Source organism: Chlamydotis macqueenii, chromosome 2 (genome assembly GCF_036417535.1).
Source record: "Chlamydotis macqueenii isolate bChlMac1 chromosome 2, bChlMac1.mat, whole genome shotgun sequence".
Taxonomy (NCBI): domain Eukaryota; kingdom Metazoa; phylum Chordata; class Aves; order Otidiformes; family Otididae; genus Chlamydotis; species Chlamydotis macqueenii.
This window is the reverse complement of record NC_141557.1, coordinates 60,361,444-60,433,532: the sequence shown is the minus strand read 5'-3', so window position 1 is coordinate 60,433,532 and position 72,089 is coordinate 60,361,444. Positions and strand designations below refer to the sequence as shown.

General features: G+C 42.4%; 1 pseudogene; it reads left to right on the top strand.

Moving 5' to 3' along the window:
• The first annotated feature begins 14,466 nt into the window (after positions 1-14,466).
• LOC147601667 (optineurin pseudogene) lies at positions 14,467-37,266 on the top strand (annotated as a pseudogene).
• Positions 37,267-72,089: the final 34,823 nt, after the last annotated feature.

Genomic DNA, 72,089 nt, shown 5'->3' with positions numbered 1-72,089 from the left:
TGTTTACCAAATCTCCCCCTATTCTCTCGGAGGGTGGGGGGGAGTGGGAGAGAGACTGCGTAGTCTGGTCCTGATCAGGGCTGAACTACAACACCCCCACAGAGCATTTGCAACCATCCATGAGTCGGTGTAGAGATAGAGCACAGACCATTTTTCCCGTTCGGCAATGTTTACAGCTAGCTGGATGGCCTTCATCTCCGCAAAGGTGGAACTCTGTTTCACCTTGGCCTTCAGCAGCTTCTGCAACTCATCGTGTAGGACTCCACACAGCAGCTTTCCACTTCCCATGTTTTCCTACAATATGACAGGACCCATCAGTAAATAGGGCATACTGCTTTTCATGTTCTGGGAGGTTGTTATATGGTGAGGCCTCTTCAGCACATGTTACCTCTTCCTCTGGTGGCTTTCCAAAATCTTTGCCTTCTGGCCAGTCTGTAATTAATTCTAATATGCCTGGACAACTGGGGTTTTCTATTCGAGCCCACTGTGTGAGCAGTGCAACCCACTTGCTCTATGTAGCGTCCATTGCATGATGCACAGAAGGGACCCTTCCTTTGAACATCCAGCCCAGCACTGGCAGCTGGGTTGCCAGGAGGAGCTGTGCTTCAGTACCAATCACTTCTGAAGCAGCTCGAAATCCTTCATATGCTGACAGTATCTCTTTTCCAGTTGGAGTATAGCAGGCCTCAGAACCTCTATATCCCCGGCTCCAAAAGCCAAGGGGTCAACCACGGGTTTCCCCTGGTGCTTTCTGCCAGAGACTCCAGGTAGGGCCATTCTCCCCAGCTGCAGTGTAGAGCACATTTCTTACCTCTTGCCTTGTCCGGACTGGCCCAAGAGTCACGGCTTGAACAGTTTCTCGTTTAATTTGTTCAAAAGCTTGCTGTTGTTCAGGGCCCCATTTAAAATCGTTCTTTTTTTGGGTCACTTCATAGACAGGGCTTACAATCATACTGTAATATGGAATATGCATCCTCTACAAACCCACAACGCCCAGGAAAGCTTGTGTTTCCTTTTTGTCAGTCGGTGCAGCCATAGCTGTTATTTTGTTGACTATATCTATTGGAATCTGACAATGCCCATCTTGCCATTTTATCCCCAAAAACTATCTTTTGCAGGTCCTTTCACCTTACATAGTTTTATGGCAAACCCAGCTTTCAAGAGGATTTTAATTATTTTCTCCCTTTTTTGAAAAGCTTCTGCTGCTGTGTTGCCCCATACGATGATGTCATCAATGTACTGCAGGTGCTCTGGAGCACCACCCTTTTCCAGTACAGTCTGGCAGATGGTAGGGCTGTGTTTCCACCCCTGGGGCAGTCGATTCCAAGTGTACTGGACCCCCCTCCAAATGAAAGCAAACTGTGGCCTGCATTCTGGTGCCAATGGGACTGAGAAAAACACATTGGCAATATCAATGGTGGCATACCACTTGGCTGCCTTGGATTCCAGTGCATACTGAAGTTCTAACATGTCTAGCACGGCAGCACTCAGTGGTGGTGTTACCTCATTCAGGCCACGATAGTCCACTGTTAACCTCCACTCTCTGCTTGATTTTCTGGCCATATAGGACCGTTAAAAGGTGAGTGGGACTTGCTGATCACTCCCTGGCTCTCCAGCCAACGAATCAGCTTATGGATGGGGATCAGGGAGTCTCAGTTGGTGCGATACTGCCGCCGGTGCACAGTTGTGGCATTCAAGGATCCATGGTGTAGATCCTAATATATTTGTAGTTTTTCAATCTGCTATATAATCTGATTAATTCTAGAGTTAATATCACCATGGAATTACTAAGTATATAAAAGGTTATTGTAAAGTACGAACATGAAATTCAACAGCACAAATTTGCCATAAGCAGTAAGCAATAATGTTGCTCTTCCAACATATATCACTCCCTTTATTTCTGTTAACATTTTCGTATTACCAAAGACAATTAATGGGATTATATGGCTCCTAGCCTCCAACCCTGATCCCACTGTCCAAAAACTTTGCTTTATTAGAGTGGTGCTCCTCTCTCCTTGTTGTTACTCTGTACTGGTACTGTAAGAATGGCTATAAAGTATCTAGACCATTACTAATTAATGTTTCTGTTCTGCAGTGTGCGAAAGGTTCATGTAGAAATGGAAGTCACCAGATGATCCTAAACAGTGTTCCTAATTTTGATGGGGATGGTGCCCTAAAGCAACATTAGAAACTTCTAGTAATAGACTTTAAGGTCCATAGTGAGTTGTTGGACCTTTTCTAAGCCAGGGGCTCTTGGCAAAGAAAGTCTTGTGATTTTACTGATTGTTTTGCTCACTGCATTAGGCTAAGGCAACCACAGATATGGAGGTATCAATATTGTTAGTGGATTGCCAGGAGCATATTGCTGATTTGGTGGATCTATATTACTGTAGTCAGATTTAATATTCTCCAGGAAAATCAGCAGCTGATGGAAGCATTAAGTGTAATGTACCACAGTGAGGATGCCCTTACTCATTTCCTGTTATTAATAAAGCCTCAAAAAAAGCATGTGTCTCTTTAGAATCCAAAGTGTAATGTAAACTGATGAAAACTATGCTGTGCAATGATGAAGAACCAGGACTAGAAGGTCAAGACAGCTAGGTTTCCTTCTACGTTTTATAGCCTATCCATAGTTTGATTCTGTGAGAATTCACTCACTTCCCTGGGGATTAGTGTTCTCCATTAAAATGTAAAAACATCTTGGGCCAAAATCTAGCAAGAGGCCATCAACTAAATTAAGAGTCATTGCAAACAATATAGGTGTGACCAAACTCCCACTTAAAGGTTCTTACAAGTTCACATTGAAGTCCGTCTCTTCTCCAGAAGGCTGGAAATATGTATGCAAGAACCTCAAAAAAACCCCAAAAGATTCTCTAAAACAAGTTCTTTGTGTTGTCTTAAATTTGTTCTGGTCCTAGTTACTTTCACTACTTTTTAATGAATGGATGCTCCAAACTGTCATAGAATCATAGAATGGTTAGGGTTGGAAGGGACCTTCAAAGGTCATCTAGTCCAACCCCCCTGCAAGGAGCAGGGACATCCCCGACTAGATCAGGTTGCTCAGAGCCTCATCCAACCTGGCCTTGAATGTTTCCAGGGATGGGGCATCCACCACCTCTCTGGGCAATCTGTTCCAGTGTTCTACCACTCTCAGCGTAAAAAAAAAATTCCTAATATCTAATCTAAATCTACCTCCCTCTATTTTGAAACCATTACCCCTTGTCCTATCACAACAGGCCCTACTGAACAATTTCTCCCCATCTTTCTTGTAGGCCTCCTTGAGGTACTGGAAGACCGCTATAAGGTCTCCCTGGAGCCTCCTCTTCTCTAGGCTGTCCTTGCTACCAGTTCAGTTACTCTGCATGTGTGTCACGCACTGATTTCGGATGAAAGGAAGGCCCCCTCGCATTCTAGCCGACCTCAGACGAGTCTGGGAGGCTAGGGGCGGCTGGACCAAACTCTCACACACCGGAGCGTGGTTTTGCTCGTATTCTCAGGAACAGAATTAAGACTCAAAACGGAGTCAAGCGCCAGGTAACTTTATTAACCCGACAAGAAGTTCGCAAATGCAAGAGAAAAGAGAGAAAGAAAGGAAAGAGGGAAAAGAGTTTCAGTTGCAATAGCTACCACCACGGAGCTGTGGCATCCCGACAGTCCAGTTGACTCGGTGGGGGAACGTTCCGTCCGATGTTGGTCATTTCTGTCCTTTCATCGTTCGTCTTATTCACGTCACATATTGCAAAAGCAGGTTTGCTTGGCCACACCCCTCACCTGGCAGTGATACGCATGGCCAATACCATCTCTGGGCCCCTCTTTTTCTGGCCTGGGTCTGGGCGCATACGTAGGGGTAAGGCTAAATTTTTCAGAATCAGCTCTGCATTCAGGTTTGGGGGAAAATAGGAGGGAAAAACAGGAAGCTTCCAGTCCTGTGGCTTGACTGGCTTGCAAGATAAGGGAATCATCTTGCAGGAAAACAGGAAGACTCCAGTCCTATGGTTTGACTGATGTACCATTGTTTAGGTGGTGGTTTGACGCTTCGACAATGTTGAGACAAACATTCGACACAGTCTCTCACAATGTGTCCTCTACATTTATAAGCCAAATTCTAAAAGCAAGCATTCAATAGGAACAACTAAGTTAACTTTAAAAAGATCAATGGATTTTTCTTCTTTTGTTCTCATTTTCACATTAAACACACTGCAGAAAGCAAAGTAATGTTTTGTTTATGCAGGTAGAATGTGGTTTTGCAGTCAAAAATAAATAGCACTTTCTCCTCCATCGTGAGTTAAAAACATACTTTGCATGGAATAAAAGTATCCCAAGAAACAAGGCTGAGGTTTTGAATATGAATAGAACCACCTATTCACAGTAGCGATCATAATGTTTACTAGTTCAAGGTGACAGAATGAATAAGGCTGTACTGTGTTTGAGTAATATAACTTATTAACATTAGCACTATTCTACACATGTGGGAATTTGTTGTAGCACTTATTTGGCTTGCATTTAGTCATACCTGAATGAATAGATCTGATTTTGCATTCTGATATTGCTTTGTTAAAATCCTTCTTGCCTTCTAGGAGGTACCACTAAAATAAGTAAAATTTCTGAAGTTAAATAAAATGGATTAAAGAGATCCTACTAATCATAAAGTACATAATCCTTCATCACTGGAAACATCACTCTCTCCCCCTTTAAACAGAAAAATTCTGTCTTGGAAAAATGTTAGCCAATGATAGAGATTTTTCCTCAAAATAATATGAATAAGTTAGTGGAGACTGAATTGCTCTTTGCCTATGTGAGATCTAGGGTTTAACAAAAAGAGAAAATACTAGTTACCTTGGGAACTACACTTCCTTCTCTACTCCTCACAATACTTACCTTTTCCTTTTTCTTTTTTTTTTTTTCCCAATAACTTGTTACGTCTTCTACATATACTTACAGGAACACAGGCACACACAAATAGACTGTGTACTACCATTTTCAAACATTTTGCATTCACACATCAATCATTTGCAGTATGGAAAAGCTGATGCCTGACAACAATAAAATAGCACAGTGGAGAGGGTAGAGACTCACCTGCATGACTAAGCATGCAGCCTTATATCTTGCAGATACAGAGGACTGGCAAACCTTTTAATGATCTGAATTCACTTGGAAGCTGGAAACAGTCCTCATGAGAAGTTTTCTATGCCACTGTAGTTGATTGTGCAAGGGCTTCTACTGCTAAGTTTGTGCAAAATAATATGCCAAATTAGTTTAAAATACCATTAGTTTAAAACAAAAAGGTCTAGCATCACTATGTTTTACTTTGCTATGAAATTTCATGGGGAGTGTTCTCTCAAATGCAGAAGTAAGGAGGTTTAAATGTTGGTCTCTTCCTGTTTTTGCTTACCATCTCTCCTCTGAGGTGCTGAACAAGACTGTAACATTGTGAATGGGTTTAGTATGCTCCAGCATATTTAACATGGCCATAGATTTTGCACATGAGATATAATGGAAAGAATAAACTTGGGAGGGAATAAAAAAAATTTGGGTTTATGCCACATTGCATAATTCCAATTTAAAAAACAATCTGCAAGCATTAAAACAATTCCTACAAAGACCCTAATAGTCCCTCTTCTCCTCCATCCCAGCTCTTAGCTGCTTGTTAAAAAAAAAAAACAAATCAGTGTCAGAGTAATAAAAATCAAATACTACAAACTTCAAAAAATGCAAAAATTAGGGGCCTTTGTGCACTGCTGTGTTTACTCATCCCTTTCACACTTGTGCGCCAGTGCTAGGAAATCATTCTTTAATCCTGTGCTAATTTCCTCCTTGCAATACCTGAAATGACATTCGGTACAACTGGCTTCTTCCCAATGATCACTGAGTGCTCCAAGCTTTTACTTAGCGTACACTGTGGCTTCAAAGCAGAAGTCGAAAGATAAGGTAAAAACATCAGAATTTACATCAAGACCTATTTCCATAAATTCTGAATCTACAGATGAACAAATTACTTGGTCTTTACAACTTGGCCCCTTGCTGTCTTCTGTTCAGTTAGGTCCAAACCTGTAATTCTTTCTTCCTTGCAGGAATCAGTTTTCACACTTGGGCTATGTGGTATGTCTCAAGCATAGGTGTTTTGCAAGAGGATGTAGTTTTTATGCAATTAGAGCACTCATGCAAGTTTAGGAAAGCAGAGAGCTCATGTGCTGCAGGTGCAGCATGCTTAACAAGTAGAGACTTCAGAGGCCCCACTGGAACATCTCCGTCTTCTCCTTGAGTTACAGAGAAAAGGAGACTTGGATAGCAAAATAAATCCATTTACAATCTCATAATCTTTTACCATCTAGAGTTACACAACACCTCTGACAGCCATTTGCTTTAGTGTCAAATTTGTCTAGAGAATCTAAGTCTCATTGATGCTGCACCATAATTGTTATATATTGCACAGTTGCGACTTTTTTTTTCCCAGAGTGTTCTGTATTAGGAGTTGATTCTGCCCCTCTACTCTGCCCTGGTCAGACCCCACCTGGAGTACTGTGTCCAGTTCTGGAGTCCCCAACATAAGAAGGACATGGACCAGTTGGAGAAGGTCCAGAGGACGGCCACAAAGATGATAAAAGGACTGGAGCACCTCTCCTATGAAGACAGGCTGAGAGAGTTCGAACTGTTCAGCCTGGAGAAGAGAAGGCTCCGGGGATACCTTATAGTGGCCTTCCAGTACATAAAGGGGGTTTATAGGAAAGATGGGGAGAAACTCTTTAGCAGGGCCTGTTGTGATAGGACGGAGGGGTAATAGTTTTAAATAGAAGGAAGCAGATTCAGATTTGATATAAGGAAAAAATTTTTTACAATGAGGGTGGTGAAACACTGGAATAGGTTTCCCAGAGAGGCGGTAGATGCTCCATCCCTGGAAATACTCAAGGTCAGGTTGGATGAGACTGAGGAACTTGATCTAGTTGAAGATGTCCCTGCTCCCTGCAGGGGAGTTGGACTAGACAATCTTTAAAGGTCCCTTCCAACCCTAACTATTCTATGATTCTGTGAATAAAAAGCATTTCCACTCCCCAAGAAACACTGGTTTAATGTTGAATTTAAAAGAATCACCTGAAAATGTACACAAATTTTAAAGAGAAATGATGAGAAGACAAAATAGAAAAGACAACAGACTTGAAGAACATTTGAGAATGTTATTTACTGATTACCATTTCCAGAGAGTTCTACGTTTCTACTTTGTTGTTCCAGTGTTACAACATTCTCAGTGTTTCCTAAATACAAGAGTAGAATGGTGGAATTATACAGAATATACTGTTCATTACACCTGAGTGACCTACATCAAATGAATACTGCTGCTTTTACTGCTTGTTGCTGAATAGACTTGATTTTCATAAGTTTACTATTAAAAATTCATGTTTAATGCAACCAAGAGAAGCGGCTATGTTAGTTTTATATGGATATTATCTAATTCTGGCAGGTACTATTGCTTTCTTTTCCTTGGTCTAATGAACTAACACAAGCAGACAATGTTTATGATCAGATATTGACTTTTTAATTCTTCAATGAGTGGATGAGAAAGTAGCAAGAAGACTGGATAATACAACTAATTATTTTTTAAATATCCAAGAAAAGAGAGGAGATGGAGGAACCAATACAGAAACGAGGCAGAGGACTACCAAACAGATCAAAAGCCATAAAAGGAAAGAAACATATGCAATTTTGATTTTACTTATCATTTCTTTTTTTTTTTATCCAGCAGGATATTTGATGCATAAAATTGTTGGTTCCTAATCTGATTGGATAAAAAGTAAACTCTCTAAAAGTCTGTCCATAAATATTCTTATTTTAACCTGGAAATTAAACTGGCCCATTGCTGGTACATGGAACAACAAGCAAAGCCTATTCTTCCACACGTTGGTCCTTCTTATATATCCATAGTGTTGAGCTGACAAAAGGAATTCTATCAATTTACACAAAATACTATGTCTTTAATTTCCCTTCTTCATGAGATCTGGCTATTTTCTGGTACAACTCCTTAAGGCAGGTGCTATCCCTTCTTAAACAGTCACAAATATCAAGCATTCCTTTTACTGCTATGATTTCATAGCACTATCAGTATCCATCTTATCAGTGAAAAGTCAACTCTTGGACAGCAAAAAAGAAAAAAAAAGTTATTTTTAGGTCAGCTTTAAAGGAATAGCTACTTGCAATTATAAAAGATTACTACAGTTAGCCTTGTATTAATTGTAAAACAGATTTTAGAAGTGCCCTAGGCATTTGTACCACAGAAAACACAACATGCAAAAATGCACGCATCAGTTCTTCCTTCTACATATTCCTGAAAAATACATGTTTCCAGAGTTGGAAAGCAGTAGTCAAGGCTGTGACACCATCTGATCCTATGAAGAAGATCACAAAGGTCAAAAGTTGTGCAAGGATTATATTCTGAAATAGAAACAGTAGTCTGGGACAGCTCAGGAAAGGGATATCAGCCCTGACATAAACCACCATTCATTTAAAACAGACAGGACTAATTCTACAAAAAAAAAGTATTTCGTAAACAGTCTATTGTTTATACATGACAATATAAGCTTAGCAGCAGCTGAAAATAACCTAGACACAATTAACTACTGTAGTCAATACAGCAGGAAAAGTAAATTGATACTGCTACCAAACCACTCTCTGTCCTTACATAGAGGATAAAGTCCCTTACTAAATTGTATTTCTTGCTCTGATTCTGAGGCTGTTCTCTGTCCTACTATGGCCTCATAACAGCTCTGAAGTGTTTGCTGAGAATGGCCTTATCTTCTTGCTTGTTTTTCTTACAGTCCTGATTTAACTAAATCAACATATTCACACATAAACATCCTAATAAGGCACTCAGTATTCACAACCATTCATTTCTAGCACTGTCACAGCCAGAAATTTTCAAGAAGTTTTACAGAATGTGAATAATATTCAGAAAAAAAATATTGCAAAGATGCATCTTTTAAATTTTCCCATAACATTTAACAAAGAAGCATAATTCTGGATAAGTAGCATGAAATTCACAGTGTGCTTGTCGTTTTGTTGCTTAGCCTTCCTATAATTTTTTAAAAGTTTTTTATTTAATCAATCAGTATAACCCAAATTTCTGTTGTATCTAACATCTTTGTAACCCCAACTCATATCTGGAATGTAGACTGTAGAAGATGTTGTGTTTCTTATATTACAGGTGAAACGTAAAGGTGCAATAATCTAAGAATAAGACTTTAAAGGAATTCCCTAAGAAGGAAATAGCTGATATAAGCATTCTCCCTCAGAAAAGATATGATTTTCATTAGAAGTCCAGAATAATTTCCCTCCTCTGTACTTTTCTTCATCAATATAATTCTTCTTTTTTTGGTCCTTTTTTTTTTCTTTGTATTTCTGAGAAGCAGCAGAATACATTGGCTATCTGCACCATTTTCTTCTGATAAATTAATGTGGGAAGATAGTTGTCAGTGTTTGGTTAATTTAAACTAGAGGAACATACTATTTTGCAATAAAACAATGTAAGCAGTGCATTAACTTTCATATTCCAGCCTCTAATGAGTATTTGACGATAAAACTATAAATAAATTATAGACTTCTTATCTACGGAACAGACATTAATCAATTAATCCTTGGTTTTTGGCTGCCATAAGTGCTCAAGAAATTGGTTTTCTGAGATATTTATCACTTGCCAGTCAACACACTCCACAGGATTAGAAATAATTGCTGTACTATTTGTAGCAAATCAGATAATGCTGTTCAACTTTAGCAATAAAAAAAAACCTTAACATTCTCCAAGGCTTTCCTGCTGTTCATTTTCAAGTTATAACTTCCGCAGGCTGGAGGTTGGCAGTACATGTATTTTATAAATGGGAAATAACAATTTTTTAAAAAAGAATAAAGGTATTTCAGGCCAAATTCAGCCTTGAAAGTGCTGTATTGAAGGGCATGAAATTTTGCTAGGAAGATTGTCGACTTCTTACACATGAACAATGGAAGTGTAGTGTTGATTTGGCACAGTGGTATTCTGCTACGTATTTCTCCAATAGAAAACTTTATACAGTGGTGGTGAAATCCTTTTCTCCAGAATAGAAGTTTCCCTTCTTCTCAACACTGTGATTAAGGATTTAACCTACTTACACAATTCACTGCTTTCTGTCTATTCAGTGAACTTTTTTATAGTTTCAAATTCAATACTTTGAATAGGAAAGTGATACTCACTCTTTCCAAAATAACAATAATACCTAGTCATGGATGTTGCTGCAGCCTGTGGAGGAAACCACGGCAGAGCAGATATCCACACTGTAGCCCATGTAGGACTCCACATTGGAGCAGGTGGATTATTTCCTGAAGGAATTGTGGCACATGGAGAGCCCATGCTGAAGCAGATTTATCCTGCAAGACTGTAGTCCATGGAGAAGACCCACACTGGAGCAGGGCAGAAGTGTGAGGAGGAACGATTAGCAGAGAGGAACTTTTATAGACTGACTTGCAACCTGCAATCTCCCGTTAACCATTCGGCTGTGACATCTGGAGATTGGAGGAGGTAGAGGAGTCAGGAATGAAGGAATTACGTTGAGCCTGGGGATAAGGGGGTATGGGATGGTGTTTTTACTTTTTGTCTTTGTTCCTTTTCATTAAACTCTATTTTAATTGTCAACAAATTATTTTTCCCCAAATAAAGTCTGTTTTTCCTATAATGGTAATTAATAAGTGAAGTCCCTGTCTTTATCTCAACTCACTGTCTTTTTAATTTTACTTTCTCTCCCGGCTTTGGTGTGGCTCAAGGGGAGGTGGGATGTCAACCCACCAGAAAAGTTTACACAGCCTTTGCTAGAGTTGGTTTTCTCTGTTGAGTTAGGACCCTAGTTAACAAAGAGATCCAGTCAGCACATCATAACTCATTCATAGGATGCTGAGCATATCATTTGCTTTCTTGTTGCACAGGAACAGGGCTGCAGGACTTCCCCACAATACCTTAAAGAAGTGTTGTGGAAACAAATGCATTACAAAAACATGTGCACCCAGATTGAAAAAAAGGACATTTTTAGGTGGACTGCTTGCCTCACTGGACTGAACAGCAGAATCTTCTTTTATTTCTGCTTAGGGATATCTCCTGTTACAGTGAGTGCTACAGAACAGGTAGCATTCTCTTTGATGAGATAGGACATTAGATTTAAAGGTTAAAACAGAGAGCCTCTTTCCAAGTCACAGGCTAACAGAATTCTACACAAACTTACATACCTCAAAAACTAATGACAACTTTACTTTCCAGGAAGTAAAGGCTCAAACCTGAATGGTTTAGATCTCTGCACAAATACCCATGAAGGAATGGGAGCATCTTCATCTTCTACTGACTTCTGTGATTTTAGTCTGTGACTAGAACAGACAACAATATATCTTGCCTCCTGCTCAGTTGCACACCCTCTTTTTCTTTTGCTATCTCCTCCAAGCCATTTAGCATACCCTACATTTCCTACAGAAGGTTACTCAGTCTAGCAGCTACTTGAAAAAAACGTGTATTTTTTTTCCATGTTTCATCTTTTATTTTGGCCGTACTGTAGATTGAAAGAGCTGAAAGAGAAAAGCACAGTACTTGCTCCAAGAACGTCCAATCTGCAATTGAAATGACCTTTTATTTCTTCCCACTTTCTTCTGTCTGTTAAATACTTCTAAAGCTATCTGCAATTCTAGAAAAGCTAACCTTCTGAAAGTGTACCAGAAGCAAACAAAGAAAAAAGATCCAGACATTTCCTTCACACTGTTGCATATCAGCCTTCAAGAAAACCAGATTTCAATTTCTCTACCAAGAGAGCATAGAGTATAAATCTTCATAATGAAAAAAAAAAACAAAAAACCCACAGCCTCTTCACCCTGCCCCCTTTGTCAGTTTGCTCAGATGAAAGAGTTCCAGAATGGTTGATGCTGGAAGCAACCTTTGGAGATCATCCAGACCAATGCCCCTGCTCAAGGCAGAGTCAATTAGACAGGTGGCTCTGGATCTCATCCAGAGTTTTGAGTGTCTGCAAGGATGCAATCTCCAGAGTCTCCCTGGGCAACCATTTCCAGCATTTGACTACCCTCATAGTGGAAAACTTATTTCTTACACTTAAATGGAATTTTCTGTATTTCAGTTTACACTTATTGTCTCTTGCCCTTTCACAGGACACCACTGATAAGACACAAGCTCCACCTTCTTTACTCCCTCCCGTCAGATATTTAAGCACATTAAGATCCTCCTTGTAGGGGCGGTCCGTGGCGATTCACGCACTGGGGACGGATAAGTCCAGGAGTGCAGGGGGCAGGTGCGTCCACGTACATGGTAGGCACGGATAAGTCCATGAGTGTAGGGGTAGGTGCGTGCCAGGCATAGATGGGTCCATGGGCACAGGGGGGCGGGTGCGTTCGCGTGCGTAGCGGGTGTACGGGTATTTAACCCTGTATTGCGCAGCATTAAATTGAAGGCTTAGCTTGACGGTATCCGAGCGATACCCTGCTTTCGCCGGAGCGGGGCTCCGGTGCGTCCTGGGTTGGTTTGCTGACAACAGAGCCGGTAAGTGGTGACCCCGACGTGATTCCCCGGGATGGGATCCCGAGGGTCTGTAAGTTGTCGTGCAGCGACAGCCGGTGACCCCCGACGTGTCAGAAGGTAACGCGTGGCCGCGGGGCGGTCGTGGTCCGGACAGGTTTGAGTCGTGGCCGCGGGGCGGTCGTGCCTGCCTGCTGTTAGGATGGCATCCATCCAGGAGACAGTAAAGGCGTTGGGAAAAGAGGTAAATTGTCCGGTGCATACGGCACCGTTGACGAACGGCTTGATTAGCAAGCCGGGAGAGGTGATGGACGTGGCGCGGTTACAGGTGGCGGGGAAAGAGCCGTCGGAAGGGGAGGGGGACGAACGGAGTCGAGACGGCGCGGAGGGGACGGGGGTTGGCGCTCCGGTGGTCTGCCCGTTTCGGCCGAGAGCCTCTGACAGTGATAAAGGGGAGATGGAGTTTGGGTGTGCTCCCCTGCGTGTTGCGCCTTGCTTGCCGGGGGGGCCTGGGCCGAGCGGGCGACCCCCCGGATGCGAGGACGCGGGGGTGCCCTCTGTCTCTCCTTCTACCCTGTCGGCTCCACCGCTTGTGGATTCGCGGAGGGGCGATACAGGCTTGCCACCTCTCTCTGAGGATTCATGGGTTGCGGACAGGGGAGGGGGCAGCGAAGCGGGACGCTTTAATCCGCAGGTTCGAGCGGTTGGCGGCGGAAGTACAAAAAACACTGAGTGAAGTAGAGGGGTCGGCACGGAAAGCGGAGGCAGCGGCTGAACAGAAAACAGGTAGTGGATTAACGGATTGGACATTGATTGCTAAGAATTGCGTATTGGGAGGGGTATCTCTAGAGCCATCAGATGGAGATGGGGGTATAATGGTGTGCCTAGTGATACAGGGGCAGCGGGGTCGGCAGTGGAGCCCGTTGGATTACAAGTTATTCAGGGAATGGCAGAAGGCGGTGAAGGAGGAAGGTGTTAATGGGGTGGCGGCTCGAGCGATCTTGGATGTGATCTGGGCAGCAAACCCGCTTCCTTTTGACTGTAGGCAGCTGGCTAGAGTGGTTTTTACAGCCCCCCAAATGGTGCTGTGGGAGGCTGCGTTAAAGGAGGAAGCAGACAAGGTGGTTTTAGAAGCTTTAGTTCCGAATCATGCCCTGCACGGGATTAGTGTGGAAAGGATTCTAGGGTCAGGTAACTTGGCTGATCCGGCCGCACAGGCTAATATGCGGGGCAGGGATATCCACGCTGCCGCGCAGGTGGCGCGGGTGGCGTTCGCAAAAATGGGTAAATATGAGGACAAAAGGCAGCTGTATACTCAGGTGAGGCAGGGCGTAGGGGAGTCGTATACCTCTTTCTTGGAAAGGCTACAGAAGGCGATTGAGAATTCTGATTTACCAGAGAATGTGAAACCTATAGTGGCGAAAGAGTTAGCTAAACAGAATGCAAATGAGGTAACTCAACAAGTTTTGGCGCAATTGCCTGGGGATGCAGGTGTGGCGCAGATGATTAAGCAGGTTATGGAGGCAGAAGCGTTGCAGCAAGCAAAACCACTCATTGCAGCAGTTTCCGCTATGCGATCACCCTCCGCGGGCCCCACCTGCTTTGGTTGTGGGGGTGTAGGACATTTCAAGCGGCAGTGTCCTTCAGGGACCGATCAGGGGATAGAACTTACCGGTGGCCAGAACAGGAGATGTTTTCGATGTGGGCAGGGCGGACATCTTGCCAAACAGTGTCTGCAGCCACGCTTGGCCAGAGGGCAGTCAGCTGAGCCGGGACCGCCGCCGATGGCGAGCTGTGAGGGGGGCGAGCCGGGAGAGGCTCGGCAGTGGCTGCCCCTCAGGCGAGCCCGGTGCTGGGAGAAACGGCGGGTGCAGGCCGGTTTCTGTCACGGTCGCCGTGGGCGGGCTCGCCCGGTGACTTGGCGGATTCAGGTACATGCTTCAGAGATGTCCAGCAAGCTGAAAAGCCATCCTGCTGAAAATGGAGAGCATTCCAAGAGAAAAACGGAAAACGAAACGGACAGCATGGCTGCCTCCGCCCTTAGCACCTACACCCCAGAAGAAATGGTACAGCAGATGAAAGAACTTGTCACTGAGAGCAATGAGTTAAAAGAAGCCATGAAGTTGCATAACCAAGTTATGAAGGACCGGTACGAGGAACTTTCCATCTGTCGAGAGAAGCAGAAAGAAGAACAAGAATTTCATGAGTTAAACTTCGAGGAAGTTAAGCAGTGCTTGCTAGACAAGTGCATGGAAAATGAAAAGCTACAACAACCTCAGAACTTAAAGGAAAGAGAATGAGCTGAAATGGAGGGCTGCATGGCTCCTGAGAAGGAAATGAGGGAGCTGATATCCTAGGTGCAACGGCTCCGGGCTGAGAAGACCGATATGCTAGGCATCGTTTCAAATCTGCAGGTCAAGCTGAACATCTCAGCAGAGGATTCCTTTGTGGAGATTGGGATGAACGAAAGAGAAATAAATAGAACTGCAAAGGAACATCAAGAGAATAGTGGTGAAATGACCAGTAACATTGATCTCTACAGCAGGAGCAAAACTGCCGATGAATCAAAGAATCTGCAGTCTGAGGAGCTAATTGTAAGCCAATTGCTCTACTGCCTTAGAAATGAAACTTAGAAGAGGGAAGAACTTGAGAAGGAGCTGCAGAATCACAAAGAGAGACTGTCAAAACTGGAGAAGAAAACCAGCAACTGCCTGAAGAGTGGGACACAAACTGAACAGCAAGCAGAGGAGAGTTCAGAGGCTGTTGGCAGTGAAGTAGAAACTCTGAGTTTGCAAGTTTGTGCTCTGTTTAAAGAGCTTCAGGAAGCCCATGAGAAGGTAAAAGAAGCAGAATTGATTCAGAAGCAGCTTCAAGAAAAGTGCCAAGTACTGGAAAGAAAAAGCTCAGCTGCTGCATCAGAACTGGAGGAAAAGCAGCAGCTAATATACACCATCAAGAAGCTGGAACTTCAGGTGGAGAGCATGCAGGCAGAGGTCAAGCTGGAACAAGCCAAGGCACATGAAGAAAAGGCGAGATATAGTAGCTTGCAGGATACAAATAGGAAACTCCTTCCTGAATTCACCAAGGCAATGAAAACCATTGATGAAATAAAAGTCAAAGAGCTGCACAAAGTGGATAAAGTTGTGGTGGAACAACTGAATGCAAAGGTGGAGTTGGCAGAACAAGCGCCTGCAGCAAAGCAGCTCCAGATAGATGAAATGAAGCAAATAATTGCTAATTATTTGTTATTGACTGTGCCTTTTGATTTGAAAAACATTTATTTTTTCTATGATGCTTTCAGTTTAATTACTTGGGAAACACACCCATCAGTTTACTCGGGAATACAGCATAAGACTTTTGGCTATGTACTTAATAGAACTATAGATCAGTGGTTTAAGAAAATTTTATATTTCGTTTTGGAAATTTCAACTTTAGGCTAGAATGATTCAGCACAGAGGGGGGATGGGGAGAGGTTGTCTTGTTCCCTTTCTCATTGTCCTGCTTTGGTTTTGGTAATAGATAGTTTTCCCCAGGTCGAGTCTGTTTTGCCTGTGACGGTGGTTTTAAGGATTTCCTGTTGCGCCCCGCACCCCCCACCGCCCCCCCATCCGGCAGGGCGGGGGCAGCTTGCCCAAAAACTGCCATGGTTACAGATGCTCCCGTCTGAGTTGACCAGTGGCCTTTAGCAAGAGGAAAGCTGCACCATTTGAATGAGTTAGTTGACGAGCGATTGCAACTTGGACATATAAAGCCAACAGACAGTTCCTAGAATACACCTGTGTTTGTAATACAGACAAATCGGGTAAATGACGACTCTTACAGGATTTAAGGGCAGTAAATTCAGTAATTGAGGATATGGGACCTTTGCAACACAGGTTACCATCTCCTTCGAGGTATGAACTTTGTGTAAGTGAAAAGATTAATCCCTCAATATTGTCTTCGATTCTGCCTATGTGGTCAATGTAATACAATGCACTGAATGGACAATGTTAAAGGAAATTAATGATCTTTTTTGTATGACCAGTTTAAAAAAAAAAAAGTTGAAGTGAAAATAAGAATCTGGAAGCAGGTAATTGGGAAGGACCATTCCCTCTATTATGTGGGGGAAAGGATATGCTTATGTCTCTACAGGAGCGGTGAACAAGTGGATCCCTGCACGATGGGTACGACCAGCGCTCCAAGCTGCCTTGCGTTCATCGGACTGTTAACAAGCTGTGTGGCAGCTCCATGGACATCAGTCACGGAAAGAACAAACGTGTGGGTAACTATGGCTGGTGCCACAGGGTGGGGCGTCTGTCTGTATCACCTTCAAATAAGCCTTTCAGAACATGCTTGGGCAATCTGCCAGATCAGATAGCGGTAGGACAGCAACTCTGTGTAAAACAACAGCAGCCGCGAGTGCTGAGTGCTAAATTACAAAAGACGGAAGTTCTGGGATCACTAAAGATGGACTTCTGCCTATTTTCTTTAACTATTCAGGAGCTAATGTTACTAGAGGGGTAATGATTGTAAATGCTTTAAGACCTATACATTGCAACAACACAGCATGGTGTAATCACGCGAGCACATATCAAAATCCAGACAGCATAAAAGACTTAAACGAAGTACACATAGCTTTGAATCTGATTGCCAAGATAATACGGAGTTTTGGAAACCAAGTGAAATTATTGCTGCTTCAATATTTGCACGTGGTGTGGCAAGTGCCCAGGCATTAGCTACGCTAAATAAATTGTGCTGTTGGCTTGCTAAGCAAACGCACGCAACTGCATCGGTACTATCAACACTGTTAACTGATGTAGATTCTATACACTACACTACTTTACAAAACAGAACCGCTGTTAGCCTGCAGAGCACATATTTGACAGACCTTGTTGCATGTGCTGGCCACACGTGCAGCAACATCTAGTCGGGCCCTGTTGTGTGCGCTGGCCACGCGTGCAGCAACGTCTAGTCAGTACTCTTTCACTGAATCTGCTGAGGGTATAAACAGAGGTGGCTCGGAGCAAGGGAGAGAGGATGGACCCAGAGCACACTTTATTTACAACAGGGGATGCCCTGAAGGTGCTGCGCCTGCCTCTTTTCTCTGCTCTGACCCGGCTGATAATCACCCTCCTGCTCGGCGGTGTCTTTGGCGTAGTCGGGCTGGTAACAGAATAGATCAGTAGTAGATTTTTTTATTATTAGCACAAAATCATGGTTGTCAGGATTTTGATGGGCTTTGCTGCATGAATCTGTCTGATCATTCGGAATCTATTCACAAAGTATTCAAAACTTGCAAAAAGGAGTACAAAAACTGCAATAAAGTGATGATTTTGATATGTTCAGAAATCTTTTTGGTGGATTGATATAAGCTTATTACAAATAGCTGTAGGATGTTTAGTCATTCTTTTTATATATGTATTTTGATCTGTATTCCGTGTGTGTGTTGAAATATGTGCAGACTTTAATAGATAAAGCGTTGAAACAAGCCTCTTCTCATAAACAAAGAAGAGAGAGATGTGGGTATTTCTTGAGCCAGTACGGTGTCAGTGAAAGCAAACTGACCTTGGGAGAGGGATACAATCATGCTCGCTGGAAGAAAGCCATGGAATGAGAAGGGAAGCTTTAAGATACAGCAGAATTTATGGCTTGTTTCAACAGAGGCTTGCAAAAAAGAAACTAGTCACTGGCCTTGTAGATAAGAAAGTTACTGGAGTTGTTATGTTTGTAATAGGAGAAGAATGTTATAGTAGAAAATTACTAGAAGGTAGTGAAACTTAGTTTTGCTTAGCAGTCATGAATATGTATAACGTGTGATCAGTAACTTTATTGGCTAAGCTTGTGTGTGGGATAACTGGGTGGTTGCTATCCTTGGCTAAAATCAGAATTGTGATACTAGGCATCATACTAGGTATAATCATTAACATTCCGTGCTTGGTCACCTGCCTACAAAAGTGATACAGAGAATACTACATCAGGGCGCGCACGCCGTACGACGTTAGTTCCGACTGCCCATCTCACAGGCTCGGGCTGTAGTGGCAGCCTGTCCAGCATGCCAAGCAGCAAAGCCGAAGCAGGCCTTATACTACCCAGGCATTAACCCCAGGGGTATGCTCCAAACCAGGTATGGCAAGTGGATATCACAGAGTACGTGCCATTTGGCTGTCTCAAATACATTCATGTTGCGGTCTACACTTGCTGCTGAGCTCTCTTCGCGTGTCCATTCACGACGTCCACGACACAGAAATCCATCCTACACCGGAACCGGGTTTTTGCCTGCCTAGGAGTACCTTGGTAGATAAAGACCGACAATGGGCCTAATTATTGATCACGGGTATTTCGCCACTTCCTGCAGACGTGGGGAGTCTGCCATACGTTTGGCATTCCTCTGAACAGCACCGGGCAAGCGATTGTAGAACGTGCACACAAAACCCTGAAAGCACAGCTAATGCGCTTAAGAGAGGAGGGAGAGAGGGGTTCGCCAGAGGTCTTAGTCGATAAAGCGCTTGTAGTACTGAATCATATGTCCTTTGCTGACCCCCAATCCATTTCCCCTATCCAGAACCATTTTTCCTCGTGTCAGCTGCTGTTTGGGGGCAAGGCACTCCCAAAGGTCTGGTACCACCTGCCAGAAAACCCATGTTGGGAAGGTCCTGCTGACTTGCTAACATGGGGACGAGGGTATGCTTGTATCTCCACAGGTGCAGGGACCTGATGGATCCTGGCCCGGTTGGTAGAGCCGTGGCTGAAGGATTGGCAAGGTAACCGAGCAGCACGGCACTCTCCAGCTCACCCTAGTGGGATTGATCCTGATTGTGAGTCTTCCAGTGCCAGTGATAACGACTAATTTCTGGGAGCAGTTCACGAACTGCACCGACTCTACTCAGGTTTGCATAGCGTGTGGCCTGTTGGGCTCTTGGGAATGCCACCCACACAGCCCTCGCCATATCTGAACCGGCGACGCTTTAGCAGCACACGACGAAGGACTGACACAAATGAAGTTGGCATTAGATTATGCCCTTGCAAGGTATGGCATCGGTTGCAGTGACCTAGAGGGAGTCCTAGGTCTCCAGGGTTACTGATGTTTGGACTTCAGCAAGAACACCTCCTCAGCCTTGGAGAAGACGCATGCGCATGCTGCCCAGTCAGAATTCAGTGTCAAAGCCCTAAACGGACTGGGGTAGTTTCCAGACTTGTTCGGTTTACCTAGATGGCTAAGAAATATTGTGTCTATAGGTTTGATGATCCTAGCAGTTGCTTTGATAATGCTTTGTTTGTTTCTGTTGTTGTTACGTTTCTTGCATGCTATGATTAAGGGGTCACTAGGCGACTATCAATGATCAACTATCTTATGGCGGCATCCGCCTCAGGGTACCAGCCATTAGACCAGGATGATTTAGCATAGAGAGGGGGGAATTGTGCGGTAACGTTAGCAGGGCTGCATGTACGCAGGAGGGGCGGTCCGTGGCGATTCACGCACTGGGCACAGATAAGTCCATGAGTGCAGGGGGCAGGTGTGTCCACGTACATGGTAGGCACGGATAAGTCCATGAGTGTAGGGATAGGTGCGTGCCAGGCATAGATGGGTCCATGGGCACAGGGGGGCGGGTACGTTCATGTGCGTAGCGGGTGTACGGGTATTTAACCCTGTATTGCGCAGCATTAAATTGAAGGTTTAGCTTGACGGTATCCATGTGATGCCCTACTTTTGCCGGGGCAGGGCTTCGGTGCGTCCCGGGTTGGTTTGCTGGCAAGAGAGCCGGCACTCCTTATTCTTCTTTTCTCCAGATTAAACAGTCCCAGCTCTCTCAGCCTCTGCTGATTTATCAGATACTCAAACTCATAGAATCATAGAATAGTTTGAGTTGGATGGGACCTTTAAAGGTCATCTAGTCCAACCCTCCTGCAAGAAGCAGGGACATTTTCAACTAGATACAACTAAATTCAACTCCTTGATCATCTTCATGGCCCTTTGATGGACTCACTCCAGTATTTCCATGTCTCTCATGCTGGCAAACTCAAAGCTGGATGCAGCACTCCAGATACAGTCTCACAAATTTTATAAATATCTCTACCTTCCCCTCAAAAACTCTACCTCTGTTCCCAGTTGCAGTGATAAATGCTAGGGCAGGTCCTCAGCTCATGCAAGTAAGTACTGTTCCACAGAAGTCAAGGGACTTACACCAACTTAGACTAGCTGAAAAGCTATCTCAAAATGTCATGATTTGATATGTTTACAAGCCATTCCCTTTCTAGTCACCTTGTGGCTGGTCTGCTTACAGCTTCCGTATATGCTAGAATATTTGAAGGCACATTTCTTTCACTGCAAGTTTCAAATGATCTTTTAATGAAGGGCTGAATTGATTTTCAAACCCAATTATGTTGTTAATTAAACTTCTATTTTCTCTTCTTTCCATCACCAGCTTAACATTTTCATATTCCTGGTTTTTGATACAGTCCCTGGAGTTTCTGCTTTCCTGGGCATTAAAACAATTACCTTTACAAGCACTTCTGAAATACCACCTCCAGAATTAACTTTATTGGATTACCTTTGAAGGAGCAATGGATCTGTTTTAGCAGCACCATTCTAATGTCCTCAGCCAGCACCCTCAGGGCAGACTTATTTTAATTTTGAAAGTTAGTAAAGTAGTAGCAGTGATATGCCTTCTAGTGAACATGCTAACTGACTTGAACAGGTTGCCAACAACTTATTTTTCCCTGCACTAATCTCTGCAAACAGTATGTCTGCTTAACTGTAGTCTTTCCTGCTCACAGGTTGTGCTTCAATATCTTTGCTCTATCATTAATGCTTTTACAGCCTAAAGTGTTCACTGAGTATTTTGTGGCTTACTGTGTAACTACACAAGTAGAGTATAATGCTATCTGTTTTTACAAAATTATAAACTGACCTCCATGTGTTTTATATATATAAGTAACAGCAGCAGCTAGAATTTAGACAAAATCTAGCATTTTTTTTTTTTTCATTTGAAATAAAAAATCCCCTGAATGTAAGATTTAATTTCTTGCGTTTTTGAGTGTAAGCTACATCATACTGTTTCTTCTCTCCAGTGGATAAGCTCTGAGTCCCAAACAAGGGACATGGTGTTCCCTCTGATACCAACAAAGGCACGAAGAATTTCTCTTAAGAACTTGAGTAGGGCTTGTTTTCTGCTGCACAGAGCCTAGCTCAGTAGCTAGATCCCTCCGATTTGGAAGGCAGTTAAAATCTATGAACACTCTATAACCATACTGTATTCTACCTGTTTTGAAAATATTTGAGAGAGTTTTATTATTTTAATTTCAATATTAATTATATAACCTTTTATTCTGGTTTTATTTAGTGAAGAGAGGCTGTGGTGGTAGCTTCTGTAAGAAACTGCTGGAAGTTGCTCCGCTTTATTCAATGGACTCGAACGGGCCTAGGGCAGACCCGCTGCTGGCCAAGGCTGAGCCATTGGTAGCAGAATGTTCCATGATAACGCCTCTGTGATAAGGTATTTGAGAAGGGGAAAAACAGAAAAAAAAAAAAAAAAAAAAAAGAAGAGATGATGTGAAGAAGCTGAGCGGGGGCAGAGAGGGTGAGGTGCAATCCTCATGGGCCTTGCAGGCCTCACCCTCTGGCCTCCCACCAGGTGGCTGACTGGGCCTGATTCAGCCCAGCTTGGCTGCAAGAAGTGGAGAGGAGATGAGATGTGAATGAGATGTAAAGAGATCCTGAGAGGTGTCTGCCTGCCTGTTGTGAGGAAGTTTTCTTGTGAGAGGAATGGCTGCAGACACCAAGATCAGTGAAGAAGGAGGGAGAAGCGTAATGCAACTCCTGGCCAAGATTCCCCTGCAGCCTGTGGTGATGACCATGGTGGAGCACATTGTCCCCCTGCAGTCCATGGAGGTCCACAGAGGAGCAGAGATCCACTTGGAGCCCATGAAGGACCTCACATCAGGGCAGGTGGATGCCTGAATGAGGCTGTGGCCCTTGGAGGGCCTGCTGGAGCAGCTGTTCTGGAGGGACTGCACCCTGTGGAAGAGATGACCCATGCCGGAGCAGTTTCACGAAGGACTGTGGCCCATCAGAGGGACCCCACGATGGAGCAGAGGAGGAATATGAGGAGTTCTTCCCCTGATGGTGAGGCAGCGGCATAAAACAACGTGTGATGGACTGACCGTAACCCCCATTCCCTCTTCCCCCCTGTGCTGCTCAGGGGGGTGAGGAGGTAGTAGAGATAATGTTAAGCCTGGGAAGAGGGAGGGGTGGGGGAGGTTGTCTTGTTCTCTGTCTCACTATCCTGCTGGTTTTAGTAATAAATGAATAGTTTTCCCCAAGTCGAGTCTCTTTTGCCTGTAACATAACTTTAAGGATTTTCTCCCTGTCCTTATCTCAAACCTCGAGCCTTTTTTCTTATATTATCTCTCCCTATTCTCTCAGAGGTTGAGAGGAGTGAGAGAGAGACTGTGTAGTCTCTCAAATGAGCCTGAACTACGACACTTTTCTACAAAGAGACTAATGTTAAAAACAAATTCTGGTTCTCTCATTCACCTTAAGCAATATCAGAAGGACCACTTGTATATGGAGACTCTAATTAACGTGGAACTGGCAGATAAAACCTATCCTTAAAGAAGCAAAAAGAGGAAAGGCTCTAAGAGTGATGCCATAAATGGAAGCTCCTATGTAGAGGAAGTTCTCAGTGAGTCTTCCAGGACTCACAGAGTTGTTCACAGAGTTGTTGCAAGTCAAGAATTCCAGCTGCTATAAATGTAATTGAAAGTCAGTGAAAGACATTAAAAACTTGATTTTCAAAGGTTATAGGCACTCCTTTTTCCCATGGACTTCATCGTGAAGCTGACAGTCCTCGAACTTTGGGGAAAAAGGTAAATCAAGCTCATTTGAAATTATTTTTTTCCAAGCAGCAATTACTTTAGATGTTAGAAAAATGTTTTAAGTATTAGAATTAAGTAGTCTGGAACTCAGAGTTCAGAGATGTTCCCACTTCAAATAGCCAGGCCATAAAACAAAGACATGCTACTTTATGTGATGAAGAGAAACAATAGGAGTAAAAATAACTCTTCTCTTTGTAGTCGTTCAAAATGCAATGCAAATGAGCTGCCTGCTACCTAGTTTAAAGAATCACCTATATTCAATGAACAGCAATGCAAAACAACTCAGATACGACCAGTGAAGCTTCCCAAACACATACTCAGTATTTTTCAGACAGAAGTAATTTTTCCGCACATTTCAATAAGCAGGACATTGAGAATTCAAAAACACTTTTTAATGATAAACGGAAAAATTTTCTTCATACTTTATTTTACTTAGCTGGAGTATTTAATGATTATGATCTTTTTAAAAATACATGTTTTATTTAAATATCAGTTCAGACACAACATAGGAATATTTTGGAATGAGAGTCAAGTTAAAGAGCAGGGGCAAAAGGAAAAAAAAAGGGCAATTTCACCAAAAACAAAGCTGGAGAAATCGCAGCCAAATTCCTGCAGTCTTAACAGATGCTTTTAAAAAAAACCATACGCTTGAACTTTTTAAGAACTAGTTTTAAGCATTTTCCATTAAGTTTGTGGTATCTCCCTATTCATCAGGAAATTCAGAAATATCCTTAAAATTAAAGCAGAGATTCTACCTCCAGGTACCATACTGCGTGATAAAGACTGATATAAATACCAGCAAAATATAGTTTCTCTTGACAGTAAAACACCCTGATCAATAAAATCAGATAGCAAATTCTGCCTAGTGATTGCAACACAATGCAGATGTTCTTCAGACTTTCAAGGTAGGCATTTGATATTGCCTAGAGACACCAGGATGGTAAACAGGACATTTCAGTAATCTGGGGCAAAGTATTACAGTATTGTCTTTCTCCTAACCAGAGACAACTACTAGTCTCCTTAGATTAATGATCTCCTGCTGATCATTATGGATTAATCAATATTATGACTTTTTCATTTTAGTTTGCACTATTATCTGTCAACGTTTCTTTATTTTATCAATTGTTTCCAAAGGTCTCAGAAGAGGCAGAGTCCCTGTTTCAGGCACTGAAAAAAAACCACTTCCAAAAGACTATTACTTTCTGAAAGGACTCCCACTCTGGCTAGTAAAGTTTGTGCTGGGGGTCCTGACAACACTTTATCAGTCTTGTCCCTTCCCCACTTCCCCTTAATGTCTTGTTCGTGCTGCCAGTGCTAGCCATCAAGCTTCTAAGAACAAACCAGAAGACTTATGTAAAATAATGCCCATTATAGTAAACAAAATTAGGTTTTGCTACTAATTTAAGGACAAAGATGGAAACATTATATGCAACAGCCAGAAGGAGGGACTAACTCAAAATTTAAAGAGAATAATGCCATCAACATCCAAGTTAAAAATGAACAGAGCTAAGAAATTAAGAAATATCAGACCATTGTCTGTCCAAATCAAGAGGCTAGTTAATTATTTTGCCTATTTGCATGATATCAAAATTTCTCCATTTCCACTGAAGCCATGAGGAGAACTCAAGGATTCTTGGTATCAAGCTCTTTGAAAACAAGGAACTTAAATTAAAAATTAGTTCCTTAGTATGATATAGATTTATTTCCACTTAAATTCAACGTACAGCCATACACCACTCCATCTTCCCCTTCCATTGTTCTAATAAATGCCATACTTTGGGGGTTTTAAAATACATGGTGCAACAGACCCTGTGCATTCACATCAGGCTGATGTTAAAGAACTGTAAGTTCACTGCACGTGATTTCCTCATTCCCAACATAGCTATTTACAGGGAGGACCTCCAGCCCCCAAGAGAGCATATCTATCTTCACAGCGCTGTAGTCGCCTTTGTCCAGACTTTACTCCTCTGGAGCCTTTTGGAATGTACATGGTTCTTCGATGTACCCTGTGGGTTCCCATGAGCTGACTCCTGATTCACTCTGTTCAGATGCCAGTGATGTCATTGCAGCTTAAGGCTGTTTACATCCACTGAGGATCTGTCCTCGGATGGAGAAAGAAAAGCTCATCAATATTTGTGTCTAAAGGTGCCGTCTGTGACTACTAAAACACAAGGTCCAATTTATTGCAAATTGTCCATTAACATATCTGCCCTTCCCTTGGCAATAAAAGAAAAGACCTGCTCCACTCATGTAAATTTCTACAAAACAGTACATAGTAAATCACAATACCCGACTGCCCCAAATTTGTGTGTAAAAATCTGCTTTTAGAACTATTCACATTGCTTTTTGTATAAGTTTCAGTTCTGGAGGGGAGAGGAGGAAGAGGAGTGGCAGCCTTCTTAGCACAATGTGCTGCAATGCGTTTAGAATCATAGAATAGTTTGGGTTGAAAGGAACCTTAAAGATTGTCTAGTTCCAACACCCCTGCAAGAAGCAGGGACATCTCCAACTAGATCAGGTTGCTCAAAGCCTCATCCAACCTGGCCTTGAATGTGTCCAAGGATGAGGCTTCTACCACGTCTCTGGGCAATCTGTTCCACTGTTTCACTACCCTCATTGTAAAAAAATTTTTCCTTATATCAAGTCTGAAACTACCTCCCTCTGTTTTAAAACCATTACCCCTTGTCCTATCACAACAGACCCTACTGAAGAGTTTCTCCCTGTCTTTCCTGTAGGCCCCCTTGAGGTACTGGAAGACCGCTATAAGGTCTCCCCGGAGCCTCCTCTTCTCCAGGCTGAACAGCCCCAACTCTCTCAGCCTGTCTTCATAGGAAAGGTGCTCCAGTCCTTTTATCATCTTCATGGCCCTTCTCTGGACCTTCTCCAACTGGTCCATGTCCTCCTTATGTTGGGGACTCCAGAACTGGATGCAGTACTCCAAGTGAGGTCTCCCGAGAGCAGAGTAGAGGAGCAGAATCACCTCCCTGACCCTACTGGCCATGCTTCTTATGATGCAGGCCAGGATGCAGCTGGCTTTTTGGGCTGCAAGGACTCATTGCCTGTTCATGTTGAGCATTGACTAGCACTCCCAAGTTCTTCTTCTCAGGGCTGGTCTCGATCCATTCTCCACCTAGCCTATATTTGTGCTTGGGACTGCCCCAACCCATGTGCAGGACATTTCATATGCATATTTGTCTCAAATAGCAAGAGACTAATAACACAGCTAAGAGGTAGGCTTTTACTGATGTGCACACGTGTGTGTGCACACGTGTGTGTGCACATGCATGTGAGTGGAGCTGGAGGTGCAAATACCTACCCTATAATCTAGGATGGCAAATAATAAAGGATATCTCAGAATAAGAACAATTCTTAAGCTTATGTAGATCTGATGAAGAACAGAAAAAAATCTTTCATGATCTTGATGCATATAGGTAACTGCCATGGCTTTTCACTGAAGATAAATTTTGCAGATTGTCCCTCAAATGCCTTTTAAGGGTAGCATTTTCAGTGCTAGTAGGCAATCTCTTGTGATTAAAGGATAGGTTTTAAAAAAGTGAAAATCAATAAGTGTGTTTTCAAGTCAAGATAACTACTCATTGGTGCACACTCTTAAGAACAACAGATGACCTATGGCTCAGATAAAAATCAAGGGTTCAGAAAACTGGAAGAAAAAATGAAAATAAACCTTTTTTTTTCTGTAGGCGGCTACTCTGTGTGCATTTATGGACATAAGTCTGAACACACTGGCCAAGCAACTAGGACATGAATGTGAACATACAGATTTGGTAACAATCAGCAAAATTAACTAAAAAAAAAAAAAAAAAAAAAAAGAGCTTAATTGCTTACAATTGTCTTTGAGGGGTGATTACCAGACTATTAGTTCTACCAGGACACATTAAGCAGTCCATAAAACAATAATAATTAATACACTCTGTGTTCTTGGTTAAAAGTTGAGTGAGTTGAAGAGCAGAGTTCACTGATCGAAATGTGCTTGGAAACCAGTATCAATATGATACACAGCAGAGTCATATTTCAATAGGATGCTCATTTAATTTCAACCAGCGCAATAAATGTCTTTCATTCTTGTCTAAATGAACAGGGCGCTTAGAAAGTATAACAGCCTATTTGACTCCTGGGATTGGAGTCCTAAAGGGAGTAGCAGAAAGGAGGAGATTTAGTTATAGTTGTTGAAGCTACTCCAAGCATTTATTATTATTACTGTAATAGGATTTTTTTGTATTGTGACATATTGTCATTTCCCTCATATAATCTGAGTTTGGACAGGTGCAACTACATGAAGTACAGTTAACTTATGTAATAAAAAAAAATTATGTATATGTGTATTATCTTGGTTCTTTCATAATACTTTGAATTAAAGTTGAGAAAATCTCCAGTAAGCAGCTAACTGCAATATAAGACTGACTGTCTTGCTTTTATACTTCAATGCTTTGTACTGTACTGCCAGAAAGCTATTTTTAGACCTGCTCTGCAGTTGCAAAGTTGTTGCTTATATCTTGTCTAAAGGAAGTAAGGCTGGCCTACTGAGACTTTGTTTTTCTCTCAAGGGTAAACTAAAATCAATTAAGCTTAAATATATGGTGTAAACCATGCACATAAGTGGCTGTGATGGAAATATTGTGTACTTATTCATAACAAAATATTTATTTGGGGAAGTGAAATAGATAGGCGTATCTGAAAATTATTACCTCTTTATTGTCCTCTTAAAGTTGTTGTCTTTGTGCCTAAGGCTTGAAAGTTTGGTTTCCTGGCACCATGACAAAGTAAGCAAATGTATCTCCATAGAACAGATCACTGCTGTCTACAATTCCACAATAAATAACTTGTGAAATGTAGCACAGACATTCAACTAGATCCTGTATTGCTCCAAATAAATCCACACAAGTATTTCTGATTACAGGGGATGTTTTTCAAACACAGCTGCTCATATTACTGTGGGATAAGTAAATAGCAGAGTCAGAGAAAAATATTAATTTAATCTATCTAAATATAGGTAAATAGACACATAGTGTCAGAGATAAGCAAGTATCTACACGTGCATATGCACACAAACACATGAACCAAGTCATTGTAAAATTGAATACAGACATAGGGAAGGTGTCTTATCCTGACTGCTCTTATAAATTACGCAGATTCGGATAAATATTATTTAACCATCAGATTTTGTAGTTGATGCTAAACCAGGGAACTGAAGATGGAGGAAATAGGAAGCGAAGAAACAGAAAATCTGAACAAGAGATTCCTTTGAGACCTTCTATAACGTATCAGCCATGCCTTAAGAGGCCAGAGCCCCTGAATTACAGCACTAGTTCTTCTAGTATTAAATAATCTTCTTCTCTGGTCTTCTATTAATGTCTGTTTCTGAGTCTGTTATACATCCAAATGTACTCAAGTGAAAGGGAAACTGTTATTTCCAAAAGTAACACCCAATGACTTACAAAGAAGACCTACGTAGCTGTGGTTTTCCCTGCTATTCTATAGAGGGATTCTGTAAAGTCCTCACATTAAATCCTCATATTAAATCCACTTTTTTGACATTTATACACACACTAGATGCAGGAATTGACCTTACCAGTCTTTAAAATAAGCCATTCTGCCTTACAATGACCTTCATCAACCTACAAAAATGTTCTTTATGTCTTACAGAGAAAAGCAAAGAGGGATGCACTAACAGACCGTTAGTTGATCGTACCAGATTTGTTGAAGTCTGCAGCCAGCTATCTTACAAAATGCAAAGAAAAATAACCATAGTAAAATTCTTAGCAGTAAGAGTTAAAGGAATGTTTTTATACTGAAATTTTTGTTTTAATTATTCTAGCTCAAAATTCTGAACAAGATTATGACTTCTCTGAAACAAAAGAATAGAGACAACGGCCACATCTAGGTTTCTGGGTGGGGAAGCTGAACCTAAGTGTTTTGCTTCATGCCTTACTATAAAATAAGGCAGACATAATGGGTAAAAAAGACAGTATTGAAAAAAAGGATGTGTGTGAAAAGATGTTTCCTCTCTTCTTGCAGTCACTTAGACTTCCAGTCTACTTTAACCAAAGCTATGTACTATCTGAATTACATTCTCATGCATTTGAAAATGAAAAAAAAAAAAAAAAAAGAAAGATGCTAACAAGAAGAGAAGTCTGCCGGCTCTCTTGCCAGCTAACCTACCCCGCACGCACCAGAGCCCCGCCCCGGGGAAAGCAGGGCATCACACGGATACCGTCAAGCCAAGCCTTCAATTTAATGCTGTGCAACACAGGGTTAAATACCCGTATACCCGCTACTCACGTGAATGCACCCGCACCCCCTGCCCCTGCGCCCATGGACTTATCTGTGCCCACCAGGTACATGGACGCACCTGCCCCCTGCACCCATGGACCTGTCCATGCCTAGCACGTGAATCACCGCAGACTGCCCCTCCTGCATACATGCAGCCCTGCTAACATTACCCCACAAAGTTTGCATAATGAGTGAATAGGATGCTATTGCTCAGTATGAGAAAGATGACAAATCAAAGCAGGACATGGCATTTGACTGGTTCGTGGGCAGCTTCTCCTACTTTGTCTCCTAGCTTACCATTAATATTTTGTGGGCTTGGGACCATAAGTGAGTCTGTTACCCCTTTAGAAGTGGGAAGAAGAATCTAGGAGGTACTTTTCATTTAGATAATTATGGGAATTATGGGAACAAATGACATGTACCCTTGATAATATACCTATCCAAAATTTATGGCTTTAAACACAGACAGTCCGGAACTAGAATGACATGTTCAGGATATAGAATTATTTTTCTAAGGCTACATTGAACTTTTAGACTCAGAGAGGCCACATAGGAAAATGAAAATAGTTGCTTTGAAGATTTTAAACAGTTGTGATTTTACTAACATATGCCTATTCTGGGAGACAGATGCATATAATGTGTATATAAATGCCCAGGATATGTTTTTCTTGAAGTTCAAAGCCAAAGCTGTCACATTTTCATGTCCATTTGCAGTGTATGAGAAACACAGTTCATGTGCAAACCTTGAGACAGACACATTGAAACAAGACAGATAGGTAAACAGAGACTAAGAGGAGTTTCAGAGATGCAAAACCAAAATATGCCAAGAGATTGAAACACCATCATGCCATCATCACACCATCTTCCTCCCCAGTCTTGCTTCCCACGCTAAATTCTGTTCAACACTTTATTTGATGTAAGGACGTTTCAGTGTGACTTCTCCTGTTCCCACATGTCACTGGTCAACACATCCCCCAGAGTATTCTGTAGCTTCCAAGTGCTATCTGCTGGCACTTTATCTCTTTATGTAACTACATTGCTACTATTGGACATACAGTACTCCCTCTGCTTGGTATCACTTCAAATTTTGTAGAGCAATGGAGGAAAAAGTGCATAACCCTTAAATTCTCCCCTCCAGTGTGTCTATGGCATCACACAGCTTGGTGTCATTGGCAAACTTGCTGAGGGTGCACTCTATCCCACTGATCATGTCACTGACAAAGATGTTGAACAGGGCCAGGCCCAACACGGACCCCTGAGGAACACCACTCGTGAGCAGTCTCCACTTGGACATTGAGCCGTTGACCACTACTCTCTGAGTGCAGCCATCCAGCCAATTCCTTATCCACCCAGTGGTCTGTCCATCAAAGCCATGCCTCTCCACTTTAGAAACAAGGATGTCATACGGGACAGCGTCAAATGCCTTGCACAAGTCCAGGTAGATGATGTCCGTTGCTTGTCCCTTATCCATCAATGCTGTGACCCCATCATAGAAGGCCACCAAATCAGTCAGGCACAATCTGCTCTTTGTGAAACCATGTTGGCTGTCACCAACCACCTCCTTGCTCTTCAGGAGAATCTACTCCATGACCTTGCCAGGCACAGAAGTAAGGCTGACCAGCCTGTAGTTCCCTAGGTCCTCCTTGTTCCCCTTTTTAAAAATGGGGGTTATGTAACCCCTCTTCTAGTCATTGGGAACCTCACCAGACTGCCACAATTTCTCAAATACAATGTCCAGTGGCTTGGCAACTTTATGTGCCAGTTCCCTCAAGACCCGTGGATGCATCTCATTGAGTTCCATGGACTTGTGCACCTTCAGGTTCCTCAGACATTCCCAAACCTGCTATTCCACTACAGTGGGCGGATCTTCATTCTTCCTTTCCCTGCTTGTGCCTTCCAGAGCTTGGGTGGTGAGACAAGAGCCCTTATCAATGAAGACTGAGGAAAAAAAGTCATTGAGCACTTCAGCCTTCTCTATGTCCCGGGTAACCAGGTCACCCGTTTCCTTCTGGAGGGGGCCTACATTTTCCTTGGACCTCCTTTTGTCCCCAACATACCTATAGATGCCTTTCTTGTTTTTTCCTTATTTCCCTGGCCAGATTCAATTCCGTCAGGTCTTTAGCCTGCGTCACCTGATCCCTGGCTGCTCACACAGCCTCTCTGTAATCCTCCCAGGTTACCTGTCCTCCCTTCCACTCTATATAGGCTTCCTTCTTGATTTTCAGTTGGTCCAGGAGCTCCTTGCTCATCCACGCGGGCCTCCTGGCCTCTTTGCCCAACTTGCTGTTCCTCGGGATGTACCACTGCTGAGCTTGGAGGAGGTGGTCCTTGAATATCAACAAACTTTCCTGGGCCCCTCTTCCCTCCAGGTCTGCATCCCGTGGCACTTTGCCCATCAGGACCCTGAAGAGGCCTAAGTCTGCCCTCCTGAGATCCAGGGCAGAGAGCTTGCTGCATAGCTTCCTCGCTGCCCTGTGGATCTTGTACTCCACCGTGTCATGGTCACTGCAGCCAAGGCTGTCCTTTAGTTTCACATCCCCCACCAGCCCCTCCCTGTTGGTGAGAACAAGGTCGAGCATGGCAACCCCCTCATTGGCTCCTCTGTCACCTGCAGGAGGAAGTTGTCATCCACACATTCCAGGAACCTCCTGAACTGCCTGTACCCTGCTGTGTTGTCTCTCCAACAGATGTCAGGGTGGTTGAAGTCCCCCATAAGCACTAGGGCTTACGACCACGAGGCTGCTTCTATCTGCCTGTAGAGGGCCTCGTCTGCTCTGTCCTCGTGGCCAGGTGGCCTGTAACACACTCCCACCGTAATGTCCCCTGTTCCTGTCCTTCCTCTAATCCTGACCCACAAGCTCTCTGTCAGCTCCTCCTCCATCCCCAGGTGGAGCTCCATGCACTCCAGCTGGTTGCTGACATAGAGAGCAACACCTCCTCCTCATCTCCCCTGCCTATCCTTCCTAAAAAGCCTATACCCCTCCATGCCAACGTTCCAGTCATAAGAATCATCCCACCACGTCTCTGTGATACCAATGAGGTTGTAGCCCTGCATGCGTGCACACATCTCCAGCTCTTCCTGTTTGTTCCCCATGCTGCATGCATTGGTGTATAGACACTTAAGCTGGGCCCCTGACAAAGCCGACTTGCTAGCTGGAGCAAAATGAGTTCTCTTTGTCCACAGTTTAGGTTCTCTCACACTTACCAGTGATCTTTCTCCAGCTTCTGGGCACTTGGTGCTGGCACTGATGCCATGCTGACAGTGGTGTGCTGGACCGTGCTCCCCCTCGCCCAGCAACAGTAGTTGAAAGCCTTCCTTACAAACCTGGCAAGCCTTTGGCCAAGAACGCTCTTCCCCATCTCAGTAAAGTGTACCCTGTCCGCCCCTAGAAGACCAGGCTTCTACAAGCAAGTCCTGTGGTCTATGTAGGCAACACTCCTTAAGCCAAGTGTTGACTTGCCAGATTTGTCTGGCCGGAGGTGAGGGGTGAGGCTAGGAAAACCAGCTCTTGAAATACAATGACAACAACCAACATAAAAAGGGAAACATTCTTTGATGGAACACCACTTCTTCACTTCACTTCACTTCACTTCACTTCACTTCACTTCACTTCACTTCACTTCACTTCACTTCACTTCATTCATTCCACGGAATACTCTTCACCTCATTCATTCATTCAACGGAATACACATTTGCCGGAATACACATCCACAGAACATCGAGACGACTAACACTGGACGGATTGTTCCCCCACTGAGCGAACTGGACTGTCGGGATGCTGCAGCTCTGCGGTGGTAGTTATTACAACCAAAACTCTTTTCCCTCTTTCCTTTCTCTCCTTTCTCTTCCATTTACAAACTTCTTGTTCGGTTAATAAAGTTACCTGGCGCTTGACTCCATTTTGAGTCTTAATTCTGTTCCCAAGAATACGAGCAAAACCACACTCCGGTGTGTGAGAGGTTGATCTAGCCACCCCTAGCCTCCCAGACTCGTCTGAGGTCAGCTGGAACGCAAGGGGACCTTCCTCTCATCCGAAACTGAAATGTGACATTATTTAATTGACGTAGTCGGCAGGATTCTCGGAGAAACAGAAAGTATCCAGTTGCTTTATCAGAAACTCTCATGTGTGTGTGTGTATGACTGAGACCTACATTGGTACAAAGCGAGTGCGAAGTCCGGATCTGTGGTTCTGTTTGTCCACGAGGAAAAACAGCCAGAGAAGGACAAAGTGATAGAATTGGGCGAATGACAAGTCTCTTTCGTGAGAAATTTGAAAGGTGTGTCCTCCTGAGAGTGTGGAGGGGGAATTGTGGTAAAAAAAAAATTGTGGTGCTGCCCTCTCAGGATGAAATAACCCCTCTTTTGTGACATAAGTGCTTTCATGAGAAATTTGAAAGGTGTGTCCTCCTGAGAGTGTTTGAGGGGGAATTGTGGCAGAAAATTGTGGTGCAGCCCTCTCAGGACGAAATAACCCCTCTTTTGTGAAATTTGAAAGGTGTGTCCTCCTGAGAGTGTGTAGGGGGGCATTGTGATAGAAAATTTAACGTGTGGCCCTCTCAGGATGAAATAACCCCCTTTTTGTGAGATAAGTGAAATTTGAAAGATGTGGCCTCCTGACTGTGTGTGTGGGGGGAATTGTGGTAAAAATTGTGGTGCAGCCCTCTCAGGACGAAATAACCCCTCTTTGGTGAGATGGGTGCTTGCAAATCTGCAAATGTTCGTGATGAGATCCCCGCTACGGTATTGAATAGGGATTTAGAGAAATTGGATGACATTTTGGAAAACTATCATGCTCGCCGATCCCTTCAAGGACGAGAATGGGCAAAAAAATCATTGGTTCCAACCGCAGAGTATAGTGGATAGGATCATGATATTGCAGAAGGACTCCAAACTTAGGCCCAGGAAGGGAAGATCTATAATTTGTGCCATTTTAGGAGCAAGTCTGGCACCAGCTAGAAGATAGGAGGCAGAGATTATGTCAAGATAATGCCGTGATAGACTCTTTGAAACTGGCAGTTGAATCCTTACAAGAACAATTAAAAGAGACCAAGCAGTTGTTGTTGGAGGAGAAACACCTGAATGTTTTACTAAAAGAAACATTGAAGGAAGAATTGTGGAGAGAAAATGACTCGTGTGGAGAGCTGGAGTTGAAGTTGGAAGATAAGGGGATAGGGAAAATCTACCCTCAGGGGGACTTGCAAAAGGCAAAAGAAATTGTAGAGAACCCTCCTCACATGTATCCCCTAGTTAAAACTGAATATGTGTATGAGGGGGAAACTGACAATCATCCCCAAATTATTACTAAAGAGGTTCCGTTTACAGCAACTGAGTTGGCAAAATTAAGGAAGGATTTTGCAAGGACTCCAAAGGAATCAGAAACAGAATATGTCTGGAGAGTGTCGTTGTTGGGGGGGATGGAATCTTGTCAGAAAAGGAAGCCAAGGATATTGGGGTCCGGGTGTATTTTTAACTACTGGCAATTATCGGGCCCCATGGTTTTTGACACAGAGGGCCGCATATTGCGCTGGGGGACTGAACCCTTTGGAGAGGGGAAACCCCCTAGCCATCGCGGGCACAGTGGATCAACTGGTAAAGAGTGTGCAGAAGGCTGCTTGTTTGCAAATGACGTATGATAGAGAGCTCAAACCTAACGAGGGCTCTCTAATGATGATGCCTGTGGATCCCGAACGGATGACTCCTCTAATTCAAGGACTTCCTGATTCCCTGAAACCCATTGGGATCAAACTGTTACCGAAATCCGGAATAAAACTCCTTAACGGCAATGAGAAGTTAAGAAGCAGGCACTTCTTTATTGCAGCGCTGGGTGCATGGGGGAATCACTCCACCTAGCATGCACACCTGTTCGATCAACAGCACAGGTTAAATACACATTAATTATACATATTCACTAAATTTCTGAGAAATATTATACATAAACATCAACTTCCCAAGAAATCATTATAATATTCCCCACCCACTTGCACATGCTCAGTCTTTTGAGTCGAGGGTCTTTTGGTGGTCTTGGTCGTCATCAGAATGCCCCCTCCTCGAATTCGCTGGTCATACTCCTTCTTGAAATCTCCATATATGGTCTTGAGCATAAGGTCGTGTTGTTCTTGGAACTTTCTGGCTCCAAAGTGATGGCTTAGAGCCTATTTTTACAGGTGGTGTTTGGGACCTACCATTGTTCTACCACTCCTCCTAACTACCCCAGACATGCTAGACTAACTTCTAACAAATGAGATATTGTAATAGCTCTAAGATTCCCATTCCCTCTAAGGACAAACAGATTTCATATAAAATCTAACCTATGTGACTACAGTTCTACAGTTAGCAAGAATCATCTCATATTTATATTTAATTTTCAACATTTATGTCATGTAACAGCTACAGGGGAAGATACAAAGTACCCCTGTGGCAGATAGACTTACAGGTGCTCTGGAGGGAACAGTGACCCCCGATCACAGAAGGACAGGGAGGAAAGTGTGGACATGGGGAGAAGTAGCCCAAGAACTCATAAATTTTGGGAGCAAATACGGTCCCGTTGGTGGATCCGGGAAGAAAAAAAAAACCTGAAACCAGAGCTGTAAAAGCCACAGAAAAAGGTGAAGGGTGGCCAGCACTGGTCAAGAGAAGTCATGATTCTAAGTTGGTCCAACTTGCTGATCCTGCAAGAGGGAGACCCCTCAGCTGTCAGGAATGGTGGCAACTGGGGCTCCTGACAGATATTCCCCGAGATTTAATGGATGGACTTCTAACCCAGAAATTAGAGAAACTTGTACAAACATGGTCAGGGCGAAAAGTCAATTTTGGAACAACCCTAGTGCCCCACCATGGATAGACCTTGGGGAAGAAACTGATGCAGAAAAGAGGGTGATGGGAAACTAGTTCCTCCGTTCCCTGAAGGTGGAGGGGGGAATGGAGGATGGATGTTTATAAAACAACTCACCTTAAATATGAGAGATTTATTGATTATTGTGGCTGTAGGGCCACAGAAAAAAAAAAACAGTAACCTTTTTAACTGACATGGGAGCACAAATTACTGCACTGATGCAGACTGAGGCAGAGCAATGTGGAATTTTGACTTTGTCGAAAAACCTTATTCCTTCTAAACAAGCAGAAACACCCCCACTCCCTGCCTCTCGATTGCTTTTTTTTTTTTTTTCCTATTCTCTTCCTCTTCTCTCACCCAAGAAGTGAGTTCCGTTTTGTAGGAGGAAGAAAGCACCAGACCAGAACCTGACATTCCTGCAGAGGAAGTGGTAAAACCTATCAGCGAAGATGTCTCCCTCTAGGAAACTATAATACAACCTACTTGCAACACCCATGAACTGCAGCTGGACCATTTGCTGGAGGGGTCAGGGCCAGAAAAGGACATTACTGGATCTGTGGACACACTGCCTACAAAATACTACCAGCAAACTGGTCAGTTTGTTATATTGGAATTTTCCGGCCTCTATTTTTCCTGCTTCCAGAAGCAGAGACTCCCCAAATAGCAGTGAAACTGTATGATAATTTGGGTGATGAAGGTGTTGCATGCAATAAGCGAGCTATCGAGATTGAAATAGGTGGAACGCAAAAATGGGGGAAAAATGAGTGACCTCCCAAGAGGATAATACAGCATTATGGGCTGGCCACTTGGAATCCTACTGAATTGGTAAAAGGGGCTTGGGAACCAATTTATAACCTAAATCGCACAATTCGCTTGCAGGCAGTTTTGGAAATCATTACCAACAAAACTGCTGATGCTACAGATCTCTCGAATCAACAATCTCAGGAGATGCGCACTGCGATCTTGCAACACCGCATGGTTTTGGATTATTTGTTGGCTGAAGAGGGAGGAGTATGTGGGAAGTTAAATATTTCTAATTGTTGTTTAAAAGTAAGGGATGTAGGTGGGGTGGTTCTACAGCTAACCACAGACATTAGAAAACTAGCCCATGCCCCCACTCAGACATGGAATGGCTGGAATGGCTGGGATGGTGTTTTATGGTCCTGGCTACCAGGAACGCTATGGATAAAATGACTTTTATCTATTTGCTATGTGGGTTAGCAGCCTTAATGTTTTTGCCTTGTGTTATACCATGCCTAATTCAATTAATCCAAAGCATGGTGACTCGCATACAAGCAGTCACTGTGACTTCACCCGATGGGGTTAAACATATCAGATTTGTAAGGCAAACCAAACACATAACTGTTAGAATCATGTAACTTTGCCACTTTTAACTTTTCTGCTTGCTATAGACACTATCGGCTTTTGTCAGCCAAACCGCGTGGCCCTTCCCCCTTTTTCACCCCCCCACCTTTTTCCTGCCTTTGCTTACAGATCCACTATAGATGTGAACAAGAGAACTGCAAACTGAACTTCATTGTAAAACATATATTAACTAGATTAACAACAACTAATAACACACAAAAACCCCTGTGAAAACAGCTTATGCACAACAATCATAGTAGTAACAGTAAAGCAGAGAACCTAACAGAAAAATAAAACCGATAATTGCAGCCCGTAACAGCAAACAAATTAACATTCTCAGACACTGCCAATCGACCTCTTCGACACTTTCACCGTGGGCAGCACCAGCTCCCTCTCTCTCTGATACCAACCTCACTGATTGCCCCGCGTGGTGATCGGGCGCTTGACTAGGTCTCTATCCTTTACCGAGCGGCAACAGCACATTAGTGACATTCTAATGATAAGAGAACATTACACCACCATAGCCAAACAACAGGAAAAGTAAAGGAATAAAGTAAAGGAGAAAACGCTACTGCTGGCACATCCGCCGACATCTTGAAAATGGGTGCTGGTAACTCCTGCCGCTTAGGTGGTGTGCGTGGCACCTTGTGGTTGGCCCTTTTATAAATTCCAAGTCTGGGATTGTGCACGGGCAGTCCCTCCCTTGGAAAGATCTAGAAATGGAGCTCGGGGCTCGCATATGCAGTTCCTTCTTCCAGAGGATGTTGGTATTGAAGCAGGAATCCTGGGTAGTAGTCCGGCTTGCCTTCAAGCCCACAACTCCAACCTGGCGCAGGCGCAGTCACCCCATTTTTGGAAAAACACTGCCCTGCCCCCGTGGAGCCTATCTCAGCCATTTCACAACTGGCAGAGAATGGCTCCAGATGATTTTCCAGTTAATGACATATAAAATTTAAAAGTGACATCTGTCACTCCAGTCTATCTGTCAGATAGATCTCTCCCCAAAAACCATATTGGTTCCCCCCCCTATTTGAAGGCAAACCTGGAAACCTACCTGAAACTTTTTTTTTTTTAGGAAAATATTGGGACTCAAGGGGTGGGAAAAATATTACTGATATTTAAATCTATGTTTTTGTTGATTACTATAGTCATTGTTAATCTATTAATCTTTATTTTTGTTATATGTATGATTTTGATTAGGTTATTTGACATCATTGGATCTGTGAACATCATATCCACAAATATGTTACCTTGTGGTGGTCAATATTAAAAATGAAGAAACCCTTCAACGTATCATACAACAATATAAACCCATTTTGTGGCCATATATATATTATAAGCATAACTAAGTCCCTTCACCTCCCCTTCCTTCTTTTTTTTTTCCCTTTTCCCCCTTCAACCTTGGTGAGCGATGCTGAGCCACAGGGTGGTGATAGAGACTGAAAGGGTTAATTAATATCTCAACATCGCTAGACAATGGAAAGATATGAGATTTTGTTTGGTTGGTTTTTGGCTTTTTTTTTTTTTTGAAACTACCATGGGTCCACGGGGTGATATAAAATTGACAGCAAATTTATAGTGTTATTGTTTATTGACTGTGCTCTGAGTTGGAGGTGTGGAAATGCATTTTCCTGCTGCGTACCCAGAGTGGACCAGGATTGCACAGCCACAAGCTCCACGAGGACTTGCTCGCCAGCCTCACCAAAAAGCAAAAACTGAACTGTTTTGCTGAAGAAAAAAAAAATGGTTGCAAAAATGAACAAAATGCTTAATATTTTGATGGTGCTTTATCTTGAGGCATTTATGATGTGGTGCATTGCTATATTTTTGTTTGTTTATCTTTGTTTACGTTATGATTGTCCTTGTAAACAATTACTTGCTTCTTCTAATCCCCCAGAGCCATAAGGCTCAAACTTGGCCTGGGACAAATTTTTAGTTGTGTAAGATAAATGTTGATACGTTAATGTTCTGGTTTTGTCATTTACTCAGATAAGATATTGCTAATTAAATCTAAGTATTTAGCATTTATATCTCTTTGTACAGTAACTGATTAACAATAAAGTTTATAATTGTATATATCCTTTTTTTTTCTTTTATTCTTCTTCTCTTCTTTTTTTTTTTTTCTTCTTTCTCCTTTCCTCTATCATTTATGCCACCACGGAACTCCATCCCTAAGGCAACAATGTTGAGCCACGGGGTGGTGTGAGACACTGTGTCAAATATTTGTCTCAACCTTGTCGAAACATCAAACCACCACCTGAACAATGGCTTCCTGTTATCTTGCAAGGCAACTCCTGTTGTCTTGTGAACCTGAATGCAGAGCTGGTTCCAAGAAATCTAGCCCTATCCCCGCCCCGCCCCCCGCCCAGCATGTGCCCAGAGATACATATCACCCGGTAATGGATCGCCTGCTCTTGAAATACAATGAAAACAACCAACATAAAAAGGGGAACATTCTTTGACGGAACACCACTTCACTTCACTTCACTTCACTTCACTTCACTTCACTTCACTTCACTTCACTTCACTTCACTTCTTCATTCATTCAACGGAATACTCTTCACTTCATTCATTCAACAGAAAACACATTTGCCAGAATACACATCCACAGAACATCGAGATGACCAACACCGGACGGATTGTTCCCCCACTGAGCGAACTGAACTGTCAGGACGCCGCAGCTCTGTGGTGGTAGCTATTACAACCAAAACTCTTTTCCCTCTTTCCTTTCTCTCCTTTCTCTTCCATTTACAAACTTCTTGTTCGGTTGATAAAGTTACCTGGCGCTTGACTCCGTTTTGAGTCTTAATTCTGTTCCCAAGAATATGAGCAAAACCACGCTCTGGTGTGTGAGAGGTTGGTCTAGCCGCCCCTAGCCTCCCAGACTCATCTGAGGTCGGCTGGAACGCAAGGGGACCTTCCTCTCATCTGAAATTGGAACATGACACCGGTCCCTTCCTTTAGACCAGGAGGATGGATGAGAAGACCACCTGCACCCCAGAGTTCTTAACTGTTGCTCGCAGGGCCCTGAAGTCCCTCTTGATGCTTCTCAGGCTGTTCCTGGCTGTGTCACTGGCGCCCATGTGAAACACCCCAGCAACAGATAGTAGTCCGTGGGCCATATGAGATTTGCTACTCTCATAGTAACATCCCTGATATGAGCCCCTGGGAGACAGCACACCTCCCAAGAGAGTGCATCAGGTTGGCAGATGGGTGCCTCTGTAGCTTTCAGGAGAGAGTCACCCACTACTATCACGCATCTCCTTTTCTTGGTAGCACTCATTGTCAAGCGAGCCAGTCGGACTACTTTGCTCAGTTCCAGTGCTTCTCCTGAGGTGCAGGGTCTTAATTCTTCAGCCTGCAGAGTGGCAAAGTAGTTCTGCAGGGGCACCTCAGGGTTCGATGGAAACTTCTTCCTCCTGCTGTCCCTTGCCTTTGCAAGGTATAAGCTGGCAATGTGTGCTTGCAGCCCAGAAAGCCAGCTGCATCCTGGCCTGCATCAAAAGAAGCGTGGCCAGCAGGTCAAGGAAGGTGATTCTCCTCCTCTACTCTGCTCTCAAGAGACCCCACCTGGAGTACTGTGTCCAGCTCTGGAGCGCCCAACATAAGAAGGACATGGAGAGTCCAGAGGAGGACCACGAAGATTATCAGAGCGCTGGAGTACTTCTCCTATGAGGACAGGCTAAGAGAGTTGGGGCTGTTCAGCCTGGAGAAGAGAAGGCTCCGGGGAGACCTTATAGCAATCTTCCAGTACCTAAAGAGGGCTTATAAGAAAGACAGGAAGAAACTCTTCAGCAGGGCCAGTTGTGACAGGACTAGGGGTAATGGTTTTAAAATAGAGGGATTCAAACTGGAAGTAAGTAAAAAAAAATTTTTTTACAATGAGAGTGGTGGAACAGTGGAACAGGTTGCCCAGATGGGTGGTGGATGTCCCATCCCTGGAATCATTCAAGACCAGGTTGGATGAGGCTCTGAGCAACCTGATCTAATGGAAGATGTCCCTGCTTCTTGCAGGGGGGTTGGACTAGATGATCTTTAAAGGTCCCTTCCAACCCAAAATACTCTATGATACTATAATTCTATGTTTGACCCAGAATTTAGTCAAAACTGATCCTGCAGTGGAGAATACCCTTTACTTTGCACAGTCTTTGTCCTATACTTGAAAGAAATTTCATTTCTGTAGTGCAGAACATTAAAAATATTACTCTCCTGAATAACCCAATAGCATTCTATACATAGATTTTTTGAAAAGGACCTAACATTTTTTAGAAATACATGCCAGATGTCATAGGGAGCAAATTCCCTGTAGTACCTAAGGGTTGGAAAGTACCCTTTGCTTTTGTTAGCTGCAATAACAACTCATATTTTGGCAACAATTGCAACCAGTTGTTCTTTTGTTTCTTTGTTAAAGATGCTTTACAAAGGAAGGCTTCTTTGTGCATGGTTCTAAAGAGAAAATAAATAGGAAAATGATGTCTATCCTAATGGAATTTGTGGAGTATCACACTAGACTACATTGCTGCTGGATGCTTTTTTGGCGTGGTAGCAAAGAAGAAATTCTATCACCACCTTTTCTTTCTTGTCAGAAGCATTACCATAGAAATTGATCACATGGGTTAAAGAGTTTTTTTCTCATCACAGTCTTTACCACTGAAATACACTCTAATATAAGACATCATGAGTTTTTCCAAAATATTTTTCTTTGTTTCCCTCAAGTATCTCATGATGTATCTGCAATACAGGATGCTGGTGAAACACATTGCAGACAAAAATCCCCTTTATTAAAACTGGATCTTTATTTCACATTGATATTCACATATTGAGCCCTTTCATTATATACTTTTTCATAAAAATGTAGGGGAGAGTAGACTAAATTTTATATCAATCTCTACTCTGGATTGTTATACTCTGTGTGACTTGAGAGTTTCTAGTCCGCCAGATTACAAGGTTGCTTCATATAAGTGGGCTCAGATGTTTTATAAACTAGCAGAGTATTATGAAAAAATGTGTTTCAAAGCCTTTCAGTAAAATCACCAGAAGTGGGCAAATGAAAAAGAATAACACCAGAATCACACATAAAAATTTACATGTGTCACGTTTAGAACAGTTACTACAGATATGGTGTGTTTTTCATTGTTTTTCTAAGGGTTATACCAAGAGAAGCTAACCTCTTGTATAAAAAACATCACCTCTTATGTTAACTCAAAAAAATCAAAACTGCACATAATAGTAATTTCTCTTTGTTAGTTGACCTTGGAAACACAAACTGGCTTGCAATCACAAAAAAAAAACCCTGTACTTTGCACTTGACACCACCATTCAGTTTGCTGGTGAACGAGGTCTTACACACATCTCATCTTGATGACGGCTGATAGTTTGTATAGAACACAATTGCCAAGAGCTCCTTCCTTTCCTTTTGGGTCCTGTTTAATCTCTTGAGCTTTCAATTTTTTTTTTCCTATTTCAAACTATACTGTGCAGTGTAGTTCCCCATCTTTAAGGGAAAAAAGTGTTTCATGGAACAGATGCACATGGTAAGAATAGCTTGGGTCTACTATTCCCACCTAAGTCTGTTACAAAATACTGAAGGGAATCTCTGTTTTAGTGGCTTTGTAAATGCTGTGTCAGAACTAACAATTTTAGAATTCTTTTGTTCTTACCTAGTAAGGCACACTTGCTAAGCATACAGTGAGCTTCACTGGAGTTAGAAATAATAATTGTATTTTCTTTTTCCCTGTAAGTGTTTTCAAAACATCTTTAAAGTAACGTGCTTTATCAAGATACATTTTCTGCGAATGCCTATATAATATGATTTAATTGACATAAATATGTACGCAGACAAAACATAAAAGAGATGTTATCCTGCCATTTTCAATGAACACTATTCTGTAGATGGCTCAGTTCCAAAGTGCTCATTTATGCTGGAAAAACTTATTTTTTTTTGCATGTGAGTGAATATCAATACAAGGAAGTAAAGATCCTACATGAAATCAAATGTATCTAGCTATTCTGAACATAAGGAGGCCAAATCAATGAGAATTTGGCTGTGTTTACCTACCTCAGAGTCAAAGTTGAAGTAGATACAAGAGAACACTCAGTCAAATTTGTCACAGAAACTTGTCACATAAACTTGCAGGTCCAGCACTTGGCAGTTTCACAGTACACTTCTTTTTTTCTCTATTCAGGTAGCTCCACCTGTAGCACTCAAAAAACAGTTCAAGCATTAGAGTTAAAACACTTCCTTGCACTTTTCTTGATTGTATAAGTATGGTTTCCACTTTCATCTATGCTTTTGAATTGTTTCAGTTATTTTGTGTATTGAAATTGAAAATAAAAAGCAATAATAGACTGAAAGGATCTAGTGATATGTTTACATCAACTGTGAAAGTTTGTGTTTTTTCTACAACATCTAAATCCAACAATTCATTATTGTAATGAATAATTGCAGTGAGCATCCCATTATCTTCATTATATTTGTTATTTGAATAATGTTATTGAGAGTTAGGATGCTTTTTCTAATTTTTTCCCTTGCCAGCTTGACTACTGGTGCAATTTTATTCTCATTATCACAGTATGATTTTCACTGCTCAGAATTACACAATACAAAATGTCATATTTATTTTTAAGAGAAAGTAATTTTTCTTTAAAGATTGAATTATAATGTGGGATAATAAATTGAATGGGAAAAAAAATCCAACAATCTTCAACAACTCTCAAATGAAGAAATTTTGTTCAATATTCATCAGGATAATGTGTATTGTAGAAAAAAAAATAAAGAAGCCTGTAATTATTTGTACATAAGAAAATTTTACACAGAATACCATATTTCTATCTATCTTCACTGTTCCAAGAGGAACAGATGATTTCTAACTGCCACCTTTAGTCAGGTCTAAAACTAGAAGTTTAGGATCACAATATACTCAGAAGAGAGAGGCAGGTGTCAACAGAAAGTGTTAGAAACCACCACGGTTGAAAAACTAACTATTGACTAATTCCAGCACTCTAAATAGATCCTTGGAGACACAAAAGTCTCTCTGTGAAGTGCTGGAAGATACTTGATCCCTAAAGCAGACACATATTTTAGATTATATAAATATAGATATATTTATATATATATACACCTCTTTCCATAATGTTAAAGTACAGACATTTGTTTCCATGTACTGAAAAAGATGTTGGACTTAACAGTATTTGAACAAGAAAAAAAGGCATTGTTGATTTTAGCTCAAGGGTTGACCATTTCTAGGCTAGACAGTCTCTCCCTCAGTTCTAAACAGTTCACTTAGTCTGACATTCATTAATGGGAGCTGCAGCACTAGCTCAACTGGGCCCTAGTCTGTAATCTGTCAAAAAAGGCAAGAGAGAAGGCAGGCAATTTATAGTAAATACATAATAAAAATACAGCTAGAACTTCACAAATCCTGTAACAGTGCCATGTTTTGTAGATAACGACACTATACAGAAACACTTCAACAAGAACAGAAGCAATTCCAGCAGATTCCTCTACTCTCCCCGAGTAGAGACGCTGTGGTACAGCAGCTATTTCCCTGCAGCTTGTGGAGAGGACTATGCTGGTGCAGATATCCACACCATAGCCCATGGAGGACCCCACACTGGAGCATGTGGATATTTCCTAAAGGAAGCTGCAGCCCATGGAAAATCCACACTGGAACATTTATGCTGAAGGACTGTAGCCTGTGGAGACACCACAGTGGAGCAGATGAGAAGTGTGAGGAGGCAGAAGCGTCAGAGAGGAACTGTTATGGACTGACCACAACCCTGCATTAACCATCCCCTTGTGCTGTTCAGGGATCAGGGGTTGAGGGGGAATTAGAGGAGTCAGGAATGAAAGACTGAAATTGAGCCTGGAAAGAAGAGGAGTGGGGGAATGTGTTTTCGTTTTTGTCTTTGTTTCTCTGTTTGTTTTTGCGTAACTAATCTAGTGGCCTCCTACGATGGAGTAAGTTAATCAGTGGATAAGGGAAGAGAAATTGATTTAATTTACCTGTACTCCTGCAAGGCCTTCGACATGGTCCACCTCAACATTCCTACTTCTCTTCAATTTGAAGAGATATGATTTTGATAGATGGACTATTCAACGAATAAGGAATTGACTGGATGTCTGCATGCAAGAACTACAGTCAAGGGCTCAAATGGAAACCAGTAATGAGTGGTGTCTCTCACGTGTCCATACTGGGATCAATACTACTTAATATCTCTATTAATGGCATAGACAGTGTGTGAGGGTCGGTCAGAAAGTCAGTATTTTCTCAACCTTGTCATCGACGACTTCCAGGTGGACTATGGACTTGATAGGCTCACAACTTGACATGAGTTGCTGCGAGCAGCCTGCCTGAGATGCAATTGTTTTACCTGGGAACAGAATGTGATTGTTATGGACAAGGCCAACTCTGGCCTAACAAAATGTACAACATCCTTGAGTTGGCGGACTGAGTGGCGTGGAGGTGCCATGGCTCATTCCTGTTGTCAAGACTGGCAGAGATAACCATGCAGCTGCTGTCAAGGAGGATGAATCACAACTGCTGTCTCAAAAACAACGGTGAGAAAGTGCCCTTTAACTGAACTTTGCTGATTATAATGTACAAAAACCACACTTCTATCCTAAGGGCTGAGAACAGGCGGAGATCCTCGAAGGAAAGGAGGAGCAAGGTTTGTTACTTGGTATAAAAGGTCGACCCTTAACAACGAGACCCCTAAGAGCTTTCCCCACAAAGGATTGACATCGACATTGATCATGAGACCGGCAGGATGCTGCCTGAATTTGGGACCATAGGGACACCTTGGACCTGCAGTGGTAGCTGTTATCCTTTTTTCCTGTCTTTACTTTTCCTTTTCACTCCCTTTCACTTATCACATGCCGCTTTATGGGCAAAAATAATGAAGTTTGTGCTGTTTGATTGAAACCAACCCCTTTGGCATGTTCACCATAATTTTGCACTTTGAGATCATGCTAAAAGAACCATCACGAGTCCCGAGTGGACCATGACACAGTGGGACTGAATGGACACTCAGCAAGTTTGCAAATGACACCAAGCTGAGTGAGTGAATGGATGTCATCCAGAGGGACCTTGATAGGCTTAAAGAGTGGGCCCATGACAACCTCAAGAAGTTCAACAAGGTCAAGTACAAGGTCCTGCACATGGGTCAGGGCAAACATCAATATCAATACAAACTGGGAGATGAATGACTTGAAAGCATCCCTGAGGAGGAGAAGGACTTGGGGATACTGGTGGTTGAAGGATTTGACATGAGCTGGCAACGTGCACTTGCAACCCAGAAAGCAATAGTCTCCTGGGCTGCATATAAAGAAGCACAACCAGTGAGTTAAGGGAGGCAGTTCTCCTTCTATACTCTGCTCTCATGAGACTCTGTCTGGAGTACTGTATCCAGCCTTGGGGCCCCCAACACAAGAAAGATATGGACCTGTTAGAGCAGGTCCAGAGGTGGGCCACAAAAATGATCAGAGGTCTGGAGCACCTATGAAGAAAGGCTGAGAGAGTCTGGGCTGTTCAGCCTGGAGAAGGAAGGTTCTTGGGACACTTATTACTGCCTTTCTAATAAAAGCCTCTAAATGGTGTTTATAAGAAAGTCAGCAAGGGGCTTTTTACCAAGGCCTGTAGTGACAGGACAAGGGGAAATGGTTTCAAATTGCAAGATTTCGATTGGATATAAGTAAGACTTTTTAATGGTGAGGATGGTGAGAGAAGCTTGCCCAGAGAAGCTGTGGATGCCCCATCATTGGAAGTGTTGGTCAGGTTGGGTGGGGTTGTGATCAACCTGATGTAGTAAAAGATGTTCCATGGCAGGAGAGTAGGATTAGGTGATCTTTGAAGGTTCCTTCCAGCCCAAAACCTTCTATTATTCTATGATTCTCCTCATTCAAGTCTATTTTAATAGGCAATAAATTAAAATAACTTGGTTTGCCCATTATGATAATTGTCATGTGGTATCCTTGTCCTTATCTTGACCCGTAAGCTTTTTCATCTTATTTTCTTTTCTTGTCCTGTTGAGGAGGGAAAGTGAGAGAGCAGCTGTGTGGGTATGTGGAATTTTAATTTAATTACCTCTAAGTGCTTCACTTTCCATCTGTACTCCTTCTTAAAAAAAAATTAAAACTAACAATATGTATACTTCTGTAAACAAACAGGGAAGAAGTCAGTGAAATTATGTAGAAATTTCAAAGTCTGGGAATAGTATTTTTTTCATTAAAAGAGCTAAGATAAGGCTGCATCTTCAGAGAAACATAATAGTTTCAAGAGGTTGGGTATCCTGTAAAATTAATATAAAGCTTGAATTTTATGGTATTCTTTATCTCTCTTCTAATAGGATTGTTTCTTCTCCTGAGGAGAATGTTACTGTGAAAGTTGTTTTATATGTAATTGTATACACTCAACAGTTTTCTCTGGGCAGTTGTATCATCCTACAGATATTTCAGTCAAATATGTTACTTTATTCTTAATATTTTATAGAAAGACACACAGAAACAAGCAAAAAGATTTCATATTGACTGTTCATGTTAAAACACAGCCTTCAGGCATGTCTTCAATGTAAATTAATCTACTCGTGATTACCCCACATTCCTGAAGTCAATATGTTTATACTACCTATAGTTATTCTTACATCTTTGAACTGTAAAAGAACAAAACCAGAATAGCTTAAAATCTATATAGACTGTATGATTGAAACCACATAGATTAAATCGTAGAATTCTTGAACTCTCAGTATCCCCCAAAATCACATATACTTCCTGCTATTTATTTTAGGTTCTTTATGAGTAGAAACAAAGTGAATGTAATTGACTGCATGAGGACAGAATCTTATTATTGAGGTAGGTATATGGTAGCAGATGGCTGGATAAATTGTGCTAACAATGTACCAAGGATGACATGAAACCTACATTCTCTCATATAGATTAGGAGGAAGAGGAAAATAATAATATTTCTCTTATCTAATATTTTTTCCACAGTTTATTTGCACTGCATGTTTTCAGGGAAATAAAGGCACAGAAAAATCATATTGGCAAGGAGAGGACCAAAACAGATATTTTCTGAATAGTAGGACTATCACACATATTGAGTTCCAGATTAGCAACAGGTAAAACATTAAAAGGCTTGACTTACATCTTCTCTTTTGCATTTAGGAACTGATTTAAATCTGTCTAAGCAAATGGAAAAAAAAATCGCCATTCTGTTGTTCAGTTCTTTAAATACTCCTTTCTTGTAAGAATCTCAACATAGTTTACTAACAGTTTTTATTACCTACATTTAAGATAAACACTGGGCCTTTGAAAATGAGGATGATCACAATGCAAATCTGTGATTTTGGGTGCCCATATTCTCAACTGATTCTCTGACCTGGATTATGATTTTCAGAAGCATAATTCTAAGTTCCGTTATTTGAATCATTTCTAATTCGGTCACTGGGTCTCTTTACTTTGGAAACCATGATTTCCTTGAACAGTAAGCACCCAAATGCAATATTATAGAATCATAGAATCATAGAATGGTTAGGGTTGGAAGGGACCTTCAAAGGTCATCTAGTCCAATCCCCCTGCAAGGAGCAGGGACATCCTCGGCTAGATCAGGTTGCTCAGAGCCTCCTATGGAAACTAGATACAGACTTGCCTGACTAACATATGTTCAGAAAAGACCAAAAGTACAGACAACATCTCTCAATCATCAAGCTAGCATAAGAATAGGCATGCAATAAGGTATGAGAATAACCTCAGTATACCTACATGTTGCAATAGACCTCATTAAACATCTAATTAACTCCTAAACCACAGTTTTTAAGATATTTCCAGAAATCATCCTGCCTTTGTACTTAGGAGACATTAAATAGTTATTCCCAGTGTTTTTTTAAAAAGATAGACACATTCTCTAGCCATGCATAAGAGCAAAATCTTCAGAGCTTGAGTGGAGGTGAAGCATGCCATTCACTCTCTTAGCAGCCACAGCCCTTCCTCTTTGTGGAAAAAGGCAGAATCTGCCCAGCACAGTGCAGCTTTCTCATGAAAGCAGCTGTGCTCTGTGTGGTAGGTATAAGAAGAATTTGATTGCCACTTATTTTGTAAAGAGAGAGTAGTTTTTCTGCTTGGGAGAGAAGGCAGAATTTCACAGGGACTGTGAAAAAGCATCCCTAAATCTGTTCCTGCCTGAATAGGACCACATTAATATTAAGTATTTTATTTCAGGATATGTCTGTTGTCTCAAAATTCCTTTAACAGGTTAAGAGTTCTTTTTAAGTCACAAGACATTACAGTTCTTTATAGCCCATAGAGTTTCTGCCTCAACTGTTAAAATTCTCAGTTTACTGTGAGATTCAGTAGTTGTTAGAAACACTGTGGCTGGATACATTAAAATTTTAGTAAATCGAGTCTCTAAGGGAATCAGGTGTTTCATCTGAGACCTGAATAAGTGATCTGAAAATTGAGGGAAGCTATTCCTTCTCTTCCTGTCCCTGTATTTCCCCTCACACTCACACACACCACTAACACATTATTTATCGTACAGATAACTTGAAGGCGTTACTATTCCTTTGTTAACTGAAGCAAAGTTAATTTAAACAGAAATGCAAATAAATAGCAAATAAGGTTAATTTTCTTTAATATAACAAGCTAATGTTGCATTGCTAACAACCTTTGATCCAATCTGAATAAACACATTTGCCTTGCAGGTCCTTAGTTGAGACAATTCCCTGAAGTAAAGCGAATTCAACAGTCTCAGTAGATGTTCAAAGTTCTGCACATAAGGGAACTAAAAAAATACTTAGCTGAATATGGATACTTATAACCAAGAAGTTCTGTGTCAAATTTTGTTCTCCCTACTAATACTGGTAAAGAGCACAGGACTTTCAAAATATTGAAAAGCAGAAGAAAACTTTAAGAAATCTAGGAGGTACATAATCATAACAAATACAAAATCTTTCAAATGAAAGATTTTTCAAAACTCCTAAGGAATATGTAGAGGAAGTAACTTGAAAAAACAGTGATGGCAGTGCTAGTTATCAGGCAGCATGTAGACAGATCTTCATTTGTCTAATTACACATTGCTCTACACTTCACCCCAAAATGTTGTTTAAGCTGTCTGTTATGAAAAAGCAGAGTTTTTCAGAAATAAAGACAGAGCTACTGCATTGTCTTCTATCAAATTCTCTGCCTGGTAGTCTACACAGACCTGGCAAAAGTAAGGCAGCTAAATAAAGAGGAAGACTGTTATATTTCATTACATTACATCCAACTCTATCTCACGTATCTTTTTTGTTCAGCCACTGTCTACAGCCTTACAATTAGATTTTAACACCTCAAGTCTGAACAATACAATTCTGGCTGCAGATGCAGCTCAAACTCCTTGATATATTCTTGACTTTCATGCATTCCATCACCAGTGATGTCTCAGAGCAATCGACTACAAGACTTCACTACAGATGCTGCCATAATCCTGATATTTCATAGCCCTTAATATTAAATGCAGCCCATCAGGTGGCTTTAAGCTTTGATTTCGTACATAGGGAAGCACAAAGGCAGAGCTATTTCTTAAAAGAAATCAATTATTCAGCCCAAGTGGAGTTGTGCAGAACCCTTCTGGCATGCAGCTGCCTAAATGCTCCCATTTCAAAAAATTACCATTTCTGACCAGCTCTGGTTTCACATAACACACAGTGGTGACCAAGGAGATTTTTCTACCCAATTTGCTAGATTTGAACAACAATAGTCTGTGATTGTTTTGAAAAGCAGGAGTTCCTGGTTAACCTTGGATGGTTACTCACGCACTGACAGAAGCTGAACTTAATATCCTTCACAGAGAGGAATGGCTCGCCATTCTAGCCCCAGGAGAAGCGGCAAAAGCAGTACTATATTGTATGTCATCACTAACTTACTGTTACTTCTAAAGCCACTCTCCATAGGTCCTGATACGGGATGTCTGAGGTTTTCTCACTAGTAATTTCCTATTTCCAATTTGCTAGACATTTTTGACTTTGAGATTTGTTACTTACAAGTTGCCTTTGTCTAGGAGTGGGCGGATAAGCCTTTGCAACACAGACTGTGAAACAGAGAAAGAGAGGAAATTAGTTTAAAACAGCTTTGGTGATGGCCTTTTGTTCATCTAGTCAATTGTGCTATAGTGCAGTTGAATGAAATGCTTCCAGTGTACTGCAGAAAAAATATGAAGGAGCAATGATTATGTAATTTTTTTGCTCCTTTTAGTACACCATATGATGTCCTTAATGCTATTCGAATCTGCAGAAATGAAATTGCTGCCAAATGTTCCCTATAATAGAAGTTGTTAGGATCATAGAATCATAGAATGGTTAGGGTTGGAAGGGACCCTCAAGAGTCATCTAGTCCAAGCCCCCCGCAAAGAGCAGGGACATCTTCCATTAGATCAGGTTGCTCAGAGCCCCGTCCAACCTGGCCTTGAACGTTTCCGGGAATGGGGCATCCACCACCTCTCTGGGCAACCTGTGCCAGTGTTCTACAACTCGCATCGTAAAAAATGTTTTCCTAATATCTAATCTAAATCTACCTCCCTCTATTTTGAAACCATTACCCCTTGTCCTGTCACAACAGGCCCTTCCCCATCTTTCTTGTAGGCCCCGTTGAGGTACTGGAAGACTGCTATCAGGTCTCCCTGGAGCCTCCTCTTCTCCAGGCTGAACAGCCCCAACTCTCTCAGCCTGTCCTCATAGGAGAGGTGCTCCAGCCCTCTGATCATCTTTGTGGCCCTCCTCTGGACCCTCTCCAACAGGTCCATATCCTTCTTCTGTTGGGGGCTCCAGAACTGGACACAGTACTCCAGGTGGGGTCTCACGAGAGCAGAGTAGAGGGGGAATATCATCTCCCTCAACCTGCTGGCCATACTCCGCTTGATGCAACCCAGGATGCGGTTGGACTTCTGGGCCGCAAGGGCACATTGCCTGTTCATGTTGAGCTTCTCATCCACCAGCACTCCCAACTCTTTCTCCTCAGGGCTGCTCTCAATCCATTCTCCACCCAGCCTGTATTTGTGCCTGGGATTGCCATGACCCAGGTGCAGAACCTGGCACTTGACCCGGTTGAACTTCATGAGGTTTGCATGGGCCCACCTCTCCAGCCTGTCAAGGTCCCTCTGGATGGCATCCCTCGTTCCAGCGTGTCGACAGCACCACACAGCTTGGTGTTATTGGCAAACTTGCTGAGGGTGCACTCTATCCCACTGATCATGTCACTGACAAAGATGTTGAACAGGGCCGGGCCCAACACGGACCCCTGAGGAACACCACTCGTGAGCAGTCTCCACTTGGACATTGAGCCGTTGACCACTACTCTCTGAGTGCAGCCATCCAGCCAATTCCTTATCCACCCAGTGGTCTGTCCATCAAAGCCATGTCTCTCCAGTTTAGAGAGAAGGATGTCATGCGGGACAGTGTCAAATGCCTTGCACAAGTCCAGGTAGATGATGTCCGTTGCTCATCCCTTATCAGTTGATGCTGTCACCCTGTCATAGAAGGCCACGACACCAGTCAGGCACAATCTGCCCTTTGTGAAGCCATGTTGGCTGTCACCAACCACCTCCTTGCTCTTCAGGAGAATCTACTCCATGACCTTGCCAGGCACAGATGTGAGGCTGACCGGGCTGTAGTTCCCTAGGTCTTCCTTGTTCCCCTTTGTAAAAGTGGGGGTTATGTAACCCCTCTTCTAGTCATTGGGAACCTCACCAGACTGCCACAATTTCTCAAATACAATGGCCAGTGGCTTGGCAACTTCATATGCCGGTTCCCTCAAGACCCATGGATGCATCTCATTGAGTTCCATGGACTTGTGCACCTTCAGGTTCCTCAGATGTTCCCAAACCTGCTATTCCACTACAGTGGGCGGATCTTCATTCTTCCTTTCCCTGCTTGTGCCTTCCAGAGCTTGGGTGGTGGGACAAGAGCCCTTATCAGTGAAGACTGAGGAAAAAAAGTCACTGAGCACTTCAGCCTTCTCTATGTCAGGGATAACCAGGTCACCCATTTCCTTCCGGAGGGGGCCTACATTTTCCCTGGACCTCCTTTTGTCCCCAGTACACCTATAGAAGCATTTCTTGTTTTTTTTCTTACTTCCCTGGCCAAATTCAATTCCGTCAGGTCTTTAGCCTGCGTCACCTGATCCCTGGCTACTCGCACAGCCTCTCTGTAATCCTCCCAGGCTATCTGTCTGCACTTGCACTTCATATTGCCTATGGAGTTTTAAAGTAATAGTATATCTGTTGTGGTTTTGGTTAGTGAGGGGGCGTCTAAGGTGCTAGCTCCTGTGGGAAACTGCTAGAAGTTGCTCTCCTTTCTTCAGTGGATTCGGCTGGGCCAAGGTGGACCTGCTGCTGGCCAAGGCTGAGCCAATTGATAGCAGAATGTCCCGTGATAACGCCTCTGTGATAACGTATTTAAGAAGGGGAAAACAGAAAAAAAAAAAAAAAGAGAAGAGAAAATGTGAGGAAGCTGAGCGGGGCAGAGGCACAGAGGGGGAGGCACAGGTCTCATGGGCCTTGCAGGCCTCACCCTCTCGCCTCTCGCCAGGCAGCCGACTGGGCCCGACTCAGTCGGGCCTGGCTGCAAGAAGTGGAGAGGAGATGAGATGGATGATGTGAAGAGATTCTGAGAGGCATATGCCAGCCTGTTGTGAAGAACTTTTCTTGTGAGAGGAACAGCTGCAGATGCCAAGGTCAGTTCAGAGGGAGGGGGAGGAGTAATGGCTCCTGGCCAAGATTCCCCTGCAGCCTGTGGTGACGACCATGGTGGAGCAGGTTGTCCCCCTGCAGCCCATGGAGGTCCACGGAGGAGCAGAGATCCACTTGGAGCCCATGAAGGACCCCACACCGGAGGAGGTGGATGCCTGAAGGCGGCTGTGGCCCGCTGGGACAGCTGTTCTGGAGAGACTGCACTCCGTGGAAGAGATGACCCACGCCAGAGCAGTTTCAGGAAGGACTGTGGCGTATGGGTGGGCCCCACGCTGGAGCAGGGGAGGAATGTGAGGACTTCTTCCCCTGACCATGAAGCAGTGGCATAAAACAACGTATGATGAACTGACCACAACCCCCATTCCTTCTTCCCCCCTGTGTGGCTCGGGGGGGAAGGTAGTAGAGATAATGTTAAGCTTGGGAAGAGGGAGGGGTGGAGGGAGGTTATCTTGTTCTCTGTCTCATTATCCTGCTGTTTGTAGTAATAAATGAATAGTTTTCCCCAAGTCGAGTCTGGTTTGCCTGCAAGGGTAACTTTAAGGATTTCTCCCTGTCCTTATCTCAGACCTCGAGCCGTTTTTCCTTATCTTATCTCTCCCTATTCTCTTGGAGGGTGGGGGGAGTGAGAGAGAGACTGTGTAGTCTGGTCCTGATCGGGTCTCAACTACGACAATATCATAAAATGTAACTTAGCACTTAACCTTCTAGGGAACCACATGTAACCTCAGATAAAATTACCAGTATGAATAGCTCCTAATATGTCTTGCTCAACTCACTTTTTACACTATCCCTTCAACTAGATCACAACGGTGTAAAACTGGTTGTGTACATTGATAGATGCAATTTATTCAAGTTTAATGTTTAGCTGGTGTGGGGATAGAAACAAGGAGGCTATTTCATTACTCCCTTTGTGCTCCTGTTGTTGTGTGTTTTACTTCAGAGATTTTGAGGAACAAATCAGGGAAGCTCTCCAATACTTTCTATTTCTAGTTGCTTGAGTGTTCTTTGACAGGCGCCCTTCTGGCGCAGAAGGCCAACCGCATCCTGGGCTGCATCAAGAGGAGTATGGCCAGCAGGTTGAGGGAGGTGATTCTGCCCCTCTACTCTGCCCTGGTGAGACCCCACTTGGAATACTGTGTCCAGTTCTGGAGCCCCCAACATAAGAAGGACATGGACCAGTTGGAGAAGGTCCAGAGAAGGGCCACGAAGTTGAAGGTCCCTTCCAACCCTAACCAGTCTATGATTCTATGAAACTAAAGCTAGTGTTTTGCTTCTTAATTCTGTCTCATGTCTGATCAGGCATGAATTTAACAGTTATAGAACCATATCTACTGCTTACAATACTGTAACTTTGCTGCACGGGGCAAAGGTAGAGACAATGTCCTATTTATAAAAACACAAAACCAGAACTTTTGTATTTGTGTTTGGCCCAAAGAAATTACAACTGAAACTGTGTCTATAAAGAAATGATCATTCTATATAAAACATAAGCTCTAATTTCTTCTGGCTTCAAGGAAGGTATTAAAACACACGACCACTTCACATTCAGTCAATAGTAAAAAAACCGCACAGTTGGCACAAACCAAAAAGAATCCAAAAAGCAAAAAACCCTAATCCGTCTACCAAGAAAGGATATAGTGTCTACCTAGAACTAATAGATGAAATTCTACTGAAGTTAATTGTTTTGTTTTTTTTTTTTTCTTTCCATCCTTTGGGAAGATCCCTTGGGATTTGGTGGAAAAGTGAGTTTTGACAGGTGAGAAACAGCTCTCTGCTGAAGATTTACAATGTTCTTGGAAAAATACTATAACTTCATTCAATAAACAGGGAAATGAAGGCACAGAACAACAAAGCAAGCTGGTAGCTCAGCCAACAGAGCAGTAATAGGAACAGAAATTGGCATACCCAAACTGCAGTTCCAAATCTTATCAGCAAGGGCACAGTGTTTCTTGTAATTCATAGTGACACACAAAAATGCATTTTTCCCTTTAGAGAAATGCTTGTGTTTCTACTGTTACCCTTTTTTGAAACATTTCCACAGTGTTGTGGTTTTTACCCTGCTCTTAATACACCAATGTAGTTTTCTATTACACTGTAGAGCTGCACGCCAGATAAAAATGCTGTGGGTAGTCTAATTATGAATAGATAGGAACTTATTCATCTAGTTTATAGCTTTAATGTTCTTTGGATGTAAACTTTTATAGTGAATGAATATTGTAATGTATATGTGGTGAACAAATTGCATGAATTAATTTCACTCCTGTCATAAAGCCTTACCTTGAGATTTCAAGCCCCAGCATTAGTACATAAGTAAAAAAGGATTTAAGAATATGGTAATGAGCAGATCGATAATGTGTGTATTATAATAGAAATACATTTTTACACATATGCAAAATGAGTACAAGGTGATGAATCCTGGTAAAACTGAAGCCTGGGCTCCTGTTTCAGTTTTAAGGCACCACAGCCTGCTTGGATTCTGTATTATTTCTTCGCTACATGAAACTTAGCTTGGGAGTGGGTGGCAAGTGTGAAGATTTGGTGACCTCTTATTTGTACAATGCCAGACCCTCTGGAAAAATTAAGCAAGCTGTAACCAAAGTATCTAATGAAATTGCAAATTAATTACTTCTTGAAGTATTTCCACTGTTCAGCCTACAGAATCATGAGATTACCTATTGTCCTCCCAGCTTTTAAAATTCAGAGGGAATTGTCCTCAAAATGAAGGCCTATTATTCCACCCTACAAATCCACAGGCAAGGACACAGCATTCCCATGCTGAAAAGGGGACTTTCCATTTCCCTGTCCCTAAGAACCCAGAAATGTAGAATGAAATGAAATAGCTTTAATACGTCATGATCTTTCCAGCTCCTCCTGTAAATTGCATCCATCTCTATAGCAATGAATGTTGAACCACAGTCAGCCCCTACTTTGATCAGCCCCTATGTCCCCCTCCCAAAGTTATTCTTTTTGCCCCTCTGAGGAAAGCTATTGTACACATGGAATACAGATAATACAATATAACCATTGGTACTGGAATACTTTCTTGCCCTAAGAAGTCAGAAAACCTGCTTAGGATGTCTTGGCTATCTATTGCTGAAATTTTACTATGCCTGTACAGTAATTTCAGTTGTGGCCTGATATATTACTTCAGTATAGTGCCTCACCAAGCTTTGCTTTGCTATTTTATTTATTGCTTTTTAACTTATTATCATGGTTTTGTTAGTGAGGGGGGGCCTAAGGTGGTAGCTTCTGTAGGAAACTGCTAGAAGTCGCTCCCCTTTGTTCAGCGGACTCGGCCGGGCATAGGGCGGACCTGCTGCTGGCCAAGCAAGTTCCGTGATAACGCCTCTGCGATAATGTATTTAAGAAGGGGAAAACAGAAAAAAAAAGAGAGGGAAGAGAAGAGACGATGTGAAGAAGCTGAGCGGGGACAGAGGCGCAGAGGGGGAGGCGCAGGCCTCATGGGCCTTGCAGGCCTCACCCTCTGGCCTCTCGCCAGGCAGCCGACTGGGCCCGACTCGGTCCGGCCTGGCTAAGTGAATAAGGTGTAAAAAAGATCCTGAGAGACATCTGCCAGCCTGTTGTGAGGAACGGCTGCAGACGCCAAGGTCAGTTCAGAAGGAGGGGGAGGAGTAATGCGGCTCCTGGCCAAGATTCCCCTGCAGCCTGTGGTGATGACCATGGTGGAGCAGGTTGTTCCCCTGCAGCCCATGGAGGTCCACGGAGGAGCAGAGATCCACTTGGAGCCCATGAAGGACCCTGTACCGGGGGAGGTGGATGCCTGAAGGCAGCTGTGGCCCGTGGAGGGCCCGCTGGGACAGCTGTTCTAGAGGGACTGCACCCGTGGAAGAGATGACCCACGGCGGAGCAGTTCCACAAAGGACTGTGGCGTATGGGTGGGCCCCACGCTGGAGCAGGGGAGGAATGTGAGGAGTTCTTCCCCCAACCATGAAGCAGCGGCGTGAAACAACATATGATGAACTGTCTGCAACCCCCATTCCCTCTTCCCCCCCGTGCCGCTTGCAGGGGAAGGTAGTAGAGACAATGTTAAACTTGGGAAGAGGGAGGGGTGGAGGGAGGTTATCTTGTTCTCTGTCTCATTATCCTGCTGTTTGTAGTAATAAATGAATAGTTTTTCCCAAGTCGAGTCTGTTTTGCCCGTGACTGTAACTTTAAGGATTTCTCCCTGTCCTTATCTCAAACCTCGAGCCGTTTTTCTTATATTTTCTCTCCCTGTTCTCTCGGAGGGTGGGGGGAGTGAGAGAGAGACTGCGTAGTCTGGTCCTAATCAGGCCTGAACTACGACACTTATGTAAACCCTAGTGTACAGTAAGAAAGGACTATTGGGTTTTGGTTTTTTAGATATTCTTATTCTTCTCTTAAGAAAAATATCCTCTCTACTTAGGAGTATAGCTATCTGCAATAGCCTATGACTTGATGGCAAGAATCTCATGTCTGACAAATACTCAAAGCCCAGTCCATTAAAACGGAACTAAGCCTTTAAAAGTGACTTCTTCAATGTCTTGAATATCTCAAACCCTAAAAAAAAACCAAACAGTGCTTATGGGACCTGACCTGGGTTTGAAATGAAAAGCTTTTAGGAGACTTCTCATTTTAGCTCTGTGAGACTTCCCATGGCAGAGCTTTAGATTAAAGCTTTTAACGAAGCTCAACTGCACAACAGAACAGAATACAGGTCTATTATTGCTGTTTTGCTGAATTACCACTCATTTAATGTGATAGAAAAACAGCAAAGAACATTGGATAAAGAGTAGCTATAACAGGACAATGTAATTTCAGTACTAATTTGCACAGCATGGTAGTTCCCCACACACATTTGCCAGTCCCAGCTCTCTAATAGGCGTGAGCTCCCTGGCTTCTCTGTTCAGTGGCTCTGGGTGCTGGGATGTGTCAAAGCTGTCTGCTTGAGTGAGATGGTAAATGATTAGTTTACATTGTTTAGCACTTTTTTTTTTCTCTTTCCTTCACCTATTAAACTGTATCTCAATCTGTAATAATTTTTGTTTTAGTCTATTATCTCCCCTGTCCCACTTGGTTGGAATGGGAGAGGGAGCAATGATTAAGTGGCTGTGTGGGTGCTTAGCTTCTGACTGGGGTCAACTTACCACAAAAACTGACCACAAAAAGAAAGAAGGAAGAAAAAAGTAAAGGCAAAATTATTCCTCTTGTAGAATTAGTCACTTTCAGATAAAAGGGTACAAGTTCAGAGTAATATAGATTAAATACTGTTCAGTAAATATGTCAAATGAAAATCACTGTAAAAGGAATTTCATTTACCTGGAATTGTATTTAAATGAGAAAAAAAAAAACATAAAACAAACCCCAAACAGAGATATAAAATTGTCCCTTTATGACGTATTTAGGAGAAAATGTTTCCTGTCTTTTCCTGAAATATCTCTTGTATTTTCTAATTCCAGTCTACCTTACAATACGGAAATTATTTAAAGTCCAAAACCAATCAAAAGTTTTGATTGCTCTCAGTCTACTTCCAAACATTATTATCAGAACTTCCTATTGTTCACTGAACTTTAGAAGGAAGCCAAAATAGAATTTGCTTAGAAATCAATGCAAACTGAACAACAAGTGAGTTTTATGTTGGCTTCCTTCTATTTCATCTGTGTTGGTCTTGTGTCATTCTCTGTTATTTCAAACAGTTTTAAATCTTCAATGCGTTTATGATATTTAGCAAAAAAAATAAATTTTTGTAGAAACTTCCTTTTTTCCTTTTTTAGAAATTCATGGGTTTTTACTTCTACTAGTTGATTTTCCAGCTTTACTGTATTATGTTCCACTCAATATCTCTCTAATTGGCTTCCTTGTCACTTTAACAGTGATCTAAACCTCAAGCCAGAGTCTTTTGTTCTTGATATAGGCAGAATGTCAAAGTTAAGCAGCCACGTAAATCAGAAAATAAAATTAAACCCAGCTCCACTAACATCAGTGTGACAAATCTATCAGTGATCATTATTCCAAAACACAAAAATTTCCAGTTCAAATTCACACTAGCTCATCTTTAATATGAATGTACTCATCTCCAGAACGCTCAATGGGACCTGAGCCAGGCTGATTATGTGTTCTTTCTATTCATGACTTCTCAGAATTCTTCTACTTTATTTGTGCCCTCTTGTCTCTCTCACTTCAAAATCCTAAATACTCAAAAGTGGCAACTTCATCTATTGGCGCATAGGCAACTTTAATGCTTTTTTTTCTAAGAGGTCTTAGAACTTCCATGGTGTTTAACTGAGTCATTGTATCTTCACTCATTCGTGGTGTTTAACCTAGCCAGCAGTGTTTCTGTTCCCTTAAATTCTCCTGTTATATAAAATGTAACATCTCCAAGAGTGACTTAGAGGTCTAAGTCTTACTGAAATCCTTCTGTACAGGAAATATCAGAGTGAAAAGAGCTGTCATACTCCACTGCACAAAATGAAAGAGGAACTGAAGATATGTAGGGAAATATTAATTTATTGGTTGTGAATGGAAACATTATATACTGAGATACCACTATCATGCTGCCCACCAAAGGAGATCTTCATATTAATCTTGCAAATAGTGTTCAAATTAGTTAGAAATTCAAGCTCTAGCATTCCTTTTGAGACACAAATATTTTATTACAACTGTAATCGGAAAGATAATAAGCAGCACAAGCATTTGAAAGGAAATTATGTTTTGAGACAGCAGTGTTCAGAAGTCCCAATGCCTTTACACTGTTGAAGCAGAGCAAAAGTTTTTTTTTCACGTGCTAGCCTGGATGAAAGACATTCCTGAAAAGATGTGCATCTTGAACTGACACAGTGTGAATGACTAGCCTTGAACATGATTCATGTTTGTGTTAAGGTTCTGGCACATAAAAAAATTTTTGGTCCCAGCTCTTTGGCAGAAACAGTGGTTGACACTCAGTTGGTTTGGTTGTTTTTTGTCGTTTTTTTGTGTGTGGTTTTTTTTTTTTTTTTTTTCCCTAGTCATACCCTGAAGTTTTAGGGAAGCTTTTCCTAAGGTTAAGCCTCCTAAGTTTAATCACAAGGAAAATGGAACACTTTTCACATACTAGCTCACGTATTTTTACTTTAACTATCCACACAAACAACAATTTAATCTGCTTAATTCATATAGGTCACATTCTAACTTGGGCAAGATATAGCATAAGATTAACCATTTTCATGAGTGTGTGACCAGTGCAGGATTGTCACAGTCATCTATTGATTTCAGTGCTGCTGTAGGGACTTGGAGCAGCTCAAGGTCTACCCTCAATTAATGTGACAAGCAAAACACTCAATGCCATGATTTTTAGATCACAGTGCAAGAATTTCTGAAAAATAATTTAAAATAAACCTAGCTTATGATGAAATTAATAAGATTACTATTTTTAGTATCTGTCAGAATTCCAGCTCTCTTGAGTACAGGGAAACTGAAAGTGATAAGAAATGACATAAGAAAGGTTTACTTGTGAAGTTGTGGGCATATTCATATTCCAGTGATGAAGAAAAAACTGTAATTACAGCTTCAATACTGGAATTTCAGCATTAATGCCTTGGCCAAAATTTCAAGTTATTAGAGGCTGAAGGTAGGGAAATCATTGAAAAGAGGAAATAAAAAGATAGATGGTTGTGATTTTTTGCCCCCTCCAGCATTCTAGAATTCTTGGAAACCAGCATCTAATCTGTGGCTCCCATGTCTCTTCCTCTTGTACTTTTATGTATTCATCTCTTGATAAGCATGCTTCTGAAGGCTTTAGCTATTTGAGATGAAGGACAAAGGAATGGTGTATTATCTCACATATAAAGTTAAGCATAATAATTAACAGTATTAATCTATTTTTAATTGTATGTAAAAGGATCCATTTCAGAGCTTAGCTTTCAGTAAAACAAACAATTCAATCTCTGTGCAATTTCTCTTCCAGCAGGTTTCTGGGATGATAAAAAATGGAATGTGGGATATCAAGATGACCGAGGTTCTGCTTTCAGGTTTACCCTTTGGATGCCTGCAGTGCAGCCACAGTGGAGGACTATTGCCTCGTCAGTGAACAGAAGTGATGTTATTACCTGTCAAAACAGACTATGCAAGTACTGGGTTACTGAAACAATGATTAATATGGGTACAGCTTAAAGCAGGTAGCAAAACGTAGTTTTACTGCTATTCTTACTCCCTCTTGCCACCTTCAATGGCCATTAGCCCCATTCAGTACTTCCACGTGCTTGGCTCTTCAAAACAGCATAAAGTGCACTGGTTTGTGAGTGTGAAGTTCTGAAAGCAGCAAGGACCTCTCAGCCTTGTGTGTGTGACAAGCAGGACTGTCTGATCCCACAGACAATTCAGCAAGCAGAGTCTGCAAAAACCTTCATAACAAGAAATTAGGATTTTGCCTTGCTGGACCAGCAGCCCTAGTTCATCTCAGAAGAGACTGGGGGCCTTGAAAGTTCAGGTTTTTGTTCAGTGACAGACTATGGCTCCTTGGTCACTAAAATCCTCTGTTTCAAGATGGTTGCTACCCAGAAAGGCAGATATTCCTCTTGGAATTAGCCATTAGCCTGAAGCAAATGCACATTTACTTCAGCACTAAAGAGCTTAGCTCCAGTCATTAACCTCTGCCTTATGTTTACTTTCTGTGGTATTCATAGAATCATTCGGAACTGATAAGCTCCCAGTTGCTGTGCAGTAGCATGGCACTCTCTCTGTCTGCCTCTCTTCTGTTTCCATAGCTGGAGGAGAAGGTACCAAGGTGTGCAGTGGTGTGGGATGGGTCTGGCTGGGATGGAGTTAATTCTCTTAACGCTGTATGGGCTATGGTGCTGTGTTCTGGATTTGTGACTAAAACAGTGACAATTACACATCAATGTTTTAGCCATTGCTAAGCAGTGTTTGCACACTTTCTCCCACTCTGCCCCACCTGGGACTAGGCTAGGACTGCACAAGTTCTGCACAAGTTCTGGCAGGGGACACAGCCAGGACAGCTGACTCAAAGTGACCAAAGGGATATTCCATACCATATAATACGCTCAGCAATAAAAACTCAGTGAAAGGAGGAGGAAGGGACAATGTTTAGGGTTATGGTGTTAGTCTCATAAAGCAGCTGAGTCTTATCACACATGCTGAGGCCTGGCTTCCGGGGAAGCACCTGGACATCTGCCCATCAATGGGAGTAGTGAATTAATTCCTTATTTTGTCTTCCTTGTGTATGCAGCTTTGCTTCATTTCTGTCTGTCAAAAACCACAGGTTTTCTCACTTTTGTGCTTCTGATTCTGTCTCCCATCTCACTGTGGGGTACTGAGCAAGTGACTGGTGGAGGGGTTAGCTGCTGGCTGAAGTCATCCCACCACCATCTGAGAGGATACACTACGAACACATACTTCCATACACACATGCTGCCTCTTCTGCCTGCCTCTTTTCTTAAGGTTCAGGTCTTCAGACAGTCCTTTCTATTCATGGGACACATAGACACACTGCAACAAGAGAAATCAGCCTGTGCAATTCAGATTAGGGAATCTTCCCATCCCATTCTGAAGTAATACAACTGCAACCAACTTTTCTTCACTTGAAGGATCAATTCAAGCAGCAGCTTAACCCTAATGGTAGTAAATGAACTTGCACTGTTGGCAGACAAGTGGTAGCTGAGTTGCAGCCTTCCTAACACTTCATTTAGTGACTTACTTTGCACACAAGTGAAAAAATGTAGTAAAAGGTGATGACTTTGAATTCTGTCAGAACCTTACTACTCCCTCTGTCACTCCAGGCTGATACCACCTGTTTTGATCCATCTCCCATCATCTACTCATGTAGTTGTGTATTTTCATAGCTTTCTGTTTCTTTAAGCATATGATTCCTACAAAGTCATGTCACTCACTCATTATATCTATTCTTGAAATAAAAGAGTAGTTCTTAAACAGAAAGCCTTCTGAAACAGGATCTCACTCCATACTAACTGCTGTGTAGGCCCTGGTACATGACTGAAATTTGTGGGGAGGGCTCTTACTAGAAGCAACAGTACAATTATTGGCAGAAGGAAGCATGATACCGAATTTCTTCATACAAGATAATGGCGACATATTCACAGTAAGGATTCTTCAAGACAAAGATACCCTTATATAATTTTTATTACCATGTGTAGTCCCTGCAAAGTTGTTAGAAATCAAGTTAATTTATTCATACTCCCCACTCCATTTCCTACAATAGTAGTGATTCAGATTTCCTGTTTTTTAAAATAATATACTGATATTGGCTGGTATGGAGTTAATTTTCTTCATAGAATCATAGAATCATAGAATCATAGAATCACATGGTTGGATGGGACCTATAAGATCATCTAGTCCAACCGTCTTCCCACTACCATTGCTGCCACAGCTACTAAACCATATCCTGTAGCTTCTCATCAAGCCGCCTCTTGAACACTGCCAGGGACGGAGACTCCACCACCTCCCTGGGCAGGCCGTTCCAGTGCCTTACCACTCTTTGAGAGAAAAAGTTTTTCCTCAAGTCCAATCTAAACCTCCTCTGGTAGTTTGCATGGTACTATGTTATGAATTTGTGATTAAAACAGTGTTGATAATACACCGTTGCTGAGCACTACCTACACAGAATTAAGACCTTTTCTGTTTCTCCTGCTGTCCCTCCAGCATCTAAGCTAGGAGTGGGCAAGGTGCTGGGAGGGCATACAGCCAGGACAGTTGACTCAAATTGACAAAAGAGATATTCCATGCCATAAGATGTCATGCTCAGCAATAAAAGCTGAGAGGAAGAAGGATGAAGGGGTGATGTTTTAAGATATGGAGTTTTTCTTCCCAAGTAACCATTACACTCGATGGAGTCCTGCTTTCCTGGAGACGACTGAACACTTGCCTGCCCCTGCCAATGGGAAGTACTGAGTGGATTCCTTATTTTGCTTTGCTTGCATACATAGATTTTACTTTACCTGTTAGTCTGTCTTTGTCTCATTTCACAAGTTTTCTCACTTTTACTTTGCAGATTCTGTCCTCTATTTCACTGTGGGAGGAGTGAGTGAGCAGCTGTGTGGGGCTGAGCTAACTACCAGGGTTAATGCACAACAAATGATTGTTCTACATGTATGAGACAGATATCATCCCCAAAAGCTGAAGAACTGAAACAAAAGCTTCTCTTTTTCTTACCCTCTACTGACTTCTGGGGTTTCACATGTCCTCAGAATTTGACTACAGCTTTTAAAAGCTGTTGAAAGCAGGTCTCAGTTGTAGTACTTTTGTTTCCGTTTCTCGAGTTATGGGCACAGAGGTAACATAACCTGCTTAAATCTAGTCACTCTCCCTATACATCAAAGTATCATATCAACTATTTTTACCACCGCAGTTCAGCAGAAGTTCATGTTAATTTGCTAGTCTCTATGCCCTTTCCAAAAAAATTTTCAGGATATCATCTCCCATTTTTCATGTATAAATATATTACTTTGCATATGACTACATCATATTTGAGTGTAAACTTTACCTCATTTGAATACAAATTTTCTATAATGTATATGCTCATTTTCTGTCTGACTATAAAGAAATATAACAGAAAACCTATGAAAAGTCAGTCAGGTTAACTGTTCTAAAAAAAAAAAAAACCGTACACATTTCCAGGGAAGAATTAAGAATTGTAAAGATCTGGTTTTTATAGAAAACTTTTTATTAAAGTCGATTGTACTCCTTTCGGAATGTGAATACCATATCAGCTTGTCTGTGGTTTTACTTGGCTAACAGCCCTATAAAGAATCAGATAATTGTCTAAAATTGGAAGAACATTGTTTATTAGTTGCTTGGACAAAGAGTAGCAAGAGTGGGGGAGGAAGGTTTCTAAAACCAGTAACAAATTCGGCACAAGTCTACACATGACTGCAACACAATGAGAGATGGGTAAGAAGGTCAAGTATTTTTTCAGTTCTTGGACTGAGCTGTCAAAGATTTGTGCAGGTAAAACTAATATTATAATTTGGGAATATGAGAATTACATTTCAGAAATAGTTACCTGAATTTTTAATGGGAGAAATTCTAATCCCTCCTTCTGTAAAGAGCAAATCTGTCTGTAACTTATTCTGATAATAAATCTGATGGTATACCAATCGTTTCACTAGACAGCAGAAATGGCTCAAAGTACATCTGCTTTCCATCCTTTCAGCTATGTCTTCGGGTATGCTGAAACAGACATTAAAAATCCTTGATCAGTTCCTTGATCTTTCTGACTATATGGTTCTATAAAAATTAAGCCAGCACAACTGAGAGGGTGACAACATATGGCTACAAAGGAACATGAGAATGGAGAAAAGGTAGAACTGTTTGAACTAGCCTTGTCTCCAAGAAAAGCATTCTCTGCAATGAGACCAATGGGAATTGGTGAGTTTTTTTTTTCCCCAACTAAATCCAGAGTGTATTTCGATTAGAATTCATAGCCCGTAGCTTCAGTGTTACTATCACTACAAAATCACATTACAAAAGGCTGCATAAGTCACTCAAATTAAGATTCAAAGTTTGCCGTAGTTTCAGCAAGACAACTGTAATTAGAGTGTATTACTAGAGGCTATTAGATTAAATTACACATTCACATTCCTTTTAAAGTTGATGGAGGTTTCTAGTTTGAAAGCAGATGTTAAATGCAATGGTAACAAAGCAACATTAACTGTAGTCAGGTAAGAAGAGTAAACATATGAACTTGTTATCTTATCATGTATATTCATTTATTGGTAACAATCAAGACAAAGTTTAGAAAAATTTCTCTGTGGCAGAGCTTCTCTTTGGTAGAATTTTTATTGCTTTTATAACAGTAATTCCTTAAAAATACAGAACAAATCTCCTCAGAAAAGCCATTATTGGAAAACTTCTGGCTAAGTTGGCATTCCAGGTTATTTTCACAAGTTTGTTGTCTTCAGGCTATAAAAAGTAGAACGCGATACCCATTTATTCAGTACCACATGACAAAAAAGCCCAAATTCGGTAAGTTTATTAGAAAAGAATTAATGGCGAGAAAATAAACCAAACCATTTTCAGAAGGAGCCTAACAATAATATTTTAATTTTCAAACATTAAGCATACCTAAAGAATCTGTAAAAAAAAATTACCCTTCAGTCAATTAATTTTCTGTGTAGAATCACATGTTGAGGACTATTTGGATGCTATTATTTGAGTTTGGATGTTGGCTTTTTTTATGTTGAAGACTTTAAAGTCACAGGCCCTGGTTCTACGGTCACAGGCCCTGGTTCTCATGGGGGACTTCAACCACCCTGACATCTGTTGGAGAGACAACACGGCAGGGCACAGGCAGTCCAGGAGGTTCCTGGAATGCGTGGATGACAACTTCCTCCTGTGGGCAATAGAGGAGCCGACAAGGAGGGGTGCCATGCTCGACCTTGTGCTCACCAACAGGGAGGGACTGGTGGGGGATGTGAAACTAAAGGACAGCCTTGGCTGTAGCGACCACGACATGGTGGAGTTCAAGATCCATGGGGCAGCAAGGAAACTACATGGCAAGCTCTCTGCCCTGGACTTCAGGAAGGTAGACTTCGGCCTCTTCAGGGACCTGATGGGCCAAGTGCCATGGGAGGTGGCCCTGGAGGGAAGAGGGGCCCAGGAAAGTTGGTCCATATTCAAGGAGCACCTCCTCCAAGCTCAGCAGAGGTGCATCCCGATGAAAAACAAGTCGGGCAAAAAGGCCAGGAGGCCGGCGTGGATGAGCAAGGAGCTCCTGGACCAACTGAAAGTAAAAAAGGAAGCCTATAGAGGGTGGAAGCAGGGACAGGTAGCCTGGGAGGACTACAAAGAGGCTGCGCGAGTGGCCAGGGATAAGGTAAGGAAGGCCAAAGCCCTGGCAGAACTGAATCTGGCCAGGGATACAAAATGCAACAAGAAGAGCTTTTATAGGTATGTAGGGGACAAAAGAAAGTCCAGGGAAAATGTAGGCCCCTTCCGGAAGGGATCTGGTGTCCTGGTTACCCAGGAAATGGAGAAGGCTGAGGTTCTCAATGACTTTTTTGCCTCAGTCTTCACCGACAAGAGTTCCTGTCCCACCACCCAAGCTGTAGAAGGTGCAAGCAGGGACTGCGAGGATGAAGAACCGCCCATTGTACTCGAAGAGCAGGTTCGGGATCATCTGAGGAACCTAAACGTGCACAAGTCCATGGGACCTGATGAGATCCATCCGCGGGTCCTGAGGGAACTGGCGGATGAAGCTGCCAAGCCACTGGCTATCGTATTTGAGAAGTCGTGGCGGTCTGGTGAGGTCCCCGATGACTGGAAGAGAGGGAACATAACCCCAGTTTTTAAAAAGGGGAATAAGGAAGACCCGGGTAACTACAGGCCGGTCAGCCTCACCTCTATGCCTGGCAAGGTCATGGAGCAGATTCTCCTGGAAACCATGCTAAGGCACATGGAGAGCAAGGAGGTGGTTGGTGACAGCCAACATGGCTTCACCAAGGGCAGATCGTGGCTGACCTATTTGGTGGCCTTCTATGACGGGGTGACGGCATCGGTGGACAAGGGACGAGCAACAGACATCATCTACCTGGACTTGTGCAAAGTTTTGACACTGTCCAGCATGACATCCTTCTCTCTAAACTAGAGAGACATGGGTTTGATGGACGGACCACTCGGTGGATAAGAAGTTGGCTGGATGTCCGCACTCAGAAAGTAGTGGTCAATGGCTCAATGTCCATGTGGAGACCAGTCATGAGTGGCGTCCCTCAGGGGTCCGTGTTGGGCCCGGCCCTGTTCAACATCTTTGTTGGTGACATGGACAGTGGGATAGAGTGCACCCTCAGCGAGTTCGCCGATGACACCAAGTTGTGTGGTGCTGTCGACATGCTGGAAGGAAGGGATGCCATCCAGAGGGACCTTGACAGGCTGGAGAGGTGGGCCCATGCCAACCTCATGAAGTTCAACCAGGCCAAGTGCAAGGTCCTGCACCTGGGTCATGGAAATCCCAGGCACAAATACAAGCTGGGCGGGGAATGGATTGAGAGCAGCCCTGAGGAGAAGGAGTTGGGAGTGCTGGTGGATGAGAAGCTCAACATGAACAGGTAATGTGCCCTTGCAGCCCAGAAGTCCAACCGCATCCTGGGTTGCATCAAGAGGAGCGTGGCCAGCAGGTCGAGGGTGGTGATTCTCCCCCTCTACTCTGCCCTGGTGAGACCCCACCTGGAGTACTGTGTCCAGTTCTGGAGCCCCCAACACAAGAAGGACATGGACCAGTTGGAGAAGGTCCAGAGGAGGGCCACGAAGATGATCAGAGGACTGGAGCACCTCTCTTATGAGGACAGGCTGAGAGAGTTGGGGCTGTTCAGCCTGGAGAAGAGGAGGCTCCGGGAAGACCTGATAGCAGTCTTCCAGTACCTCAAGGGGGCCTATAAGAAAGATGGGGAAAGGCTGTTTAGTAGGGCCTGTTGCAATAGGACAAGGGGTAATGGTTTTAAAATAGAGGGGTGTAGATTTAGACTGGAAATTAGGAAAAAATTTTTTACAATGCGAGTTATAGAACACTGGAACATGTTGCCCAGAAAGGTGGTGGAGGCCCCATCCCTGGAAACGTTCAAGGCTGGATGAGGCTCTGAGCAACCTGATCGAGTTGGGGATGTCCCTGCTCCTTGCAGGGGGTTGGACTAGATGACCTTTGAAGGTTCCTTCCAATCCTAACCATTCTATGTTTCTATGATTCTATGATTTATCAACATTTAATTGAAACAAAAATAAGTTGTGTGTTTCGGTTTTTTTTTTACAAGAACTGTGCATCTTGTTTTTGAACTAAAGGAACAAATCTTTCATTTTAAAAACAATAACCAGAAGCTTCCAGTAAATAAAGGCTGGTACTAACACAATTAATTATTGAAGTGCTTCTCTTCTATATAGTACTGTGAACTTCAATATAAATGATGGATGTATATTCACCTTTCTCTGATAGATCACTAGCTAAAAGGTTTATCCCAGGAAGCCGTATATACCGTGAACAGAAGAAAAATCCTTATGGAGATATTCCCTAATGAAAAAGATGAATAAGATTTTACTGAAAATATGCTTATGTTGAGCTATGCATTACTTGTAATTTTTGTTTTGAACAAACAATGCCACTGTCATCTCTAAGCTTCAGTAAGAATACAGATCAGGTTTATTAACTAGCTACTTAATAACATTTCTCTGAAAAAAGAAAAAAAGGAAGCAGAATAAATTTGTCTCAATAGTGCTCACAGAAAGAGACAATCAAATGACAAAACAGTTGCGGAAACTACTCAAATTTAAATTACGGAAAAAATAAATTGTTTCTCATACACTACTTTGCAGATACTCTTTTTCTGAAAGATAAATCTTTCACCCGCAAAAGTTAATGTTAGCAATGCTCTGTTTTACTTAATAGAAGCTGTCATTCTTGTTGGCAGTTACTATGATGCTTATTTTTGGATGCAGTTCTCAACAGAACTGTTTTCAGAGTAAGCTGCTGCATGACAGTGAAGAAAACATTAAAAGAGTACCTTAACACTGCATACCAAAACAAAAATATAGGAAAGGCTTTTTTTACTATGGTAGGCAACTGGCCTAGTTGGGAATTATTGAGTACCAAGAACTCTGCTTTTCTTGTATGTAAAAGGAAAAAAGTTACTCACTTGAGCTTGATAAAGTACGGAAACCAGTTTTGGGTACATGCAGCACTGTTCATCACATTAAGTGTTCATAAAGACAAAAAAAAAAGGGCTCTGTATCCATAAATTTGAAAGTATTTTTGCTTACTGTCCCTTTTCGCAACATCCAATTCAAATCCACTACAAAGACACCTGTTTTGTTTTAGAGTTACTTTTCCCAAGTCTAGGGGTATATTTATTTTTAGATATAAATACATCAAAAAAGGAGAATAGTATTCCTTAGATTTGGTGAACCTACATGTTTCCTTACATGACTGGAGGCCAGTGGTGCACTAATGGTGACTAGTGGTGTACTCCAGGGATCAATATTGAGTCTAGTCCTTCTTAACACCTTTATTAATGAGCTGGATGATGGGGCAGAGCGTACCCTCAGAAAGTCTGCAGATGGCATAAAACTGGGAGGAGTGTCTGATACATTAGAGGGTTGTGCCTCCACGCAGAGGGGCCTTGACAGGCTGGAGAAATGGGCTGATAGGAGACCCATGAATCTTAACAAAGAGAAGTGCAAAGTCCTGCCCCTGGGGAGGAACAACCCTACACACCAATACATGCTAGGGGCCACCCAGATGGAAAGCAACTGAGAAGAAAAGGCCCTGGGAGTCCTGGCTGACACCAGGTTGAACATGAGGCAGTGATGTGCACTTGCAGCAAAGGCTGCCGGTATCTTGGACTGTGTTAGACAATATCTTGCCAGCAGATCATAGAATCATAGAATAGTTTGGATTGGAAGGGACCTTTAAAGGTCATCTAGTCAAACCTCCCTGCAAGGAGCAGGGAAATCCCTGACTAGATCAGGTTGCTCAGAGCCTCATCCAACCTGGCCTTGAATGTTTCCAAGGATGAGGCATCTACCATCTCCCTGGGA